The following is a 72,089-nucleotide window of genomic DNA, read 5'->3' on the forward strand; positions in this document are numbered from 1 at the left end:
AACTACTATCCCCTCTTTTCAACTCTCTGCCTTTAAAATACCAAAAATACCCTTAATTTTTAGCACATTCCTAACTCACACACTAAATCTACTCAATATATCGCTAAAATATTTTCCAACCATATTTATCCAAACTATCTATCTCCTTTATTCATTAATTTAAATATTTCCACCTAATATCTTTATAATACTTTTAATAAAATTAGTTACAAAAAATACATTCTTTAACCATAAAATAATTACACTACCATTTACATCAAATACTTTTAGGAGGTGTTTGGTTAAGGGTTATAAGAGGTAAGGAATGGTAAAGATAATGATTACGCATGCTTGGTATACTATAATATAATCCTCCATTACTTAAAAGTGGTTAATACCCCATTACTCAACAATTTGGGGGTAATGAAATTTGATTACCCACTTTTGATATTCAAACCCACGTATTCAATTCCTAAAAATTCGTATAACCACTTCTAATTTCCTATATATTCAGTAACACGTAAAAAACAATATCAAACTTTAGTAAAATTACATATTTATCAAATCAAATATATATTGCAGATGTAAATGTATATCTATTTACAAAAAATCAACAACATTAGTTGTTGGAACCACGTTAGTGTGACCGTCACTGATCATGTATCATTCCTGATATGATAATTGACGATAATAAAATCCCTATGTCTAGGTAAATATATGATGAGCGTATTTACTCTTAGAGACGTAGAATAAGGTTTCCCATTAGGTGATTGTAAATAAGAGGACTAATGGTATACACATTAAACACCACAGGGGTTGAATGTGTAATTACTAAAGGGTGGTAAGTGTAATTACTCTCATTATAAATAGAGGGTAATTAACCCTAAGTTAAGGTTAATCACACACACATAATCCCACACAAATTTGTGTGTTTACTCCTCTCAAATTCGTGCATAACATCACAGCCGAATTTCCCACCTCATCCTAACTCAATCACCTTGTTTTGGTAACCCAAAATCAATGGAAAACATGTTTAATGCCTTTACAGGTTTCACATGATCATCTGGTGAGTATTTTCCTTTGAATCAAACCATGTTTATTCCAACATGTGGTATCAGAGCCGCGTTACGAAGTCCTGTTATGTTTTTGGTTCGTTTCGAGGGTTTTACGCGAACTTAGAAGCTGCAGAATGAAGAAACTCGTGCTGACGTCATCACGAACTCAAAACTACTTCGTGCTGACGTCATCACAGTTTCTGCACCACCTTCGCGCTCATGTCTTCGCACGAAGTCAGCTATCTTCACACGAACTCATTGCTACTTCGTGCTGACGTCATTACACGAACCAGATTGTCTTCACGCTGACGTCATCACGAACTTCGTGTAGACTTATGACTTCTTCGTGCTGACGTCATCACACGAACATCGTGTTGACTTATGTTACCTTTGTGTTTACATCATCACGAACTTATGGTCTACTTCGTGCTTACTTATTCACGAGTTATAACTTAAGTTCATATTAAACTAAAGATGATTTTTAGCTGATGAACAAACTCGTGCTTACTAATTTTACCTTATAATTTTGTGGCTAAATTTGTCTCTTAAGGGGCTCTGCCCCTTGGACCCCACTCCCAGGGGCTCTGCCCCCGGACCCCCGTAATGTGTGGGGGCTTCGCACTAATGTACATGGTTTCATCATTTGTGCCCAAAGGTCAAATATGATTTTCATGGTGCGTTCTTTTCCTTTTGGATAATGAACACTAAGTATATTGATTCTGCCCAAAGGTGATTTAATACACTTTGTGTACTAAAAGGAATATTGTTCATGCATAAGATACACGATTCTTAATTTTGTGGCCAAAGGTCAAAAGATAAGCGTTATGCCGCATGACCCTAATGCTCATGTGTACTTAGATATTAGTTACTTCTGCCCAAAGGTGATGTAAATCTAAGTAGAGCCTTATGTCAACTTATTGTTTTGGTGTTTACAATAGGTTACCTATCACTGGCTTCATTAGTATAATGGTCTTAGTCTTATTACTTTTAGGAACATTACTTTAGCCTCTTACGTATTTAGGCATTACGTTGGTTCCATTACTTTTAGAGACATTACTTAATAAGCCTTGGATATCTAATTATGTTATTATAAGGAACATTATTATTAGCCCTTAGTTAAGTTTAGGCATTACTTTAGTTCCATTAGTTTTATAGATATTGTGTAGTCTGCTTTAGATAGCTAATTATGTCACTATAATCTAATTGCCCTTAGTTTTAGGCATTACTTTATTAATCTTCTATTACTTGTATCCTAAATCTATATCCTCCTTATTTCCACTATAGCACCTACTCTTGGCATTCAGCCACTTACCGGTGCAAACTACACTGCTTGGAAAGATCAATTAGATCTTACTCTGGGTACCTTGACCTTGATTATGCCATTCGTAATGATGAACCCGCTGCTATTACTGCGAACTCTACTGCAGAACAGAAAGCAGCATTTGAGAAGTGGGACAAGGCAAATCGGTTATCACTTATGAAGGTCAAGAACTCTATTCCCCTTGGTCTTCGAGGAGCTATCCCTGAGTCTGACAAAGTCAAAGATTACCTCAAATCTGTTAAGGATTACTTCAAGGGATCGTCTAAAGCGCATGCAAGCAGCTTAATGCTAAAGATGCTTACTCTGAAATATGATGGAAGTAGCGGTGTCCGTGAACACATAATGAAAATGAGTGACATGGCGAACAAGCTTAAGACTCTCGAAATGGAAGTCTCTGATAATTTTCTTTTGCATTTCATAATGACATCATTTCCTGCTCAATTTGATGCCTTCAAAATTAATTATAATGCTCAGAAAGATAAATGGAATATGAGTGAACTGATTGCAATGTGTCAACTAGAAGAGGATCGCCTTAAGCTCGAGAAACCTGAAGCTGTTCACCTTACTACCACTGCTAATTCTAAGAAGAGGAAGGGTAACAACAGTAACAAGACTGGAAAGAAAGCTTCAAAGATCAGTCCTGGTGCAGTTGCCTCTAGCTCTAATGTCTTGAAGATCAAATGTAAGTCCTGTCGTACTCAAGGGCATGTTCAGAAAGATTGCCCTAAGTTCAAGGAATGGCTAGCTAAGAAAGGTAACGTACTTTATGTAATATTTGATTCTTTTACTACTGATGTTCCTGTTAATACATGGTGGGGTGACTCTGGTTCTATGGTTCATGTGACTAACTCAATGCAGGGATTCCATACAATCCAGAAGCTACCAAAGGGCCAAAGAAAACTTAGAGTTGGAAGTGGTGATCTTTTAGATGTCGAAGCCATGGGAACTTATATTTTACATATGAGCACTGGAAAATGTATTAGACTAGTAGATACCTTATATGGTTTCGGCAAGATTACTATTACTCTTAATAATGAATTGCTTGGTCGTGGTTTCTTGTATGGATTGCTGTATAAATTAGAACTAGATCATAATTTCTCACAATCTTTGTTATCTTTTAATGTTGATGATATAACTAAAACAAGGACAAAATCACTTAAGCAACAAGAGAATTCCTCCATGTTGTGGCATAAACGTCTTGGTCATATCTCACGAGATCGCATGACACGACTCGTAAAGGATGGAATCTTACCATCTCTTGACTTCAGTGATTTTGAAACATGTATTCAATGCCTCAAAGGCAAAATGGCTAAAGGGAATAAGAAAGGAGCCACCAGAAGTTCCAACTTGTTGGAAATAATTCATACTGATATAAGTGGCCCCTATCCCGCTTCCATTACAGGACATACTTCATTTATTACATTTATTGATGATTATTCACGTTATATGCACCTTTATTTGATTAAGGAAAAGTCTGAATCCTTGCAAACTTTTATTGATTTTAAAACTTTGGTTGAAAACCAACTTGAACGTAAAATAAAAGTTGTAAGATCAGATAGAGAAGGTGAGTATTATGGTAGACATACTGACGTTGGTCAAGCCGCTGGTCCTTTCCATGACTTTTGTAAGGATCATGGCATAATTAACCAATACACGATGCCTGGTTCTCCTCAACAAAATGGTGTTGCTGAAAGAAGAAATAGAACCCTAATGGACATGGTGAGAAGTATGTTTGCTAACACTAACTTACCTACTTTCCTTTGGACTGAGGCCTTAAAAACAGCCGTTCATATACTCAATAGAGTTCCTTCTAAATCTGTCCCTAAAACTCCTCATGAGATTTGGATAGGGAAGAAACCGAGTCTTAGATATATGAAAGTATGGGGCTGTCCTACCAAAGCTAAATTCTATAACCCTAACTTAAAGAAACTTGATCCTAAGACTATTACATGTTTCTTTGTCGGTTATCCGGATAACTCAAAAGGTTATCGGTTTTACTGTCCTTCCCACACTACTCGCATCAGTGATACACAGCATGCCACGTTCCTAGAGAACTCAGAGATCAGTGGGAGCACGACAAATCATAACTTTGATTTGCAAGAAGTGCAAGAAGCGGGGGGAAACGATTCGTCGGTTATTATTACTCCTCCGATAACTCCTCTTGTACAGAACGCTGCTCCGAATGTCACTGACCCAACTCCTCCTAATGTTAATCATGAGACCACTAATGCTGAAGGATCTTCCGAAAATCCCGAAAATCAACTCATGAGATCATCGAGGTCACGTAGGGCCAATAATTTTGATGACTTCATTACTTATCTCACTGAAGTTGAGGATGTTGGAAAGCTTATTGATCCTACCTCCTATAAAGAAGCCATTAATAGTGATCAGGCCACTCAGTGGAATGAAGCCATGATTGAAGAGCTTAATTCCATGCAGCATAATGACGTTTGGGAATTGGTTAAACTTCCTGAAGGATCCAAAACTGTTGGTTGCAAATGGGTCTTCAAAACCAAATTAGACCCGAAAGGAAATGTCGAATGCTATAAGGCCAGATTGGTTGCGAAAGGCTATACTCAGAAGGCTGGAGTCGATTATCAAGAGACCTTTTCTCCCGTTTCTCGTAAAGACTCTTTAAGGATCGTTATGGCACTAGTAGCTCACTTTGATCTTGAGTTACATCAGATGGATGTCAAAACAGTTTTCTTAAATAGAGACTTGGAAGAAGACGTATACATGTGGCAACATGAAGGATTCATTCCAAAAGGTAAAGAGCACATGGTATGCAAGTTAAAGAAATCCATATATGGGTTGAAGCAAGCATCGAGACAGTGGTACCTTAAGTTTGATGAAGTTATTAAAGAACAGGACTTCATAAAGAATCAAGTGGATCAATGCACCTATCTCAAGATCAGTGAGAGTAACTTTATAATCCTTGTTTTGTATGTAGACGATATTCTACTAGCAAGTAATAACTTGGATATGTTGCATGAGTCGAAGCGGATGCTTTCGCAGAAATTCGACATGAAAGATCTCGGTGATGCCTCTTATGTTAAAGGTATCGAAATACATCGGGATAGGCATAATGGTATTTTAGGTCTTTCTCAAAGGGCCTATATTGAGCGGATTTTAGAACACTATAACATGCAACATTGCGCACCCACTGTAGCTCCAGTAGTTAAAGGAGATGTATTCGGTACTTTCCAAAGTCCGAGCACTGAGATTGAAAATGAGCAAATGAGGATGATACCTTACTCATCAGTAGTTGGGAGCATTATGTATGCTCAGGTCTGTACTCGTCGAGATATCGCTTATATTGCCGGTATGCTAGGGCGTTACTTATCTAATCCTGGATTAGCACACTGGAAAGCGGCTAAGAAAGTTCTACGATATCTGCAAGGGACCAAAGACTACAAACTAACGTATAAAAGAAGTAACAATCTAGAAGTAGTAGGCTATTCCGATTCCGACTTTGCCAAAAGCAAGGAAGATAAGAAATCTACTTCTGGGTATATTTTCATGTTAGCTGGCGGACCTATCTCTTGGCGGAGTCATAAGCAGAAACTGACTGCAACGTCTACCATGATGGCTGAATACATTGCTGTTTATAATGCTACTTGCCATGGGATGTTAATTGGGAATCTGGTTAGTGAACTCAAAGTCGTCAACTCCATTTCTAGACCATTGAAGCTTTACTGTGATAACTCAGTTGCCGTAACTTTCTCGAACGGTAACAGTTCAACTGGCGTTGGGCTGTATCTCGATACAAAGTATCTGTTTGTACACGAACGGGTCGAGGAAAATGGTCTTTGTATTGAGTACATAAGTACAAATGACATGCTAGCGGATCCGATGACCAAAGGTCTTCCTCCTAATGTCTTCGTAGGACACGTGTTGAAGATGGGGCTTACTAAAGACTTAGTTTAATTTAATAGCATATTGTACTTATTTGGTCATTAGTATTATTGTTTAAAAAATAAAATTTCCTCCTTATTCAGTTTTTGTTTGTCTATTAATTACACTTTGAGTACTCATATTGGTGTATTGACATTATTGTGACAAAAATTGTCTTAGTCAATTGATCATTGCTTATTAGTTTTAAATTTGAGTCATAGTTTGACTAGTGGGGGTCCTGAGTTGATGTTCTTCTCTACGACTGTACTTATTGGCTATGATTTCGGTTTAAAACAAAATGAGTATTATTCCGGAACTTATTTAAATACTCATAGATAAATGATCGCTCGGTCAGGTGGGAGAATGTTGGAACCACGTTAGTGTGACCGTCACTGATCATGTATCATTCCTGATATGATAATTGACGATAATAAAATTCCTATGTCTAGGTAAATATATGATGAGCGTATTTACTCTTAGAGACGTAGAATAGGGTTTCCCATTAGGTGATTGTAAATAAGAGGACTAATGGTATACACATTAAACACCATAGGGGTTGAATGTGTAATTACTAAAGGGTGGTAAGTGTAATTACTCTCATTATAAATAGAGGATAATTAATCCTAAGTTAAGGTTAATCACACACACATAATCCCACACAAATTCGTGTGTTTACTCCTCTCAAAATCGTGCATAACATCACAGCCGAATTACCCACCTCATCCTAACTCAATCACCTTGTTTTGGGAACCCAAAATCAATGGCAAACATGTTTAATGCCTTTACGGGTTCCACAGGATCATCTGGTGAGTATTTTCCCTTGAATCAAACCATGTTTATTCCAACATGTGTTTTTCTTTTTCATGGTAATTATATGTGTGTATTTTTTTTTAATCTTTTCCTTGTGTATATATATACATATTTGTAAATAATAATTATTATTTTCATAAATATACTAATAGTTTCATTAATAAAAATGTAGTATTCATGAACTTTGAACCAAGCAACATCAAAGATAATGAATTATTCATTGCATTATATTGTATTCCCTTATCCTTTCCCATTTCCATTCCTTACTTTTAACCAAGCGCCCCCTTAGATTAATAACCACATCGTTATCATAAACGCCACCATCACCACCCGTTGCCGTCATCGCTGTCGCATTGCGCGGGTCATCTTGTATACAAAAATATGTACAACATTTCAGGTCCATAAGCAACGTGTTGGTCCAATTGTCAATGTTCACATATTTTTGTTAACAGAATTTCCAATCGAGTGAGGTGTTTTGTTGATGTTGATTGTGTTTATCTCCAAAGGATTTGGCTGTTAGCAAGTAGTTAATAATTCTCTGGTTAATTTTATAGCATTAAAACGTGACATACATAGCAGCTGGACTCTAATTAACTACCAGTCATTTTTCAAAATTTACTGGTAACATGCATCTTTTAGACAAAATTAGTTGTTATTTACATTACATAAACATTTTTGAGATAATTGAATAACATAAACAAACATTTTAAGATAGTTAATTGTGCTGCTAGATAATATAAAATCCCTTTTATTTTCCTAAAGAGGCCGGTACCTTATTTAGTTTATTACTCATATCACAAAATACCAATAAGAATCTCCAATATGTATGTATGATGCCCATCACACATTTTTCAACCAAATAACTCACTACTGCATATGTTAATATGCTATACAAATTTAGACACCAAATAAGCAATAAGTCCCATTTTTTAATTCCTTTATTAAGAAATGAAAGTCTACGAAATCATGTAGTACTTATTAAAGATTCATGGCCGTTAAATACTGATTTATTAATCATCTATGATGATCTATGATTTAGAGGAATCTTGAAAAGTCAAATTAACGTGGTATGTTCTTATAGCACATGATGATTTTCATTAAATTTAAGATAATGATAAATTAATCTAATATAATATAATTTTTTTAATAGTTAATCAAAGGGACATTTCATAATACGATGGCGAAGTCTCGTACGCACTCTAAACTATGAGATGCAGTCACATTGACGGAACTTGAACACTTATTATTAGAGGGCCGAACGTGAAACATAAAATCTGGCTTTATTAGAGGTGCTAATATGATACTCCATCCGTCCTATATTAAGTGTCTTAGTTTGACTTTTTGAGTATTTTCTCTCGACTTTAACCGTAAGTATCTTTGTTTGTGCTATATAACACTTGATATAACATATATAAATTGATTGAGTTTTTAATGTACTTTTCATTGATATAACTTTCATCAATTAATATATAACACAAACAAAGCTATTTATGGTCAAAGTCAGAAAAAAAAAGACTTGACCAGTCAAAATAGGAAAATTAAAATGGGGCGGAAGGAGTATATAAAAATTATTTTTAAGGTATATAAATAAAAATTAGTAATAAAAGTAAAAAATTTTAGAGGGGCTAAAACCCCTCTTTAATCCCTTAAAAGTTCCATACTTGGAGGTTGATCATGAACCTTTACATGTAATTCAAAAGAAAAACCACCGGACATGTCACTTTGGGAGTCTAACCCATGATCTGGGGTAAGACCAAGGAATACTCTAGTCAATTGATCTACCTTCATTGCCATAACCATAATATGATGACATTTGTAACCAATGTTAACAATTAGTAACGGATAATATCAAAATAAAAAATTAATGGAATCCAAATGAAATTTTAAAGTTTTAGATTGATTTTCAGACTAAAGATTCATTTATCATTTTCTCTAAATTAACATGGTATATTTATTTTATTTTTTTAACTGTCAAATAAACAATATATAGTTAGTCCAAAATGGATCCAACGCCTATTAACGGGCTTAACCCATCTAGATGGAGCCAACGCTCGTTAGTCCTACAATCCGGAATAACTCATCAACCCACTCGTTTATAGACACGACAATTAACTTAAGTAAAACCCGATGCTTACTAATACTTGAATATGAGCTTCCTCAAATTAAAGTCTTCATTACAAAACTCTCATGTCAAACAGTTCAACGAAGAGATTGGTGTGTACTTTTCTGTTTAAATATTTTCGACTTTGTATTAGTTGATTTTAATATTTATTATTCTTTCATACAATGTCGAATGAAAAGAACCTACACGAAGAAATCCAAAAAAACAATTTTAAGATAACAAAAAGTAAGGGAAACAGGATATCCTATTAATTAATACACCACTGCAAAATGAACATATTAAATTAGGAAAAACTATAATTAAAACAAAATTATTTCGAGAACTTATATTCTTACATGGCATGTCAACATTTTTTCTTAAGTTACTTTTTTACAAATTTATGATGTTATAAATTTATTTTTTTTTATTTTCAAAAACTTAAGCTCTTTATTTAAAAGAAACTCTTAAGCTCTTTATTTTCTACAAATTATTTTTCTTAAGCTCTTTATTTTTAATTCTATGTCTAATATTGATTTATGTTAATTACTTTTTACTTTTTTCATCACCCTAATTGGTTTTATATATTAATGTTCATCTTTATAAGTATGTTACTATCTCCATATAAAAGATTATAATGTATTGAAAATAAATTATATACAACAACAACAACGACACCCAATCATGCAAAAACCGAGTTTGGGGGAGGTAGAATTTAGACAACCTTACCCTAACACGAAGGTAGAGAGGTTGCTTCCAGAAGGATCTCCAGCCAAAAAGAGGCAAAAGATAGAAAGTGTAAAAAGTTTAGTAACCATACATGTCGGTCGAGTATCGTCTGACTACATTACAATTAGAGAGAATAGCAGACACCACACAACACACTTTGGCGCAAAATGGACAATTCATAGTAAAAATGACATTTAAACCTATTAAACATCAAACACTTAAACATGTCCATGTGCATACAACCAAGCAGAGATCCAACAATTACGAGCAGTATGTGTAAAAACTCCCCTAAATCCCCTCCCAGCAAGCCAAAGAAACAAATAGGTTGAACTAAACATACATAAAACTCTCATAAATTACATACATAAGTCTATATATTTTTTGGTTTTAACTTTTTAATTAAGCGATCCTGGGTTGATTAGTTAGTTAGGAAAAAAAGCTGGTAAAATCCACATCATATTTTGATAGTTTTTGGAAACATATATAGAATTTTTAAAAAATGATTAACTATTTTCATTTTAAAAAGGAAAATAATATATATCCTCATAAAATTCTCTCTAAATATAAGATAAAATTAAGAGATTAGATGAGGGAAAAAAATACAATGGAATATCAAGATACATATCTTCATTTATACTGTTAGACTACCCCTCAAAAGAGAAACCCCAACTTTAACGATAAATAACAAAGTATTCAAATTATGTGTCACTTACAAATATATATGTCTCAAGTTCTAAAATAACTTTGCTATATTCTTTTACATCAATAATTGACCCGTCGTCGTTTCTACCATCGACTTCGCAGTCGTCACCTCTACCACCGTCACTCGTCATCGCCGTAATCACGACTACCAATTGCCGCCATGATCGCCGTCGTTTTATGCGGTTTTTCCCTAATATTTATACTGTTTATTAAAGAAAATACCTCCCATGTTGAAATTTACAAATGCCCTCTCATGTAATATTTTTGACTTACCATCCTTTAAAATATTTTCATATACACTATTCCTTTAACATTGATAATTAAATTAAAATATTAATCATTTATCTTTTAAAATATCTCCATTAACTTTTTAAATCAATTACTTTTTTATGAATTATCTACACCACTTGTTAGTAAATCAATTAATTTGAAAGTAGTAATATTTGAATCTAAAATTAAATATCTTTTTTAAGTAATTATTCACTCCGTTTCATTAAATTTGTCTACTTTTAAAATTTTAAAGTCAAGCTTTACGAGCTTTGACAATAAATATTTTTGTTTGTAATATAATATTTGATAAAAGTTGTATAAATTGATTGTGTTTTAGATATGTATAAAAATAAATATATGAAAAATGATAAATCCTCCTAACCAATCATCCTAATATATCCATTTGTTAATACACGTAATAATCCCACCCCTTGGATTTTTCACATGTCACAATCCTATAAATTAAGAGGATTCGTAAGCTAATAATTTAAAAGGATTGATTATTACCCTAAATATATTTGTTGTTAAAATTAATAAAAATTTTAACTTGAAAATATTTTATAAGTGGAGTTGTAGCGAATATTTTGGTTATAATACTAAAAGGACAAAAACTTCACCATCACCATTCTTTTACCAAATTTCATTTCCACAAACATAGAAATAAGAAAGGAAAACGTCTCAGCATCTTCTTTTTGAAAGTTCGTCTTCCTTTCGGCAACGGTTAATCAAGTCAACAACATATCATCTATCAATTACTCCGTATATCCTTTTGAAATCTCTTAAAAAACATATACGTGTAACACATATTCACCATCTCCGGCCCCATTTCCATACCCGGTTAGATCCTCCATTAGATAGTAGTGATCAAAAAAACAGAGAGAATTTGGAACGTGGAAGTCTGAAAAGGTCAACGGTTCAACCGCGTTCTGGGGTATCCGGTTCAACCGGTTTGTTGACCGGCTTAAACCGGTTCCATTAGATAGTAGTGATAAAAAAAACAGAGAGAATTTGCCAATTTGGAACGTGGAAGTCTGAAAAGGTCAACGGTTCAATCGCGTTCTGGGGCATCCGGTTCAACCGGTTTGTTGACCGGCTTAACCGGCCCGGTCAGGTCCAGGGTTTTCAAAACATGAAACATATGTTTCCAGTTCAAAAAGAGCCGTTGACTTTCTTCAAGCTCAAGTTGACTTCATCTGCTAGTTTGAATTGAAGGAAGCAACATGTAACGGCCAAAAGGTCCTTTGTTCTTCAACCCTCTCCTATTGATCACTTACTACAGCTGTTTTCATCAATTACAATAGTTTTTCATTTACAATATGTCTTTCTTCAAAGATTATGATTACCTCAAAATTGAAATGAAAAAGATTTTATCAGCCACCAACAACTTTGATTCCTCTAAAGTAATCGGGAGTGGTGGGTTCGGGCAGGTCTACAAAGGAGAGCTGTCTCTTCCAGAGGGACCAATTATGGTCGCTTTTAAAAAGTTAGATCGTAGACTGGGTCAAGGGAATATTGAGTTTTGGAAGGAGGTAATGATGCTCTCAAAGTACAAACATGAAAACCTGATCTCTCTCATGTACTATTGTATTGAGGGTGATGACATGATCCTTGGATACGAGTATGCTTCTCGTGGAAGCCTCGATCGCTATCTAAATGATGCTAGTCTCACTTGGACCCGTCGCTTAAAGATATGTGTTGGGGCTGCACGTGGACTAAATTACCTACATGATCCAAGGGGGGGACATGAAAGAGTTTTACATCGGGATATCAAAAGTGGAAACATCCTTCTTGATGAAAATTGGATGGCAAAAGTTTCCGATTTTGGCCTATCAAAAGCTGGCCCAGCTAACCAAGCACACTCAGTTCTTGTTTCCCATCCAGTTGGTACTCCCGGGTATTGTGACCCTTTGTACTGGGAGACGGGTTTCGTATCAAAAGAATCTGATGTGTACTCTTTTGGAGTCGTGTTGTTTGAAATTTTGTGTGGTAGATTGTGTTGTGAGTATAACAGAAAAAGTGAGCTAACTAACATTTTTGTTCCCAAGTGGAGACGGTGCTACGAAGAGAAGACCTTAGATGAGATAATCTTTCCTGGTCTAAAAGAACAAATGGATCCTGGTTCATTGAATGCCTTTTCAGTCACTGCCTATCAATGTGTGAAGAAAGCTCGAGAAGAGAGGCCAATGATGGCTCAGGTTGTGAAAGCACTTGAGTTTGCACTTCAACCACAAGTAAGCATCCACTTGTTATTACTAGCTGCAAATGTTACAAGTTTATACTTGTTATAATGTTGTTACTTATTACGGATGAAAGTAAAGGTTCACACAAATAATATCATATATAACATATTTACAGGACGTTTTTGAAGTTCTTGGAAAGAAAGTGGATTTTGAAACTTTGATCAAGATTGTAGATGGTGCGTTAACTTCTCTTCTTATGTATCGCAAGGTCACCTTTACACATTTTCTTGAAAGGGATGTTGTCCATAATTCTTTGATTCAAAAGGATATAGAACTCTATTTAAAATAAGAATAGTATGTGATAGATATGAATTCTCTTAGAGACCCTTCCTATTTATAGGTACATAAATTTGTTGTCACAAATAGTCACAACTAATGCTAACCCAAAATAACTTACGGATAACCAACTTTCGGTACGAAGCCCTTAGGCTTAATTTACACTTATTACACAACACACTAGATACATAATATTAACCGAGCAATGAATCATGATCAGGTCCACATTCCCCTCCTTAATCTTGATCATTCCTTTGTCCTAGATCTTCAACCCCGAGCATTTTCCGCATTGTGACAATCTTCAAGCAATGCCTTAGTCAATATATCTGTAGTTCGCTACTTATGTCTTCCACATTGATGTGTCTCTACACATTCACTAATGAATTGGTAAGGAATGTTGATATGCTTACTTCTTCCATGAAAAACTCGGTTCTTGACGAGTGTCATTGCTGAAACGTTATTAACTTTTAGTGTTATTCTTCCTTCCTTCCAATATGTTATTTTACCAAGTAGTTGCTTTAACCATAAAGCATGCTTCTCTAGTAGCTGTCAAGAATTCTAATTCACATGATGAGAGTGCTATTGTACTACTATTGGTTGTTTTCGAGTGCTAGGTAACAGTTGTTTCTCCAAACAATAATACTATCTGAGTAGTTCTTTTTCCTTAATATTGCTTCCATAAGTATTGTTGTCGTAACCTGTAATCTTGGAGCCGCCATCTGTTCGTATATAATACCATGCTCCTTGGTTCCTTACCAAATTACATACTTTATCGCTTTCAAATAATGGTGATCCTTTGGTTCTTGCATAAATACGCTGAGTAACCCAACCGAGACCGGCGACGACTGCGGGTGACGGCGGCTGTTGGATAGCGGTGGTGAAACAGCGGCAGTCGGAGGTTGCTGCAAACCATGACGGAACATGCAGATAAACAATAAATCCAGGTGACAACAATAGCTAAAAATTCTAAACGCTGCTGTAAAACAACACTAGAAACGACAAATAAGGATAGAAAATCCCTAATCGTGGCGGATGTAAATAACAAGCAGCGGCAACTACTCTTGAACAGCCGTGAGAGAAAACGGTGAACAACAGAGGCCGAAACCCTAATCATGAATCACAACAGTAGCAACCAAGATCAGATTCTGATACCAGTTGTTAGGAACTAATTGCACAACGAAAGCAATTACAAGATAATAAAGAATACGAGAATTTAACGTGGTAAATCACATAATCTGTGAACTAATCCAAGACTTAACTAAGGATTTTTATTAGGTTCAATACAACAAAATTACAATGCATAGACATGAATATATATATAGATACAGTCTAGGGTTACTTTGCTTGTGGGTTACATTCCTTGTTGGAAAAGGAAACCGATGGGCCTCTTAAACAGCTTAACAATATTCAGCCCTAGCCTAAACTGGCGCATGCCCTTCACAAACCTGAGTTGACGTAACCCGTTTGCTTGATGGTCTCACCTCTTGTTTGAGTAATTTCGATCCCGAGGTAATAAGCGAGCAATCCTAGATCGCTAATTTAACATTTGTCTTTCATTTGGGATTTGAACAAGTCTATCTACTTCCTTGAAGTCTATTTCCTTGTTTCCACTCATATCCTTTTACCACTAGCCATTCTTTGTATTTGATGATTTCTCCTTCTGCCCCCTCTTGGTCTTACAAACCCACTTAGTTCTATTGCCTTATGATATGTAGGTAAAGTAGTGCGAGTCCATCTGTTATTAGTTGATTACTATTAATTGATGGCCTTAATCCATTTCTTATGTGTTGATACTTTCTTATAGTTACGTGGTTCCTCTTTGGTAAGTAGAAGGATTTTGAATCTGCACGTGCATTTTGCTGATGTGTGGGTTTAAAAAAAAATAATATTACCGAAGAAAGTTACAAGGAATTATGTAACCACACACTAATGAGTAGAGAACCTATTCGTATGTAGAGAGAGAGAGAGAGAGAGAGCTTCTTTAATTATTTTGTTATTTTTGCTCTTACCTTTACTTATGTATGTTTTTGCATATGGTTATGGATTAATTGTTCTCGGTGGATGTGTTTGCCTTTAGCAAAAGACTATCGAGACATTTCTATTGTTTTTTTATTCCAATTATTTTTGTTGTGTCGGGTGTGTATTCTATATTGATCTTAGCTTTACATTCTACGAATACTTATCTACCTTGCAGGTGCCAAAGATAAGAAGCCACTTGTTCGTTCTAGTTTTGGCATGTTGGAGACCAAAGGTCAATCAAGTAATATCCCTATTAGAGAACAGGAAGGTGTTTCACTGTCACAACCAGGTATTTTTTGCAATGTTAGTATATTGATATTACAATTGCAATTCATGGAATATGAACAATTCTTAGTGGGCCTTTTCAATTATAACGATAGATATATGGATTAGAAGCTAAAAAAGGTTAAACTGATTTTTTGGTACTCACATAACCCCCAACAAGGATAGTATGAAGGTAATTCAGCCTTGGCCTATTTGAACCTGGGTCCCCAGGGAGTGGCGGCTAGTGGCCATCCCACCAAAGTGAGATGGTTAACTAGACAGTCATTGCAAGATATATACAAAAAAAAAAATTTATTGTTTTTTTTTATCAAAAGAAAAGGAGAATTGAAAGAACTAATGATATGAACAAGAAAACCATTGCTTCCTAGAAATTGCTCAAATTTTATCGACGATGACTGTAAAGTCAATTGTAATTCAGTGGAAGATGCTCTTCTATCTTTTGCGATCTTACTTATATTTTTCATTTTTTGAAAGACAATCTCTCTTTAGCTCTTTGAATTTATTACGAAATTAACTCAATACCTCTTTGCAAGACACCAGCAGTAGTGAACTTATATCAGGAGCTCCTTTTGGTGCCGCTTTCAGTGAGTTACTGTCACCCCCACATCCCCTTCAGCCGGAGTATGGTTACCCTTCTAAAAAGGCGTTAAAGGTTGTACTCTTACATGGAAATTTGGATATATGGATTCATGACGCGAAAAACCTTATGAGTAATAGATTGCCGGGAAACAAAACTAAGATACCTAGTGATTTATATGTATCTATTGCTGTAACAACTGCAGTGATTGGAAAAACTTACGTCATTAGTAATACTGAGAATCCTGTTTGGAAACAACATTTTAATGTCCCTGTTGCACATCATGCTGCTGAAGTTAGTGATGTGTCTCAGCTTATTGGAATCGTAGCAATTCCCGTCGAACAAATATACTCAGGAACTAGAATTGAAGGATTTTTTCCACTAATTAACACAAATGCAGAACCATGTAAGAATGGAGCGGGTTTGAAACTTACGATTCAATACTTTTCAATGGACAAACTGAACTTGTATTATAACGGTGTTGGAGACGATCCTCAGAATTTTGGAGTTCCAGGAACTTATTTTCCGTTGAGGCGAGGTGGAAGGGTGACACTGTATCAAGATGCCCACGTGCACGAAGGGAGTCTCCCAGAATTTAAGCTTGATCAAGGCGCACACTATGTGCACGGGTCTTGTTGGAATGACATATTTGATGCAATAATTCAGGCCCGGCGTCTTGTCTATATCACGGGATGGTCGGTGTGGCACAAAGTAAAATTAGTCCGTGGGGTGGCTAATGCACCTGAATATACTCTTGGAGATCTTTTGAAATCGAAATCACAAGAAGGTGTGAGAGTTTTGCTTCTCCTTTGGAATGAACCTACTTCTCGGAACATTCTTGGCTACAAAATAGTAAGTTTTTCTTTGGCGTTTAAAACTTTTTTAAGGAGAGTTTTGAATGTATATATTTATCAAGCGATAACTGTGCCATGAATAATCAAAATCAGACAATCATTTGCTTAAGTTAAGGATAGTTATATAATTACACGTGAGTCTAAATATTTTCAGGATGGACTCAAGGCTACCCATAATGAAGAAACTCGGGATTTTTTTAAGCACTCTCCAGTTCAAGTACTGCTTGTTAATCGTATGGCTGAGAAAAGACGTAGCTGGATGACTAAGCAGGTATGCAAGAATTGAACAAGATCGACCCAAGCAAATATTATTATTTTGTATTGTATTATTATAAACTTTTTTTTTAACTATTCAACCTTTATAACTCAATAACTAGAGATCTTTTTACAGATATGACACCGTTACATTGTCCTCAATTCTTGTCACTGAATCCACCTTTTGGACATATAAATAGTTTCAAATAGAAAGAAGTATTCTATACTTAACTATTCCTTCCAAAAATGGTTATGTAATAATCGTTGGAATTATGCAAAAGTTTTAAGGGAAAATCTTGTTCATTCATTTTTTAATCTTCGTTTTTGTGGTCTCTTTTAGGAAGTTGGCGCAATTTATACACACCACCAGAAAACCGTGATTGTTGATACTGATGCAGGATTTTATAGAAGAAGAATTATAGCTTTTGTTGGAGGACTTGACTTATGTAATGGCCGATATGATTCTCCTCAACATCCATTGTTTAGAACCCTACAGACTGTGCATGCTGAGGACTTCCATAATCCTACTTTTGCGGTGATGACTCGAGTCTTTATCGCCATTTCTATCTTTTGGGCTGATAGTTTCATGTTATTTGACAATATTAATGGTTTATTATGTTTTCCAAAGTTTACCATAAAAACAAGAAAAAAACTTCTTACTAAAATACAAATTTGGATTCATTGTTGACACTGTAATTATTATATGATTAAGTAAAAAATTTTGGGACAAAATATGTTTTGGCTCAACCTAGGCCTACCTGAATCATACAAAAATACCTGCTTCTACAAATTACCCTCCTCACGCTTTATGTCACTTGTATTTTTTGAAAGAAAAAAATATTATACCTTATTGAATATATGAAATTGCTATTTTTGAACAGACTAATCTTGAGGGTTGTCCACGAGAACCATGGCATGACATGCATAGTAAAATTGATGGTCCAGCAGCATATGATGTGATGACCAACTTTGAAGAGCGATGGCTAAAGGCTTCAAAATCTCCTGGTTCGAGAGAACAGAAGACTTCATATAATGATGCTTTGCTCAGAATAGAAAGACTGCCAGATATTTTGGGTGTAAATGATCAACCTACTCTAAGGGTGGCATGTGCAGGTGAATAAAATGATAGCAGTTTAGTTTTACATGTTATTCTTAAAATTCTTAATATCTTCTAAAGTTCTAATTGATAAATATTAGACACATTAGGTTTAATATTAAATTAGTCTATATTAGAGGGATCTTAATGTAAATTAGTTATCTTCCTCAGTTCCTTGTATCCCTAATATATTCAGTCAATTCAATACAACAATACAATTTATGAGACTTCATATGGTATCACAGCTAGGTTAATACACCGCCAGATACCTCCTTCTTTTTTGTTTTTTTTTTCTTTGAAGCTGGCTATTGTTGACTGACATCACCACAACCATGGCCCTTCTTGCTGCTTTCAGTACACAAGAGAAAACCTCTCATACCCCTAAACCGAAGAATTACGGGTATTGGAAAACAATGATTTATTAATAATAAATATTGTCTTTACCACCCATGCAGATTTTCCGTTCAATTGATTCAAACTCCATTGAAGGTTTCCCAGAGGATCCGAAGGAAGCTATCGCAAAGGTATATTTTATGAGCATGTTGTTTTGTTAACGCTTTTGAATTTCTGAATTGAGATAGCAAAATAGGCGGATTCAGTCGTTGGGTAACAGGTCGGGATTGAAACATGTACTCTCTGTTTTTTGCCAATGCTAGAAACGGATCATGTGAGCCACTTAATACTTTTTGTCCAAATTTTATGGTTTTTCTTGATAAATAATTATCGTATCATAGACGTGATGTTCATAGAAACTGAAAATTTAAATAGATTATAATAACATTTTTGATAATACAATGCTTTAAGAGATTTTCTGCTTTAAAAAACATGACTCTCGACTCATTTCTTTTTGAGGTAATTACTTTGATATTACCTCCTAAGCGATAACATACCCATACCCCGTTTCGACACAGTTATAAGTAAATGGGCCGAAACTGTCATGTCTACGTGAAATATGAATCTTTTACTTTGCCTTTAAGTGGTACGTGTAACTTGCCATTATCTACTTCTAGCATTGATTTATTATTGATAAACTTGTATGAATAGAATTTGGTTTGTGGGAAGAATGTGATGATTGATATGAGCATACATGCGGCTTACGTGAAAGCTATCCGTTCCGCCCAGCATTTCATTTATATCGAGACTCAGTACTTTCTTGGATCATCGTACAACTGGAGTTCATATAATGACTTGGGTAAGGAACAGTTCTTTGACGTATACTCATTGCTTATGAACCTCAATATTTGTTAATCAAACTTTTCAATATCTTATCATATTTCTTAGGTGCCAACAATTTGATTCCTATGGAGATAGCTCTAAAAATTGCTAGTAAAATCAGAGCACGTCAAAGATTTGCTGTATATATCGTCATGCCAATGTGGCCTGAGGGTGTCCCTACAGACTCTGCTACACAACGTATTCTATTTTGGCAGGTGTACAAATGTAGCTTTGACTAAATTAATATCTTCCAATGGTATAGAAGTACAATTTGACTGTGAAGCCAAACGGAACAAGATTTCTTTCTAGAATTTCATTGTATTTTCTATATATTATGCAATATGTTTTTTAATGTTCAATTTAGTAAAAATAAACATCATTCTTTTACTTTGCAGAACAAGACGATGCAAATGATGTATGAGACCATCCACAAGGCTTTGGTAGAATTTGGGCTAGATGGGGAGTTTTCAACTCTGGATTATTTGAATTTCTTTTGTCTTGGAAATCGTGAAGCACTAGATAAGTTAGGTAACAAGAGTCTTGCCATAGGAAATACTCCCCAGGTGCGCTTTGGTCTCATATCATTTTGGTATGTTAATTAGTCTGTTTGACCTTTGATCTCACACTACATATCTTGTTTTGGATTTTGAATACAGAGTATTTTTTTTTATTCGTGTATTCATGGTCGCCGCATTCCTGCGTATAAGTTTCTTAGTTTTTTCAAAATTCTATACCATTAAAAAACATTAAATTTTGATACAACTTGCGAAAAAAAATTACAAACCAACTTTTATGTGAATTACAAAAGCAGCATGATTTGGCCTGCCATTATATTCTTACAATTTTTCTTTTAGAGGGCTCCATACAGTACTCTTGGGTTGCCTCTTCGGGTTTTAGAAAAAACCGACACCATAGGCACCGCTCGTTGGTTTTGAAAACTTGTTCTTTTCGTTCGCCAAAGAAGAAAACAGAGAAAGGAGGTGGGCATTTTTATGATTTTTTAAAAAAAATATGTGTGGGTATGTGTGGATATATGTGTTTAATTTAATACTAAAGTAATGAGGAAGTGAAGAAGTGTTGTTGGTAGGATTGTGTCAGTTGGATTTCAGTTTTTAAAGTGATAGGGTGGAGCTGAGGTGGCAAACCGAAAAGAAAGAGAAGAGGGGCAACCATAGGGAGCCCTTTTAAGTTCTTATCATCTGACGATCCTTTGGACCGTTGATAAAGATAATTTTTGTTGAAGGTATGTAAAGGTTATTATTGTCATTTCAGGGACTTGCTCGTAAGAGCCGTCGATTCATGATCTACGTTCATTCGAAAGGCATGATAGTTGATGACGAATATGTAATTATCGGATCTGCAAATATTAATCAACGCTCTATGGAGGGAACCCGGGATACAGAGATTGCGATGGGAGCCTACCAACCTAATCATACTTGGGCAACCAAACCGTCCAATCCACGAGGGCAGGTAACATTCTTTCTTTCTTTGTGAACTAACCTAGGGAGAAAGAAGTAATTATAAATTGGAACTCTATGCAGAAAGGGAATTCGTTCAATTTATTTCCTTAAAAATACCCACCAACTTGCATTGAAAGATCAAGTGGTATTTATATGATTTTTTTTTTTAGAACATAAATGGTATTTATATGATATGCCTTTCTTTTCTTTTCTAGGTATATGGATACCGAATGTCACTCTGGGCAGAGCATCTTGGCCTTGCTGATGCCTGTTTTACGCAGCCAGAATCCATTGAGTGTGTAAGACGTGTGAGATCATTATCTGAAACTAACTGGGAGCAATTTGTAGATGATGATGTATCAGAAATAAGGGGCCATCTTTTGAAATATCCTGTTAAGGTGGATCGAAAGGGCCAAGTAAAGTCTCTTCCAGGACATGAAAATTTCCCAGATGTAGGGGGTCGAATCGTTGGAACTTTCCTTGGCATTAAAAAGGGTAATGGGGGGGAACCCTAGCCCCGGTAAGTTACAGGTTGAAAGCGAAAGGGGTTTCCCTGTTAAGGCCAAAACATTCCTTGGCATTTATTAGTATTTCAAGAGAATTTGATAATTGATGCTTGTTCTTGGACAATTTTCACTTCTTCATGATTAGGATTCTTAAGATCAGTTTTTGATAGAGTTGTACAGTGTTGGTTTGTGCAGTTGCAGATAGTTTGATCTTCAAGTTGAATTGGCAGTTATGTGTAAATTACCTCCCTTTATCTTTAATTAAAATCTCAATTTATACATCTCTGTTCCATCATAAACTCCTAGTGACTTTTATTTTTACATGTTGAGGAATTTTCAGTTTACCTATTTTCGTGTTGTGAGTGATTAACATGCAGAACATATTTCCTTTTTTTTTGTCGTTACAAAAATATCATTTTTTGCAAAATTAGCGAAGTTTTAAAGGCATACTTTTAAACTACAGATATATGGATGTTTCCAAAATTTCTCAACACATCAAAAACACTAATGCTGGAACACTGAAAAATTTTAGGCCATTCACTGAAACGTCATATTCCTTTTTGTTAACATGTTGAGAACTCGACATGTGTGTTTTTTGTCTGGTTTAACAAAAGTCTGTTCACGAGAGGTTTATGAATATTATTTTCTGTTAACAAGTAATGAACCAGATGTGTATTGCTAAAAGAGAAGAACAAAAGAAAGTTAGAAAAGGTAAAGAAGGAATTTTGCAATACAAGTTGACTATTGTAAAGTTGTTTCGAGCGAGTCTAATGAAGCTATTGCAGACCGAGTGTTTATTCAATTAACATATGTTCTAAGTATGCACTTAATTTTCATATAGACACATATCTTATTTGGTTTAATGATGCTATTCTTATAATGATCCCTCAATCTTATGTTATCTTGCAGTTACAACATGATTATATCTTTAAAAAATTATGTTAAAAAGAATGGTGGTGCACAGCTTTCCGCATTACAAATTTTAATTGAAATAGGATTTATTATTGTCAAACTCGAATCTTGAACGTTAGTTATCTAGAAATCGTTCTATTCAATTCAAGATGTAACCTGAAACCCCACCTAGCTTAGCTAAGAACAATTGTATCAACAAAACCCAGATACTGCTGCACTTGGCCAGCTGGCCTTATACAAGATATGGTCCCAAAATGGTAAACCGTCTACTTAACGGGCCCTAACTTTTATAAGCAACATTAGTACATTACTAGAAAAGCCCGGATGTTGGCGGTCTGGTTCATGGGTCTTAATTTCCAGTCCTCGGTTCGGGCCCAGTCTAACCCATCTGAAACCCGATATCTTATTAGATATCTATAATACCTTATAAAGCAAACTGGATTCCTCTTTTAACTTAATTAAGAACCTGATAAGACAAAAATACCCTTAAATAATCTTCCTTGCTAAGCACCCTCTCACGTGATATACCAACTATGCCCTTCAACCATTTTCGTCTAAAACCCTATCAACGCCACCACCAGATTGTCTTCCCCACCACCGCCGTATTGCGCGGGTACCATGCTCGTGTACATATACATGTTTATGGTTTCCTAAATTCCTACACTACTATAAATATATTCATTAATTATTATTTGAAGTTTCACATTCTTTTTTCATGGAAATTAAGTAACCGATTAGGTGGCTTTCCTACCCCCTCTTTCTCTCTCTCTATATATATATATATATATATATATATATATATATATATTATATATGATCTACTATCGTCTTCCACTCTTCCTCGTCTGATCATCAAGATTCAAGAGCGCATGCAACAAGAAGATACAAAGCTCACTATTTTTTTCTTTAAACAATCCTTTAGATAGTAGAAAAAAAAATAGATTAATTATATAAGACCATCTTTACCCATCACACTGAAACTTTAGTTTATTGGTGCCACGTACATCATTAATACATTAACACATCACACTAAAACACTATTACCATTAACCACCACACTGAAATCTCTATTTATCAGTGTCACGTCATTATTTATATCAATATTAAACACCATATTATAACAAATAAAAAGATTTCATTGATTATTTAGATGAAAATAAGTAACAATAATAAGTTTATAAATACTACTATTTATTGAAACTAATTTTTAACACTTTCAATCAATTGATAGCAACTTAAAACTTAAATGGCTAAACTAAAAATTGAAATACATAATAAAAGTTTTATCAAACATAAGGGCTAAAACTGATATATGCATATAAATCAACATCTTCTTCACTTGATCGAAGACTCATGAGTTAGGGAGTAAGTGAGTAGTATATCACCTCCCCTCACAATCATCACTTTTTTACTTTCTCTCTTCTCCTCTCATTTCTTCCCTCATACAAGGGATCCCCCCCCCCCCCACCTCCCCTCCCCATTTTTATATTTTATTTTACATTTTCATTTTATAAATACTATATATTAGTATAAAACAAATCTCATTTTAAACTTTTAACTTTTCAACAACAAATAATCAAAACTACATTACACCAATAATCTAAATTACTCGTTACTATCACCAATCGCCGCCATCACTCGCCACCACCACCCGTCACCACCACCGTTGTCGCCATTATATCGTCACCATCGCCACCGCCTTCACCACCGCCACTACTGCTGCCACCACCATTTTCGCACCGCGCGGGTACCGTTCTTGTTTAAACCAAAAAGTACATTTCTTTTCTCTTTTAATTATTTAGTACATTAAGGGGGTGCCTTATGCCTTCTTCCTCCATTAGTCCTCGACTCGTCTTTGGGCAAACACCATAAGGTTGGATTAGTCATTGGACTCGTCCTTGGGCACTCATCCCCCCATGGATGAGTGTTTAAGCCTGTTATTTTATTTTTTTATTTTGTGAGTGGTATAATTAAATAAAAGGTGAGTCCAAAACTAGTCCTTGTATAAGGTTGGATTTAGGGGATTAGACTTTGGATGGTTTTTGCTGATGTGACGTTGATTAGGATTAGTCTTTCTAAGGATGAGTCCAGGTATAAGGCACCCCCTAACTCAATTGTTATATTAATGTTCTAAAAAAACTCAATTAATATATTATTTCTTTTGATATATTTTTTTAATGGATACTGAAACTATTAATTGATACACATGAAAATAAAAAACGGTTTATGAAAGGTACGAGTAAAATATAATTAAAGTAAGGCTTTGGTTATACACACGTGGCATATAATTACATAAAAATATAAATGTAATATACTCCGTATACAATGTAAGGCTTTGATTGTGTACATATGACATATAAGAATTTCAAATTTTGATCTGTTAAACTAAAGAGACTTTGAGCATTGCTACTGAGTAAACTTTTGATTTATAGTTATACTGTAGTTGATTAAACGGCTATTTTACTTTTACTACAGATATGCAACTGAATACCCATATCAAGTTTAAGTCTTCTCTTCTTTTGCGTGTAGAATTCACTACAAATTTATTTTTAAGTAACCACTGTTAGTGCAGTAAAAACAATCAGTTTGCAGATATCTAACTTTGGATTCTTCGGTCTTTCTTTCCCTCGTATATATGGTGCTAGAAAGAGCTTTGATAGTTAGGTCGTTCTCTTAATGACTTATCTCACTTGTTATCTGGATAATTCGAGCACTTGTTCTTTACCACGTTGATATTTACTAGTTTGGAGGTAGATAAATAACACCAGCAAGGTCGATCTGTCCTTGCCATTATCTGTATACTTATACCATTATCACACACTTCAACTGAACGTCTGAATGTTGTCCTCAATGTATACAATCTGTAACAACTTGCTAGTATGAATTTTGTATGTTTTCTAGTTTGTCTCAATTCTGTTTCTAACTCGTTAGTTACTTAAGTTATATGTCATGTGTGCTTTTACCTGTATGCTATTTTGTATAGTTACCGTCCGGTGATCTGTTTGTTTGCAACTCGCTACTGCGTGTGTTACGTTTCTTCTGAACTTGCTACCCATGAGTTATTCAAGTTCGAGTTCGCGGGATCAAAATTTTCACTCGACTTCGAGTATGGCAAATTTCGAGCTCAAACAAATGAAATTTTGGGGGACGATAGAAGGAAAAGATAAGGTATATATATATTGATGTGAAGACCCTCATAGATGATTCATTTTTTTTATTGACTTCAACTTTTTATATTTTTGAGACAGACTTTTTCTTATATCCATACAGTCCTCTACCATACACATATACTATCTCTTGCATGATCGATTCTTATATTTCAGACATACAATTTTGCTGGTCTTTTTAGAAGTAGTTTTTCTACCATCGGATATAGATATAAGTATAACTGTCTATTCCTACTTCTCATACCCCACCTTTGACATAATTGGTTATTGTTCTATTGTTTAGTGATTAGACTTCGACAATGTGTTTTGATGGTAAATCAATAGAATTTGTGTTAATAACTAATCTTTGAATTTCGAGGTGTTACATAAACCAATTCAAAATGCAAGATATTCAACTATTCATTACTTCATATATGTATTAATACAATACTACAACACCCAAAGTCTACTTTCATAATCCATAACAGAATTGAAATTAACAATCTCTAAACTATAAGGATGTACTCATACATTTAATATAGGATGTAGAGCCGAGATTTGCTAAATTCTGAAGGCCCTATGCAAATATTTTAAAATAAGGCACTAGGAAAAGTTGAGGACCTAAACATTCTGTCGAAGGATAGAGATATTTACCCATAAATCCTTAACTAAGGATATACTTTAGTGACTAAGATATCCTTATAGCTCATCACTAAAGATGGTCATATATGTTCTGGGTGTGGCTCCCAGCACTCAAGACATAAACAATAAGAACAGTTTCCAGTCCGACACTCGAGGAATAAAAAACCATTAATGTCACCATTACAACGATAGCATACCTCTTTTGACGGTTTCTTTCGCCTGACAAATGTTAATGGATGGTTGTGATAATAGGGATCATTCAAACTTCCCTCCCTCAAGTAGTTTTCATACCGATACACTCTACTAAGGCAACGGATGTGAAAAGAGTTTTTGCATTTGCCACAATAATAGAGTGGGATTAAGGGATTCATTTCTTCCTCACAGATTTCACAATAGAAATCTTCGGGATGATCTTCGATAGGGGGACACATCAACGGGACTTCATGTCCGCCTTTGCAATACCTATGAGGAAGTGAGTATGGCGATTTAAGTGCACAATGCAAGTCTAGCCTAAAGTTACAAGCATCACATTTATAGCCAACGTGCTTATAAAAGTTTTGTTCACATATTTTACATCGGCTGATCCAGCTAGGGCCAGTATGCTGGACGAGATGATGCTCCTTGTGGAAGTACTCATGCTTGATGATTTTAGGTAAAAATGCACAGTTGACATCAATGCGAAAATAACAGTCACGTTGACCACATTCGTAAAAAAATGTGTTGCATCTTTTGTCACAAGCGTCACATAATAAAAATGTGTGTACTAATTTTACCAAGTGAAGGGGATGATCCCGCTGCTGGTGGAGTGCATGTTGTTGTAACGTGCGTGGTAACTCCACACAATATTTGTGGAGGGTGAATGAACACCCATCATGCTTGCAACTATAATAGTATGTAGACGACGAGATGGGCCGCACACAACAATGGCATACCGTTATCGGATCATCATCAGTAGGCATGTTGTTATTCTTAGCTTGTGGAGGTACAACTGTAAGGAATAATGGATGATCATGACTCCAGTAGTTAATAACTTTTTCAGCTGGTTCGTCATCAGAATGAAACCGCAGTTTCAATGGATCAGTGAATGCTTGTGCCATGGGTAAATGCAGAATTTCACTATTATTCGTGTCTTCTTCAACATTCACTTCAAGTCTGAAACCAAAAAACGACTCAATTTCATTCAATTAATTTTGTAAGGGAAGTAAACAAAAAGAAAAGAAATACTTACTACTCTATATAGTACTCTACTAGCTAGCACAAGTAATTAACAAAAAAAAAAAAAAAAACTCTGTAGCTATATACAAATTACCTTTGAGTGGATGGTCGTAGTTGGTCTGGATTTGGAAGACACTTAATGTGGATAAAATATCTACAATTTGAACAATGATATGTCCATTCGGGTTGCATAATCCTTTTGTTGCACACGTCGCACGTGTATTTGTAACTGTAGAACTTTTCTGGGAGAGAAAAAACAAGGGAGAGCGGGTGACGATGGTAATGAGGTCGGTCGATGGTAGAACTTTTCTAGCACAGCACATGATTTGTGGATCCAAAAGTCACAATCATCACACTGATAGAACATGTCTCTCTTTTCATCAGTACTTTGGCACGCATTACAATGGAAGGCAGCCGGTCTTGACTGGAGGGTTAAAGTGTGTCGTGGGTTGTGACCTTCATGTGTAAACTTGCTTACCAACTCTTCCTTGAGTGCAGCAGCAGCTTTGTTCTGATCTATTACCGCGCTGGCACACTTGTTGCAAACAGTGAACTTGCATGGCTCGCACCGATAACAGTACTCATATATGAGTCGTACATCACATAAATCACAATACAAAACAGAGTAACTCGTAAATGATACAATTGGCAAGGGATGAAATGGATGGAGAGGGTGGTAAAACATTATGCAGGGGGAAAAAAAATAACAGTAATGGAAAATGTAACCGTACAAAAGTTATATGGGTTCTCTACACAACATAATCTATGACTCCTAATTAATGCTTCCCGTCATCATGAACTGCTTCAATGGATGCGGATGGATATAAATGATCCCTTGATCATCCAATCTTTAACTTCTTAGTACTATTATTCTTTTTTATTGGATATAAAAATGTTTTCATTATTAACAAAATTTATTGAATGACTGGAAAATAATATACATTACAGAAGTTTAAATAGATGGGCCAATATTATTTATCATCCCTAACTTGCTAAATGAGTAAAGCATAACAATAATATGACCTATCGTATATTATCAACTTCGCATATATATTATACTTCCTATATATAAAGGGTAAGAATATGAAAGAAGATTCTTAGGAAGAAAAAGGGGAAAATGTTCATTTTTTTTTTATTTTTTCTTTACAAGAGGTATCATGTTCAGGAGGTAGCCAAAATGGTTCGCCAATACTCTATAGGTTGCGCACATCCAAGTAAAAATGACTTGTATTATTCAGATAACTTGAATTGGGAGAACCTCAATATTCGTGTTTTGGTGTCTTTGTAATTTTTTATTTTTAGGATCTTTAGTTATATATGATAGTTTTTAATGGATATTTTGTTAAGATAAAAATTATTGAACAAGCCTAAATATTTATCCGATATTTCACACTTCAAACTCATTGGAGAAAGGCCCGGAATAGCAGTTTCTGTCTTTCATGTCATGAAGCAAAAGACCAAAAACAAACATAATTTTTGAAGCATTTATTTAGGCACTTGTCATTTGTAAGTGGGGACGAAGTAATTAAACAAAAAAATTCTTTCAAAATATAACAAAACTAATAGTCCCCAGTCCCACTAGGTTTGTCATGTTTTGAATTTTTAAAGTCTAATTTTTACAACTTTGACCATATATAATTTTCTTTGTGTTATATAATAATTGATGAAAGTTATATAAGTTGATTATGTTTTAGAAATGTTTTCAATGATATAATTTTCATTAAGTTTTATATAACATAAAAAATATATATTTAAGGTCAAAGTTTAAGACGTTGAATATTCAAATTAAGACACCTCTAATGGGACGGAAAGAGTAATTTTTATCATGTCACTTTATAATTAAAATGTTCAAATTTCAATTGTTTATCAAAGTAACACATACTTTGATCAAAAACATTGTTAACAAAAAAGCTTTTAAACCATAAAAGTGTTTTTAATCCTTAAATCTTAAGTGTTAATTTATTTTTATTTTTTTACGAACATTATTTTCTTAAGAACTCACAAGGTGCGCATCTTCAAAAATAGATCTCTTTAATAAAATGAAATTTCTCTTTTCTTTATGGGTAGGGGAATCTAACATTCTTTCATCTATCCAATAAAACGTGTAGTTTAGTTCTTTCTAACTACTCCTAAAAAACCGAAAGAAAAGAGTCGCCTAAATATATATTCCCTCCGTCGTCCAATTTTGACTTGTCAAGCTTTTTGCTTTAAACTTTGACCATGAAAATATTTGTCTATATTATATAACACTTCATGTAAAATATATGAACGGATTGGGTTTTCAATATACTTTTCTTGATATAACTTTCATCAACTATTATATAATACAAAAAAAGATGTTCATGGTCAAAGTTGCAAGCAGAAGACTTGACAAGTTAAAATTGGACATTTAATATGAGACGGAGGGATTAGTTTGATGTCAAGTTACCAACTGCTCAACATACACTGCTGTTTCTTGTTTTATCGCAATGGTACCTGATTTTGGTCGATTAAGTTTACATGATTTAAGCTCATTTACACCCTTAATTATTAACTGCAAGACTCTGTTCTCTGCAGAAACATGGACTCACACTGTAGAATAAGTAGAAACCATCCACATATTTGAAGATGAAGCAAGTGATATGCTAAAAGACAGACATTGTAATTGGTAAAACTGAAGTCACACTTCTTTTGTTTGATAAAAGTATATATGTATATGTTTGCTACTGAAAGTATATATATATATATATATAAAGATATGTTTGTTTGCTAACTACTTCATCCCATGTTTCAAATGTATGTGAATTCCGTTTATTTGGCAGCAACTATCCCAATCGCAGTTAGTGATTCATATATAGAAACAAGCTAAGGTTCATAATTCATTTCTAAGCATTTGTATGCAACGTACATAGTTCGTCCAAGTTGTGAATCCTCTTTATGAGACATGGGATCTTCCTACCTGTGATAGCAATCCTTTTCTTTGTTAGGAGTGTATGGGTTTAAATCTAAGATCAACTTCTTCAAGTTAAGGATCCCAGATATATAATGAAAGTTCAAGTTACAACATCCAAACATAGGGATCATTAAACGTCTCGAAATCTTTACATCGTTTGGGATTTGTTCAATTCCAATTCCACGGCTATCAAGAACTTTGAGTTGATCCTGCCTTCTATGCCGACCAAAAAACTCTTTTAATTACGGCTATTCATATAAAGAACATTAAGATTGCGCAAGAAAAAATGTATTTGAATCCTCTTGTGAAGATGGAATATTTGCAACTCATTTATATGATAATAGACCCCGTAAGTAAATTTTCCATCCCTGAATTCTTTTGTAAAAAAAAGTGCCGTAACCTTCCCAAACTTTTCATGGTATGTAAGGATAAATGTCACGGTTAGCCAAAGGCGTTAGCTCTAACATTAAGGCTTCACCAAACAAGAAAAGGTTTGAAAAGGTCACAACTCCTTTTACAAAAAAATTCAGAACTAGGAAATATACCTACGGGGTTTATTCATCATACAAACAAGTTGCACGTATTGGATCATCAAAATACAGGAATCAAATCTATTTTTCTATAAGAAACTTGTGTAGCCTTAATGCCTTATGGTTCTTAAAGTGAATATAGCTGTAACGGACTATAACTCGATGATCTCGAAGTTCTTGATATCCGTAAAAATTTATCAAGAAATTGAGATGTTTAATGTTCTCCAGAAGGCAGTGTGAAGTCAGACGGTGCCAACAAAGAAAAGGATTATTATCACAACAGAAAGGTCACACGTATCACAAAGATTATTCACAACATCGACAAATTATGTACGTTGCAATTTCACTTGCAGGATGTTGTTACACCTCTCATTAAAGGTTTAGGTACATTTTCTAATATATCAGTCCCAAACCTAGAAAGCCTTGTGCACCTTTTGAAGAGATAAGAATGCCTAGAAAACGAAAAAATCCTGGAAGTTCGTATTGCATCGGAACCAAATGTCGAGATTTCGACACTTTTCCATGTGAAAATATCTTGATGCGTCTTTCTGAAAATAATAGCAAAAGATACAAACACCAGAATGATTTATTCTAAAGTACAAAGTCTTGTCTTGATTAAAAAAAAAAATTATAACACTTGTGGTATATCCTCCACAACTAGTACCAAACCAAGCAGCTAGTGCCGAGCAAAATGGAAACTATTGAGCAAAAGACCGAGCTAAAGATCTTTAACTAGTTAAACACCAAGCAAAACAATTTTGTGAGCGATCAAAGTTACCAGTTTACAAACTACCTATGTCAACAGCAAGCATCAAACATTCTTCGTTCAGACATTTAATCAAACAGTGTGTACAATTTATATATGTAATTCTATTTTACGAAACCCTATACTAACAAGCTTCCCTATATATTAACTAGCAATTTCAACTCAATTCATATACTATTTTGACTATATCCTTAAAAAATTGAATATTATTTCATCTTCTTAAATGCTAACTGGAGAACTCTTATACATATCTCAAAACTATCCTCCAAACACATGTAACCGAATTTAAACCACGTTTGCATTAAAAGAGGAAACAAACGATGTTCCTCTTTTTTTATTTGTTTTTGATAATGAATTCCTTTAAATAAAGTTGTGAATGAGGTTGTTGGCTCATTAAAAAGTATTTGATTTTGGCTATTTCACCCGATTTTGAATTTTATTTTTATATTTATATGGATGGATTATTTGAGTTTATTAAAATAAATGAATTAAGTTAACCAGGATACAACTTTTATCCATCTTTTAAATAATTTCTAAATGAGGAAGGGTTATTTAAGAATACACAAATAAAAAAAAACTCAAGAACCATTCTCGATTACACATTTTTTTTCTCTTCTTCTCTCTTCAATTAAATAATAAAATTCACCTAAATCATTTAAAATGTTTTATCTCACACACCGTAAATCGTTAGACGAAACAAAAAACATAGGTAGTCTTAAAATTTCGTCCTCTTTCATTAGAGATACAATTCAATATACTTTTGACGATTTTTTAATTTTCGTTTTTTTTCTCTTGTACTTGTGTACCTACACATGTGTAGGATCATTGTTTACACATATAAATTAGTAAATGAACATATGTACACAACAATGAAGGTTAAGGGCGAAGCCCGTTAGGTAGATCATCCATCACCAGTCACCCCCTATGACCTATCACCCTCTATGACCTATCACCCCCACTAGCTTTGGTTTATGAATATCCTTAAGGGCAAAGTCCGTTCCGAATCATAATTTTTGTTCAACCTACACATGTGTAAGTTCAACATACACATGTGTAAGTTATGTGTAAGTACAAAAACAAAAACAAAAATTAAAAAGTCGTCAAAAGTATATCGAATTGGATCTCTAATGAAAGAGGACGAAATTTTAAGACTACCCATGTTTTTTGTTTCATCTAACGATTTACGGTTTGTGAAATAAAGCATTTAATGATTTTGGTGAATTTTATTATTTAATTGAAGAGAGGGAAATAGAGAAAAAATGTGTGGTCCAGACTTGAGTTATTTTATTTTTTTATGAGATATCAAAATAACTCACGCCATAACTAAATAAGCTTTTTTTTCTATAAATAAAAAGGTTTAGGTAACAAGATTTACCTTTTCATAAAATTTACCATTAGTCCGTTACAACTAAAATGAGTATATATACTCATAAATACAGTTTTGCAAATTGTTAAGATAAACCCCTATAATTACAAACTGAATTCACTAAAATCAAAGACATAAAATATGCGTTCAGGATACACTATAAATCAAAGTGAATAGAGAAAATCTTGTGTTTGTATTTCAATGCCTTTTTATAAGGTTTTATGACTTTTATGAAGTGAGAATAGACAAATCAGTTATGAAAAAACCTTTTTTTTGATATATAAGCTTTAAAGTTGCTAACTTTTTTTCAAGTGAGAATAAATGAATATACTTGCTCCTAACTATATAAGTGTTCACGTGAGATCGTGTTTCTAGTCTGTATTAACAAAAAGCCGAAGATCTCGTTTTCCACTTCTCATTTTTAGATCTATACAAGATTTGTTCCCAAGACAATACAAAATACTATTTTTTGTAACTTTTTTTTTTAACAACTTCTTTTTTTTTTTACTTGAACGGCCCCGATTTTTTAAGTTTCTTTTATATTAGTACAATTTAGATATTTAATTTTAAAGCCATTATTTTAAGGATTTGTAGATAATAGATTTAAACTTAAATGTAATTTCTTAAAAGAAGAAAAATATTCAAGTCTTAAAATTTCAGAAACCACAAATTTACAATATACGAGTAAATTACATGATGTATAACACTAAAAAACATTCACACGTTTTAACTTTGAGAGTATTATATTAATATTAATAGCAATTGAGTTATTGAGAATGATTTATTAGATAATATTAATTATAAAAGTTTGATTAGTGATTTGCTTTAGAGACAAGTCGAATAAGAATATTCAACGAAAAATGGTAATTTCTAACTTATTTATATGATAAGAACAATTTCTATAAGTAATTATTATCTTTTGTATGCGCTTATAGCAATTATCGTAATATTTACATTTTTCCTTATAGAGGCCCCTTTTTAATCTTGTAATCTTACGCCTGGACCTCGAAATCCACTGGTCGGCCCTGCTTGAAATGTAAAAGATTTATGGGTTTTTTTGGTGATGATTATGTTAAATTATGGAACAAAGGTGACTTGTTGTTCTCCCTCTTTCCCTTGGCTAGATTATAGAGAAAAGAGAAATATTTATCTTGGCAATGAGTGTTTGGAGTGGTATTTATGTTTTCGTTGGGTGGGGTGGTTTGATAGTGGTGGTTAGGAAATGAATCTAGTACTCATATTTTTTTAGCCAAGAATAACGTAGCCAACTTACCACGAGAAAGAGCCCAAAGTAGCGCCCCTCAATAGTTCGGTACACACGAACAGGTCTTCGGCACTTAATTAAGTGCTAGCTGTAATTTTACGTGATAACAATAAATCCACTGAAAAATAACTAGTTGGTTTGCTCTCCACCCTAGAGATGGTGTCGAACTCTGACAAGAAAGAGCAAAGGAAAATGGGTTTTGGTGCAAGGATTAAAAAGAAGAAAAAGAGTTCTATTTATAAGAATAGAAAACTCTTACGTTTCCTTCTTTCAATCAATGTGGGACAAAGAAAAATTCCATAAATTTTCCTCCCCCCCCCTCCTATTTCTTTGCTCGGCGCAAACCTAGATGGGACCCCTATGGGTCAACTTCATGATGCTTGATGTCCGATCCCATTTTCGACTCGTTTCGCGCTTCCGACCCGCTCGTCATTTCCAAATCTATTTTTGGAAATTGTTAGTTATTTTCATTTATAAAGAGTTTCATGTTATGTATATAAATGTAACACCCTACATATTTTAAATTATATAATTAATAATTTTGTTGCAGTTTTATGTTTAAAATAATTTCTTAGTATTTAAATTTGAGTATTGAGGAGTGGCTAGCGGATATAATATCCACCTAAAATCTAAAAGGGCCTAGCATCATGAAAGAGTGTTAGCCAACCTTTTTTGATGAGTTTTCTTTCCCACTACAACAACCATTTTCTATTTCTCCTTCTTCTTACATTTTTTCTTTAATGCAACTAATTCAAAAGAAATTTTTTAAGAGAAAACAATAATAATAATAATAATAACATTTAAGTAGCTTGCACTTGAATTTGGGATTTAAATCTAGGAATAAAAGGTAAACGGGTAACAAACTACGCAATTAATTCTTTTTATATAAAGAAACCAAAATGTTTAAAAACTCCATTTTCCTAATAATTCATTACTGTGTAAAATTTTCTCCTAAACAAATACTCTAATACTACTTTTTAATTATATCCATATTTTAACCATATCTACAATAGATTAAAATTTAATTAAAAATATAAAGTTAACACGTGTCGTTTAAGAATAAAGACTTAATCAGTTTAGTTTATTGGTAGATTTCCCTTATGTTAAAAATGGAAAAAAAAAGAAGAAAAAAAAAAGGAATATTCGGGAGGTGATGATATTTTAATACCGCATCACAACATCATGAACTCAATCGAGTAGCATACCTACCTGCTTAAACTTCAAAATATCAGGTAATTATTAAAAACAAAATTAGTTCAACACATACACACAAGTAAACTTCAAAAATTACCGAACCCACCCTTTCATTAAAATCGATCTTTTCACTTTCTCTGTTCCGTCACCAAACAAACTAGATCAGGTATTTACTTTTTGACTGGATTTGAATATACTTATATCTATAGTTATATATATATATACATATACATGGTTTTTATGAATCACTTTAATAATCTGTTTGTCAATTGTTTCGTTCTGATTGAATCCTAGGTTTTAGTTATACTAAAAATTACTCGATTTCGGCCAGTCTCTTGTTTTCGATATAGTTTATTACTTGGTTGTGGTTTAATTGACACTATTATAGCTGTATACTCCATGCTTAACTATTGCCCTAGCGCCTATCGGCCATTTTTTTTGGTGATTTTTAGCGATTTTTAGTGATGTGTCGCATTTATATTCGGCGGAGAAAAGGTTGTAAAACTCGGTAGGCGGTCGACAAGTGGCCGGCTACCTTGTAGCAAGTAGTGGACTAAGTACACACAAAAAGTATTGGCCTTAAGGTTCTGGTTATCTCCTAGGAATATGTTTGACCGAGTTTAGAATCGTTAACACAATTCGTTAAATACTTCAAACCTATTTTCGAGCGAGTTTTAACCAAGTGTGGCATATTTTGACTATGTTGGACCAGGTTTTGACTGAATTTGGACCAGACCAATTATTTATGCCGAGTTGGCTTTACTCACCTCAATCACTCACAGTAGCTAGTAATCTCCGAATAATCGGCTGAGTAGGCCGAGTTTTCAACAATTTAGGTGCTATGATTTGTAGTGTTTGGATTTTAGGGTCGATGACAAGAGAGTGCTACTCTAATTCTTTTGTTGATCTATTGATGGTCAAGCAAACATATATTCTTAGTTGATAACGTAAATTGAAGGGTTGACGTTAAAATTCTGGTTGTTGATGAAGTTCAAAGGGTTTACCTTACTGGCACAACGAAAGAGTGCAGTTTTGTTCTAAAGTACGTGTTGTTGGACTAAAAGTTTATGTTTTCTTTCATTTAGGTCTTTTTGCATGAATTGTGGTTTTTCTGCAACTAAAGAGCAATAACATGCTTCACATTGGCTATGAACGGCTGTATATGTGGGCATTTCTGCAACTAAAAAGTTTATATTTTCTTTCATTTCTGATTACTTTACAAGTTATCTGCTTATTGCTTATTGCTTATTGTGTATTTAAGTATTCTCCAAGTCGTGATATCTAAAAAGATAAGCAATACAAAACATTGTCTAAAAAGTTGCTAATCTGCTGGTGTATTTCTAAGAAATGGTCACTAAAATATAAGGCGGTTGATACGTCTTTATTCTTTGAGTGCATAACGACTTCAAAATATGCAGTCTCAGATACCCTCTGAATTGCAAATTTAATTTGCATTTGTATGTAAAGATAGGCTTTTTTAAGTATTCTCCAAGTCCTGATATCTATCATTTGTCTTTTATGGCTTAATGAGTTCCTCTTTATTTTTCTGTTCAGGCTTTAATTGTTCTTTAACTCTGTGAGAGTTCCTTGATCTGCAAGCGTATATATATTTTCATCATTTTTTCTGATTTTCTGAAGAGAAGTTAGGGAATGCTGAAAAATGCGTATGAAGGTCCAGAAGTCTACTTCTGATGTCCACTCTAATTCTGCTTCTTTCCAACTCACCGTCTTTATTCTCGATGAGACTGGCCACTTCTTTGCCAGCTCATCAGATATATGTGCCACAATCCGAAATTACATAAAGTGTGAGTCTTTGGTGCATGATTCGTGTAAAGACGGTTGAGCAGCTACGTTAGGGGAACTATTACGAGTATTACATTAGTAAGATACAGGATAGGTTCTGTTTGTTTTCTGCTTTAAGATATAATATATGATGACTACGGATATTAAAGGGACTGTTTTGATGGAAAGATACGAGTTAGGAAGATTACTCGGTCAAGGAACCTTTGCAAAGGTGTACTATGCTAGGAATACGAGAACAGGGCAAGGTGTAGCTATTAAAGTAATAGACAAAGAGAAGGTTATAAGGGTCGGGCTTGTTAATCAGATCAAGAGAGAAATATCGATTATGAAACTAGTGAAACACCCTAACATTTTACAGCTTTATGAAGTCATGGCCACCAAAACTAAAATATATTTCGCCTTGGAATATGCCAAGGGCGGTGAGCTTTTTGACAAGGTGTCAAAGGGAAGACTAAAGGAAAACATTGCTCGTAAATATTTCCAGCAGTTGATCAGTGCCATTGATTTCTGCCATAGCAGAGGGGTCTATCATCGAGATTTGAAACCCGAGAACTTGCTTTTGGATGAACACGACAATCTGAAGGTTTCCGATTTCGGTTTAAGTGCCCTTGCTGAATCTAAGCGTCAGGATGGCCTACTCCACACCACTTGTGGGACTCCTGCTTATGTGGCACCTGAAGTGATTAACAGGAAAGGCTATGATGGAGACAAGGCTGATATTTGGTCGTGTGGGGTGATTTTGTATGTTTTGTTAACTGGTTATCTTCCGTTTCATGATTCAAATTTGATGGAAATGTACAGAAAGATAGGCAAAGCGGAATTTAAATGTCCAAATTGGTTTCCACCAGAGGTAAAGCGGTTACTCATAAGAATGTTGGAACCTAATCCCACCTATAGAATAACCATTGCGAAAATCAAGGAAAACACATGGTTTAAAAAGGGAATGATTGTCAGAAAACCAAGAAACGAGACTGGAAGTAAGGATTCTGATAGAGCTTCAAGTTCTTCCGAGGAGAAGCAGGAAATTATGAGGCCGCCAAACTTGAATGCGTTTGACATTATTGCCCTTTCTCCAGGATTTGATTTGACAGCGTTATTTGAAGAACATCAGCGAAAGAAAGAAGCAAGATTTACTTCGTGGCGACCTGCATCGGTTATTATCTCTAAGCTGGAAGAGATTGCTAAACTTTTAAAAATGAAGATTAGTAAACGTGAAGCGGGATTGTTGAAACTGGAGGCGACTAAAGAGGGTAGAAAAGGAATTTTGTCAATTGATGCTGAGATATTTGAGCTCACCCATTCTTTCCATTTGGTTGAGGTGAAGAAGTCTAATGGAGATACTCTTGAATATCAGAAGGTACTAAACGAGGGTTTAAGACCTGGACTCCAAGATATAGTTTGGACATGGCAGCCTGAGGTAGAACCAGTGGAGCAACGGGTACAGCCAGAGCAACCACGACAACCAGAGTCGCTACCTTCACCGCATGATCAGTTGCCCTGAGCCATATACCAGTTCTTCTCTCCGGGTATTTAATATTTGTACACATATATATACAATTGATTTCCTTTTAGTTTGTGTGATTGTACAATAGGGATTTACTTGGTTAAATGAAATTCTTCTTATACTAGTAAAAAGTTTTGGTGTTTTTATGCCCTTATCTTGAGACGGATATATGTATTGTTAAACAGTCGTATCTCATACACGCGAACCCCTACACGTAACTCAACTGTATAAACTTTCAATACTTTATATACAGACCCGGGGCGTTCGCAAAGACCTAAGAAACCCTACCATAAATTTAAGTGGTAAAGCTTCTTTGATTTGTTTGTACACATTCTTCATCGCTTATTTTCATTTATTTTTAGTTTAGTTTCCTTATATTATTAAGTAAAAATGTTTATTATGTTATAAGAAATCTACAAGGTTATATTGACAAATAAAGATGTTGGACACCATCCTGCCGTCGAGTCTCTAGTTGTCTGCTACCTGAGCTTCCCTTCATTGGTCGAGCAGCCCTGGCTTGATCCTGTTCTTCCAAAACTCATCATACAACTCTGCACCTCCACCTCTACTCCGAACTTCCACCACCACTACTTGTTCCGTCAACCGGAAAACCTCCAACCCGATCACAAATTTCCTGTTTTGCCATACCAACTCTACACCCCAATCCTTTCGCTTCTTTATCAAAACATTTTCCTCTTTCACACTCTCCTGAATCTTGTCAATAACTTCCTCTGGGGATCTGGCCACCACTAGTTTTTCTCCTCGATGTGGCATGTTATATGTGTTATCAAAGAAAGGTGAGAGGTTCAAACCAGAGGAAAATGAGATGATGTCAAAGGCATTTAATGGCGTTGGGTTAGCATTCTGTTCAGGTTTCACTAGGAATTCTTCATCCTCACACTCACACTCGTAAAATTTTGTTCCTTTGCTTCCTTTCTTGAACCATGGATTACTTGTGATCTCGTCAATGGTGATCCTTGTCGCGGGGTTTGTGTCAAGGAGACGGGCTAATAGTCTGCGGAGATCCGAAGACATCCATTTTGCAAATTGATAATCACCTCTGTATATTTTTTTGTACATATTCATGAGATTTGGATCATTAAATGGTAGGTATCCTGCTGTCAATACAAACAAAATGACACCACACGACCACAGATCTGCCTTTGATCCATTATAGCCTCTCTTTGTGAGGATCTCAGGTGCAACATAAGCCGGTGTACCACATAATGTATGTAACAAACCGTCATCCCGTATCTGTCCTGTAAGAGCACTCAAACCAAAATCTGAAACCTTCAAGTTTCCATTCTCGTCAATCAATAGATTCTCTGGTTTAAGATCTCGGTGATATACACCACGCGAATGACAATATCCAATTGCTGAGATCAATTGCTGAAAATACTTCCGGCTTTGAGATTCACTAAGACGAGTCTTGGCCACCTTTGCGAATAACTCACCACCTTTAACAAGCTCCATCACAAAATAAATCTTTGTTTTTGTAGCTAAAACTTCATACAATCTAACAATATTGGGATGGCGAAGCCTGCGCATGATATCAATCTCGCGCTCGATGTTTGACATGAGATTCGCGTTGTTAGTAATCTTTTGTTTATTGAATACTTTGACAGCATGGCTTTGGCCCGTAACTACGTCTCTGGCATGGTAGACCTTTGCAAAAGCGCCACAGCCAAGGAGTTTTCCAATCTCATATTTTCCAAACAAAATGTTGGCCGGCGAAGGTTGTATGCCGGTGGCAATATTGCCGACCTCTGGCATCGCCTTAAACGACACCAGAGATCGGACCGGAATTGTTGGTTTTGTTCTCAAGAATTGGAGAAGGAGCAGAGAGACCAAATGGAATTGGGTTTGAAACAGGTATGGATGTTTGGGTGTTTTTTTTTTTTTTTTTTTTTTTGAGAATATAAGATATAAGGATTGAATTTGAAGCTTATTTGCCGCCTGAAACTTTTGAGGATTAATGTGGTCCATAAATTTAGGTCTTTTATGTTTCTTTTGTTGTGGCTTGTTGCAAAATAAATATTCCCTTTGTAGTGTAAATTGTGAACACATGTTTGTTAGCACATAATTATGTTTGTCCAGATACAATCTCCAATGCTATTCTAGTTTTTAGTCTTTAGGTATCCTTCCCAATCATATCATTTGTTACGTCATGGTTTTACAATACCTTATAAGGGTGGACGGAGGGCTTACCACCCCTCCCCTCCCCGGTTTTGCTTCTCCTCCCCGCTCGCTGCCTAATGCTAGGAATGCCTCCCCACCTCTCCCCTCCCCTCCCCACCATTTTCTATTTATTTAAGAATTTAATAAAGAAGAAAAGACAAAAAAAAAGGGGAAAGAAAAGACAAAAAAAAAAGGGGAAGAAAAGACAAAAAAAGATAGGCACCACAACCGGCACCGTGGTACCCAGTTCGCTCCCCACCCTATAGGGACCGGGGGTGGGAGCGGTGTGCCAACAGGTACCTATCCGGTACCGGCCCCCTCCCCTCCCCACTCCGTCCACCCTAACACCAAAGTTTTATCTCAAAACCTAAAAATATTGTTATTTTCCACAATTTCCACCTCAAACACTTATTACACACAATATATTTAAACAGAACTCTTTTTTACTGTGAACCTACCCTATCATATGAATGGAGACAAATCCATGTTTTTGTGTAAGAGCATCTCATTTTAGGGCTTCATAACATTTGCTCCAATAACAAAGACATCCAAACCTTTAAAAGCCTATCTCCAAATACGTCACTGAAGATAGCTTAAGAGATATAGTACAGAGTAGTATTTTATGGAGAGAAAGAGTAGAAAGGTTTTAGTGGTAAGTGGTAACACACTTAGAACATTTTTAACCGTTCACCTTATTCATTAATAATTTTTTTGTCACGTCAGCATCACTTTCTCATCATATTCACCTTATATTTTTTCTCGTTAACAGTTCACTTTCAAATCTAATATCTCGTTATACTTCACATTTTCACAATATATCCAATCAAATCAAAATAAAATAAAATAGAGGAAAGACAAAGATTATGGTCCATTATAGGTGGACACTTTCACCTTTTTCACATTACCTATCATTTTTATCTACATTCATTAACAATTCATCTACTTTACTTTCTCATTTCATCTCCCTCTTTCACCTACCTTTAACAATGATCTTACATAGTTACACTTACACATGTCTAATCTCACACTTGTATATACCAAAAAAATCTAGGAAAATATGTAAAAATGTTGCATCTAACGTGTTTGACATCAGAATTGGTTCTCTTTGATCTATTAAAAGATTTTACTTGTAAATCTGTATCATAAGTTACTGTGATAAGCATGGACTACAGAATGATGATATATATAGGATTAAGGGATACGATATTGATAAAAATGTTTGATTTGTTGGTCTTGATATAAAAATAAAAGTAATATATACTCTATATATTTACAGAGCAAGGGTTATTTGATAACTAACAAATAAAAAAAATTCGAGAACAATTTTGAACCACACATTCTTCCCTACATTTCTCTCTCTTTGATAATAAATTATAATTCATCAATATCAATCAAGATGTTTTATCTCACAAACCGTAAATCGTTAGATAAAAAAAATATGGGTAGTCTTAAAATTTCGTTCTCTTACATTAGAGATGCAATTCAATATATTTTTAACGACTTTTTAATTTTCGTTTGTTTTTCATTGTACTTGTGTACCTACACACGTGTAGGATCTTTGTTTTCACATGTAAATGCGTAAATGACCATTTGTACACAACAATGAAGGTTCAAGGCGGAGTCCATCAGTCCATGACGGAGCCATAGCGGCTAAGGGCGGAGCCTCTTAGGTAGATCACCCATCACTGTTCACCTCTATGAACTAACACCCTTTATGACCTATCACACTATGACCTATCACCCTCTCCAACTACCCTTTATGAATTTCCTTAAGGGCGAAGGCCGTTCCAAATCATAATTTTCGTTCAACCTACACGTGTGTAGGTTATGTGTAAGTACCAAAAGGAAAACGAAAATTAAAAAATCGTCAAAAGTATATCGAATTGCATTTTTAATAAAAGAAGACGAAATTTAAGACTACCCATACTTTTTTTTCTCCATTTAATAATACGATTTGTGAGATAAAACATTTTGAATGATTAAGATGAATTTACATATTTTATTGAAAAGAGAGAAAATGGAACTAAGGATGATGACAATGGTCATATCAATGTCTAGCCATACCTAGTTATCCACCAATAACACACCTCCACATCATTCTATGCGTAAATCATGCCTAACCATGTCTAACTCATGGCAACTATGCCTCACCATCATTTTACTATTTTCCTCCAATCATATCCACTCTTTCCTATCCATTCTTAAATAATTAAATATATATATATATATATATATATATATCTTTGCCTAAGCGGCAATGTTTGCCTAAAACCTCTATGCTTAGCTCATGCTTAAAGCGTGGCGGCAGTGTTTGCTGCTAGGCAAGACCATGCGTAGCCCCATTACCATCATCCTAAATGTATGGTCAGAATTGTTCTCACGATTTTTTTTTTTTGTGAGTTCTCAAAATAACTCACCGCTATATTTACAACGGTGAAAGTTACTACTCTTTACAAATTTGATATAGAATGTTTGAGCTATCTTGAGCTATTTAATGTCGTGTGCTGGAGTGAGAAATTTTGAGATATTTAAGTGTGTAAATGTATTATAACTTCACAATATAAATGGATCTAACTTATAACATTTCTATTACACATATTCAACTATTAAATATTGTTATTATATGTATCTAATAATGCTTTTGATGATGTTACACCTTGCATGCACTTAACAAAATTACCATTTGATATATACAATTATAATATAACAATATTTGTCAATTTGATACACAGATTTTAACATTCTTGAATTCCTACAATAAATTTTAGATATCTACCAATATATTAAAATAAGATTGAGATATTCTTAAAACGACAAGTGACGTAATCTTTGATCGACATGTATCCTTTTAATTAATTTATTTTATTAGATTAGTTTTTTTAATTGTATATAAATTTATTTTTTTTATTAAACTTAGAAATAAACTCTAACTCTTGAGTTATAGATACAAAACATATTATAACCTTATTTGATTGATCGTTTTCTCATTAATAAAATTGTCTTTTTCCCCCTTAATTATTCAACTCTTATTACTTATATTAATTATCATAAGTTATTAGCATAAAGACTTCAAATTTTTAGTTTGGCATTTTGTGTTTTGCTAGATGCTTTTGTATTATATTATATAGTCGTTCTGTAGTAAAAAAAAGACTTCAAAATTTTGAGTTTACGATTCGAAATCATATGGCTATTTCTTGTTATACTTACAAGTTTTGATTTTGATGTGATTGTAAAAATTTAAGGTAAATCTAAACTCTAACTAAACATACTATATTTATCATTACTGTTTATTATAATTTAGCTTCGATCATCGTTTTACTTTAAATACAATTTATTTCATACTCATGAATCATGTATGTGACATATTCAAAAAATTTTATAATACAATCTATATAGGCATATAGCTACCATACATCGTACGAGTTTTAGGACTAGTTTGTGTGATATACATCTTCAAGGTCTTATCATCGATCAGTCCATGCGGTCTAGACATTCTCTGAAACTAGATATATAACTGGCTTGAAGTTCCGAACCATAATCCAGACCACATGATGTCTCAAATTCGACCAGTCAACCGATAGGGAACTGACCTTTATCAAATTGTTTGGGAAAGGGGGATAACCCAAACCAAACTGTTTGGTAGAGTTTTTGAACAAACTCTTGTGTGGTGAGAAAAGATATTTGCCAAACCATGATATCTAGTTATCTACAAACTACAAAGATATGTCCCTAAGACCCTTACTTATATATTTGTTTTTTCCTTTCCCTTTTTAATCATATCTACTATGTTTTGTTAATTAAAGTACTACATTATCGCTTAACTAACTACATAGATCTAAGTGAACCCTCACCTTTAAAAGGTGGGAATGCTTGCTATTTACTGACAATTGCTTGTCTAAAAAACCTATATATGTTTATTTACAAAAATCAAAATTATATCAAAGTTAAAGAAATCATGTCTAACAAAACAATTTATACATGCAAATCCATACAACTGTTATGTAATTTTAGTTTCATTCAATTATATTATTTTATTATTATTATTATTATTTTAACGTCATAATATTCTATTTAATAACTACTTTTAAATTACACAAATATATGGAATAAAATACAAGACTCTCGAAAAATCTCTTATTAATTCACCTTACAAATGTTGAAAGTAGACTCGAATCCAGATGGACCATCTAAAATCAAAGACCCTACCAACATAAAACATAAAGAATAGAAATATCAAACTCTAACATAAAGATCGTCTACGTACCAAGGCCACATAACCACTACGTGACCGGTGACACAGAAGAAATACAAAGGACGATTTAAAAAAAATAATAATAATAATAAAAGAAGAAGCAAATTCTCAAACTTTTTGACATTGGTCCAGATCAATTTTTGGAGCTAACATATGAATGTGTTTTCATTGCAAGCGAAATAATATTTAGTCCTCTATTAGATATTTATAAGCTCATTGAGTATGTTGTACCATTTTATTTCTTTGATCGTGCTAGTTTCTCTTTCCTAAAAAAGCAAATATAAATGACGTAAGATGTTGTGGTGTTTGATGATTTTCCAAATTAATGATTTCATACGCACAACCGGCTTTATAGCTATAAGGTAAGCAGTAGAACCAAAACTAATAGTAAGCTTATGATTTGGACTTTAAACTCAGTATCATTATACAATTTGCAATATAATAATACCCTTATTAGGTTTTGTATCAACCCTCTACATATTTTTCTTACTAGTAGTTCAATAACATTAATTGAGCTATCCGTTTTCTTTCTTTCTTTCTTTGCTTCAATTATTATACTAATAAAGGAGGTCCCCAAGTTTGATATTATTTAAGGCCCTTAAAAACCTTAAGCCGGTAACGTTCATACGATTTTTTCTTTTGAACGACAACTATCAAATAGAACATGTACCCCATCATTTAAGGATGGAAGTCTTCTCAAACCAACTAGTTACATTCAATGTTGACTAGGCATAATGAGAAAACACTAAAGACCTACACACCTTAAAATGTTCTAATACATTTGAACTAATGAGTTCTACTTATATGGAGAGCTAGAGTATTGCTTTAAACTTTTTTGTCAACTTCAAGTAAATTCTTTTTATGGTAACCCAATAAACTTTTCTAACAAATAACTTCATGTTACAAAAATTTCTTTGAATAAAGAACATTCCAAACAAGGATTTTAAAGTTCAAGGGATACAAAATTCACGAGTTGATCTAATAACTAATGAAGTCGATTGGCTTTGAGTACATTCAAAAAATGAGACGAATCGAATGGTTTCGAGTAAAAAAAAAAATGGGACGAACTTTGATATGTATAAGAACTACTTAAAAATATCGAAATTTGGTTAACACCTACCAAAATAATAAATGTAGAAGACCTGGATTGATTTGTTAGGATGTAGCACGTGAGAGGTATGGAGCCAACGGGAACAGCCTCGTGAGAACCAAAAGCCTGCCTGACACTCCTACTAATTGAGTACTCCCCTTCCCATTTATGCTTTCCTACCCTTTCACCTTTGTTATATACATATTTGACCCCTTATATCATTTAAGATACGAAGAACTTTTTTTTTTTTTTTTTCTGAAATGTGACTTTCCAGCTAGAAAGCTCATTCGAAGTAGAAATATCAGTTTCAAATACCCGATGGGAAAAACCCCTTATTAATCTGCCCGAAAGCATGGCGATTAATAGGTATAAACTCTGTCATCTCAGACTTAAACCTGATATACCAAGCCAAGTTCTCATAAAAAAACTTAATTCCTATATCCTCTCTGAGGATTGAACACAAGACCTCTAGTAAGAAGGGATGATCTTTCAACCATTGAGCTAAAGCTCAACGACAACTTGAGTTATATGTAAAGGAAAAAAAATGCTTACCGCAACTTTAAAGCCAGTTATTAACGTGTATGAATCATAACTTTTGCATCAAAACTCATTTTTTGATTTTATGATAAAAAAAAAAGAAAAAGTATTTTCCACAAAGAAAAACCAACATAATAAACTTTTTAACTTGAACTTATACAACTATCAACATTCCTACTGTCAATATCATTTTGTATTTAGATCATTTTACTTAGAAATTTTATAGAAAGTCTTGAAATTAAACCTCTATAGATAAGTATGTTAAAAAATGACAAGAAAGCCTTTTGTCGCATGTTTGTTAAAAAAATTATTGGATACTTTTAAAGGATATGATATTCATATCATTATTTTTGATACATTGACCACAATGTAAAACTAATATAATAAACTATAGATGTTATTAATGTAAAAATGTAGTAGATGTATTTAAAAGAATAATATAAACTAGTAAAATTTAGGTTCTGCGTTATCATCAGATAAAATTTGAATAGATATGTGGTATGACATGAACCAATAATACGTTATCATCAGATAAAATTTGAATAGATATGTGGTATGACATAAACCAATAGTACGTGCGAGTTATTATTCACAACCTTTTACATTAATATAAAAAAATAATAATATAACCACCCTAATTTTAATGGTGTTTTGTTTATGAAACGACTTTCTTTTTGGAACAAAAAGATTAGCTACAAAAAGTATAGGGCATAAAACAAAAAAATTCACTTCAAATATAAAAAAAAAAAAAAAAAAAAATCAAAATCAAATAAAACAACACAACACACAAAAATTCAAAAAGCCTGCAACTATCTCCTGCATCCGTACAGATTCACCCCCCTCTCCTGCATCCATCTTCTTCACCCACTATACACACTTCCCAACCTTCACACACATTTAACACACATTCACTCTGTGCTTTTTTGATTAGCTTTGAACCTGAAGTTATACATAACTGTATGCATTTTCTTTAACTTCAATTCTTTCATTTCTCTATTTTTGGTAAGCCCTTTTGTTTGTATACACTCTATATACACATACATTATATATATATTATATATATATATGGGTAGAGAATAGACAACCTGATCTGGATTTTTTAAGGTTAGGTTTAGTATTCTCAGCTTAGCTTAATTATTATGTTATTTTTGGATTTAGGGTTAATTTTAGGGAGCAAATCTTGAAATAATGGAAGATACAATAAAACCCACATCAAACATATCAGAAATAGTATCAAGATTTGCTAAAGTTTGTAAATTTAGGTCTATTGGAGTATTTACTGAAACCCCAAATCAAGATATATGTAATGATGATGTATCTAATGATGTGAAAGAATGTGTTGAGGTGTGTAGTACTAATAGTAGTAGAAGTGACATTTGGACTGGTCATGATGAGATATTGAAAGTTTTTGAAATATTGTCTGAACTTAAAATGGCATATGTTCAGCTTCAACAAGCTCATCTTCCGTATGATTCGGAGAAAATCCGGGTTGCGGATGAGCTTGTTTTCGCGAATCTTGATGGTTTGTGTAAGGTTAGGCGAGCGTTTAAGGAAAATCAGTTTAAGTACTCTAACTCTCTTTCGGCTTGTCTGACTGTTTTAAGAGGTGAGATTAAGGTTCAGGAGAGGTTGTTAGAGAGACTTAAAAGTCAGGCTAAGAAAAAAGATGTCGAAATTACTGGTCTAAAGGGAGAACTTTGTGATTTGGAGGGTAAAAATAGGCTTTTGGTTGAAGAGATTAAGTGTAGGAAGAGGGAAGCGATAAAGCGGATGAATTTAGCCTGTGTTGATAATGTTGTTAACGAGGTTGCAAGGAGTATTCATGATTTTGCTAAGCCGTTAATCGCTTTGATGAAGGCTTCGGGGTGGGATTTGGATAAAGCTGCAAACTCAATCCAAGATTCAGTTGTGTACTCTGTTAGGTCTCATAAGAAATATGCATTTGAAGCGTACATTTCTAGGAGAATGTTCAATGGGTTTTCGTTGAAATCCCAGAATATTGATCAGGTGTTGAGGTTTAATGATCCTGTTGATGTTTTAATAGATGACCCGAATGGTAGTTTTGCTGAATTTTGTAGAACAAAGTACCTGTTGATAGTTCATCCAAGGATAGAAGCGTCATTTTTTGGAAATTTGGATCAGAGGAACTTTGTGTCTAGTGGAAGGCATCCGATGACACCGTTTTACCAATTGTTTGTTAAAATGGCAAGGTGGGTTTGGCTTCTACAAGGTATTGCAGCTTCACAGCCAGAAAGTGAAATGTTCATAGTCAATCGAGGAAGTGAATTCTCTGATAGTTATATGGAGAATATCGAGGGTGGAAAGGATGATGTGCGCTCGTTAGATGGCCAGAAGGGAAGGTATAAAGTTGAGCTGATGGTGATGCCTGGATTTAGAATCGAGGAAAGATTGTTTAAGGCTCGTGTTTATGTTTCTAAACTCAGTACTACTTCCTAGCAAGATGGGTTGTGGCATATTGGTAACTCTTGAACCTTTATCTTCTGTCCTCAATGTGTGTACAAGTTGCTCTAAGTTAAGTTAGAGTTGGTAATGTAATTCTATGCTGGAAGTTAATCTTCTATTATGAAGTTAAACATGTGAAACTGAAGCATGTTCCTTAAAGTATATGCTTTTCAAATCTTGATCTCTTCGATGCAAATTTAGTTTAGCAAAAATTAACATATTAAACTAGTTGAATATTTATCTTTGTTTTAACTTCTTTAAACTGTGAAAAATGTTTAAACATATAAGAGATGTAGGAACTATTAGGATTCGAAAGTAATAGTGTTAGCTATAGTTAAAAGCGCACGGGGCCGGGATTTGATCCCCCAACCTTGTGTATTCCCCACCATTAGGCTACCATTTGGAGGACTAAGTTTCTATGTACTTTCTGGGTCAAACCTTGTCCTTTCAAAAATTTACAACCTGCTAATATATTAAATGCGACTAGAGAAACTACAGCTGTAAAATGATAACTTTTTAAGCATAAAATAGTGTAAAATTTGTAGGGATTTTACACTTTTGTAGCATTTTAAAGTTCTACATTAATTTTTATGTAATCTGGTTGGGGCCATTGGGGTTTGGGATAAGCTTTGTGATCCATCTCAAGCACGAAAAGAATGTCAAGGAACTCAAGAAAATAAAACACTGGAATAAGTTAAGCTACAGAGGTAATGATCTCAACCCATTTACTTATGTGTGCTTTGCTCTGGGTTAAACAGGTAACCTTTCATTTTTACTGGTCCAAGTTGGCCAAAGTGATTTTATGCATACAACCTTCTAGATCATTTTCCTAAAACTTGCAAATATTAGAAGCTTGTAATTATATATGATTGATTAATTATCAACTGTTTCAAAAGTCTTTTGGGTAATTTACATTTGATACAAAAAATGTTGCGGCAACTGCAACCAGACAGTGATGAGGATGAGTTTCTTTCGTGGATTTCACAATAATATCTGATAGTTTGATACATCTCGATCTGCATCTGAAGCAGAACCTGGAGAAAGTTTTTTCACATAGATTACAATGCGTGATTCAAAAGTAAAGGGCCCCTTTAAAAGGGGGTATATTGCGGGTCTATATTTGTACTTCTATATGTGTGTGTTAGTCATATTTCTTGCAAGTTTTCGGCATTGCCAATCTTGATAATGGGCAAACCTTCTATATCATGAAGCCAAATGACGGTAAATCCAATTCTAACACAACTGTGGGCATAACAAAGAAAATTTACTACAAACTAGATTTCCGAGTCTAAAATTCCATAGAGGCATTGGCCCTAAAACTGTGGCGATTGGATGATCTAGGGTTTTTGCTCCATCTGTGGTAACTGTGTTGTCCTGCCAAACCTCAGACTCCTCATTTCAAAATATATAAATCAAAAACAAAATATTGTAGGAAACTAGGAATGTAGGGATCTCATTTAAGAGCTTGAATGCCTCTTCAATAATAATACTTGGATGATGTGATTCATTAGCAATGAAAAAAGTAGCCCATCAGTTTTGACAGATGGGTGCCCATTTGACAAAACATATGGGTCTCAACCCACATGCACGGTGCACCCAACCTTTTGACAAACCATTAACTTTCCGAATAAATAAAACTGATATATAATAGTGATAACTGGCCAGAAGTCTTTCTAGAAGTAGTTTCTCTACCTCAAGTGTATATCTCACTTCTCTCATAAATAATCCATCATGAGATTTATATATAAATAATTTAGTCTTGTTTTATAATAAGTCGTTGTGGTGTAGTGGTTACCGGTTCGAACCCGGGCAGCGACATGTAATTTTTTACTCTTCTTTTTGCCGTTAAAAAAGAAAAACAAAATTCATTTAGTTTTAAATGATTATTACAAGTGAGCATTTTATGGCAACTTATTGTCGTTTGAATCTGTCAAAAATAGATGAAACTATGGTGTGGCAACTAGTACGACACTAAATTTTTAGTTATAAAAAGTGGTAACAGTTTAATATTAAAATAAATATAGAATTGGTAATTTTTTACAAAAAGTACAATAAGTTCACATAACTTCTCAAAATCCTAATCAAAATACAAACTTATGTTCATTTATAGATCATTAAAAAAAGTTAATTATAAAACTAATAATGTAAGTGGTTGTAGACTTGTAGTATTGTACTAAACTAGCTTTATAAGTATGATAATGGCTTTGATGATTGTACTAATTATTTAAAGCTAAACCTGTGTAAAAACTATTTTTGCGTGAATGCTAACGTTTTGAGTTTTCACTTGAACACAAAAATAGCGACTATACTTAAAATTGTTTTTAATGCTAATTTGGTGGCATTAGCACCTTCAAGCCACACCATCGTATCCCTTGGATTCACCGAGTAACTAGTTAAATATTTGAGTTGAATTGTTGGTTTAATACAATGATTTTGCGAATGTATCTCACTAAGTCACTTAAGGTATTAAAGGTGTCCGTCGAGTCGAATAACAAGAATTTTGGGCAAGAGTAACACAAGATTTTGCTAAAATGCTTCTTGCAAGTCTCATGGTAATGTCAGTTTTTCTACAAAGTAAAATTTTCACCATTCTAAATCTGTAAAGAGCTTTAACTCATATTTTTACAAGTTAAAAAGGTTTTTGCTTGATTTGTTATTGTTTGTACACTGGATTAGGTTAGGAGATTTGGGGTTGTTTATGGTTGTTCGTTGGCGGTTCCTTTCCAGTAAGGCTATGCCTTTTGTACGCCAAGAACGTGTATGTGTGATTAGGAGTTTGATGGATTGGACGACGATTCCCTGTTGGTAGAAGTCTTCCTCCTTTGTACGCCAGTTTAGATGTATTTAGATCTCTTCGGATTTTTCCCGTGGATCTTGGATATATGCTTTTAGGGTTTTTCCCTTGATGAGCATCATGATAATGATTTAGGGTTTTCCCCATTTTATAGTGGTTTTTCGTGGAGAGAAAATCTCCAACGCGATTCTTATCTTTGGTAACGATCTCCCTTATTTATGGAAGTGATATGATCGTATCTTTTCGTGTTTATCTTTTTTTTCCCGGGCTATGTGATACCCTGGGTGACCTTTTAGCCTTCCTAGGATGAGGCTTTATCCTGGGTGACGGTGGGTACACCATCAGTTATATTTTGTTCAACCTCTACAATGTTATTATCATGTCGGTCCTTGTCATACACTTTTGATAACAAAAATGCAACATAAATATATTTATATCGACGATGATGAAATTATAGTATGCACAATTCACTAATTCACCAGTTGAGTTTGATTTTATAATTTATTACTCAATCGTACACTGAAATACTTGTATCCAATAGAAACCAAAACTTTATGTGGCATTCAATTATTTAAGGAAAATTGATCTCTGACGATAAGTTTACTTTCAAAAAAACTTATTTTCTCCATACCTTTTCACTGGAACTTCATTTTTTTCATTGGAACGAAAAAGTCCAATCCAAATAAAATCATATATAATACTCTACTCCAAAATAACATATCTTTTTAGAACCTAAATATCAGTTTTTTTAAACAACAAAATATATTATATAATAAAAATAGCTCATAACAAGACACTAGAACCAAGGTATAAAGTTACAAATCTGGAAATAAAACTAAAACGCTACACAATCTAGATCATTCCCAAAGTTTTGACTGCAAAGATTGCAAAATTGGTGAAAAAACTTGTATCAACAACAGTGATCCAGGGAAAGAGATTAAACTCCACCCATGTATGTCATGCCACTGGTTTTTACTCTGTAGTGCTTTTGATGCAATCCCAAACAAGCCCTATGAACTAGCTACAATAAAACAAGCTGATATAACAATTAGGCGAATGTGAGTGAGGGATTCCCATAACCCCCAAACTCATGGCATAGTAACATGTGGAATGTAGTCATTCTAAGGGACTTTTCCTTTGGCACTTGGAGGGAGGAAAGACATTGAGACACGTAAAATGAAGGCGTTGAAAATTGGACAGGGAAGAATTTTTTTCAGGGGCGATGTAGCAGGGGTTATGAGGGCGTTACATGCACTTTTTGGGCATGCCAAGGGGAGGTAACACCTCACTCCCTTTGTTCTTAATCCGGTACATAATGAGGTGTTCAATACATTGCAATAAAAATCTGACTCATGACAACACTGGAAAAATATGATCTTCGAAACTATTCGTTTATCATAAAATTGAACCCCGTCATAATACAGGAAAAATGAGATACTCCGCTCTTCTGTTTTATCTCTTGACGCGTTGACTATGTTTTTGTCAACATGGAGAACTTCCAAGTAGGTCATCCACTGCTCCCGTTTAAACATATTTAGCTAAAAGAAAAAATGACAATAAAAAATATCGTAAGACTTGTAAAAAATATATATATAAGTAAATAAATAGCCATTACTAAGGGTGTAATGGCAAGGAAATCTCTTTACTCACAAGAGGTCAAAGATTCGAATCCTACTTTATGCTTATTTGGGGACCATAAGTATTTAAATTCCACTTATAGTAAGAATGAGTGAGTTTTCCCTTCCACGTCACTAGATAATAAGAGTTTCTCATCAAGGAGATTAAATTTGTGATCTATTCAACGAGAAACTCTCTGACGTGAACCCGGTCAAGACAACGTATGTTAAACCTGTCACATTCGCAAATAATTCACACTATTAGAAAAAAATAAAAATAAATAAATAATAGTGTATGTTCAAAATAAGCTTAGAAATGCCACGTATTACAATTAAGGGATGATATTCGTGCCATAAGCTTTTATTAAACTACCATATATACATATATATATAAGTAGGGAAAAGGGAATATAAAGGTTGTCCGACACTTAAGCTTAGGTGTGGAACCCTTCACATACTAATATTTTATTATTTTTTGTTTAATAAATAAATGCATGAGCCCCCCATGATTTTTATGGATTAAAAAAATAATATGTAAGTGTTCCACACCTAAGCTTAAATACCCGACAAGTTTATATTCCCATCTCCCATGTAAGTATATAATTGACTTATACCGTATGTTATAATATTTATACAGTATAATAAATTAATAAAATTTTATGGTATAAATATCATTCTCATTACAATTACAATACATGATAATATTTACCAAGGATAAAATGTATAAAGCCGACTAGCGGAGAGCTGTGAGAAAAAGCATAAGCTGTGAATTTGTCCATAAAGTAATGTTTTGTTCTCTTATTCAAATCAAAGTGTCATCTATACCTATACCCATTTATAAAAAAAAAACCTTTTTTTATTTTTAAAAAAGTTGAATGTTATACCATGCAATATTAACCTTTTTTTTTTTTAATTTAAGTCACCATCTTTTTCATTCATTAATTTAATTATCTCCATTATTTTATTATACCACAACTCTCTTAACTCTTAAATAATAACTACATTGTATATCAGTTACATTATTAACTTCGATCAATAGTGTACACTACTCGTCGTCACCACCACATGTTGTCGTTGTGATGTACCCACGTGTCACCACCGCATTACCCCGTCGCATTGCGCGGACAACATGTCAGTTAAGAAAAATGATAATTTACACTCTTTTTTGTACGAGTAACATTTGAACAAACAGATAACAACAAACAAAATATCATTTTAGAAATGCAATTTTATTTAGAAAATACGAGAAATCTGAAACACCTCTAAGTTTCTCACTTCATTTATCTTTGTTGATTTTATACCATAAATGTAAATGGCAAAACTGCTCGGGGTTTCTAATTTGTTAGCAGGAAGAGTTTCCATAACAAGACGAACATTCGTGTGTGGATACAAATCTAAGCCATTATGAAAAGCTAAAAAAATTAGTCACTATCATTCAACCGCATGAAAAAGAATTAAAATTCCTTTTTAAAGTTATCAATGGACAAAGACAACATCATCATTAATCATTACGAATAACTTTATATTATATATAGTTTATATTATATATAGAATAAGGTTTACGTGAGAATCATTCAAATATAAATATATGTAATTATAAGTATAACTTGATAGTTTATATATAAACGAATATGTACACATATAACATTCATATATGAACATCTCTAAATATATATAAAAGAGAAACCTTAATTCAAAATTGGAGAAGTATGGACCCTTAGATAAAATTCAACTTTTAATTGAGCCATTAGATCAAATGATGATGTCATATACCTTATTTAACTTTTTTAGATCTAATTTATCCCAATTTATTTTAATAAACTTAAATTATTATTATTTCCTTATTTAAATTTATAGACATAATAATTAATGTTTTTAATTATAGTTTTATGGAAAGTAATACTTTTATATTTTATTTTACATCATTCTTATCTTTAAAATTAATTATTTATTATAAGATTGAGAGAAAAATAGGGAGAGAATGAGATTATATTAATGAGGGATTCATAGGGTTACAATATAGCCTTGTATATATAGGCTTCAAGAGAACATTCTAGAATACAATTACATAAATATGGAAGTGAATATCCATATATAATAAATATTATAATACTCCCCCTTGGATATTCACACTATATATTATACGCAAAGATGATGCTTACTGCCTCATTAAAAACCTTACCAAGAAAAACCCAGTGGGATAAAAACTCGGTGAAGGGAAAAAGAGTGCAGCGCGTATAATACTACCCCCCAGTTCAACATATATTCTTCAATCGTCGCATTCCGATCTTGTATGTAAGTTGCTCAAAAACTTTTGGTGCTAAAGATTTTGTGAACAAGTCCGCCAAGTTCTCGCTTGATCTAATTTGACAAATATCAATGACGCCATCCTTTTGAAGATCATGTGTTGAGAAAAACTTCGGTGAAATGTGCTTTGTTCTATCTCCTTTAACATATCCTTCTTTGATTTGAGCAATACATGCAGCATTATCTTCATACAAAACGGTTGGAATATCCTTGATTGACTGGAGTCCGCATTCTTCTTGAATATTTTGAATCATTGACCATAACCATACACATTCTCGACCGGCTTCATAAAGTGCAATAAGTTCAGCATGGTTTGATGATGTAGCTGTAAGTGTTTGCTTGGTCGATCTCCAAGAAATTGCCGTGTCACCATATGTGAAAACATAACCTGTTTGTGACTTTGCTTTGTGTGGATCCGACAAATATCCAGCATCAGCATATCCGACCAACTTTGACTTTGAATTTTTCTGATTGAATAATCCCATATCACGTGTGCCACATAGATAACAAAATATATGCTTGATTCCACTCCAATGTCTTCGTGTTGGCATCGAACTATGTCTTGCTAATACATTTACAGAAAATGCAATATCCGGACGTGTATTATTAGCAAGATACATTAAAGCTCCAATTGCATTTAGATATGGTATTTCTGAACCAAGAACTTCTTCATCACTTTCTTTGGGACGAAATGGATCATCTTCCCGATTAAGTGATCTAACGACCATTGGCGACGTTAATGGATGAGCTTTGTCCATATTAATATTTGTCAACATTTTCTCTACATAATTTAATTGATGGACAAAAATTCCATTCTGAAAATGCTCAATTTGCAATCCAAGACAAAATTTGGTTATGCTAAGGTCTTTCATTTCAAATTCATTTTTCAACAACTTTGCAGTATTTTCAATCTCTTCTGGAGTACCAATAATGTTTAGATCATCAACATATACCGCAACAATTGCAAAACCCTTTTCCGATATTTTAATAAAAACACAAGGACTAATAGGATAAGTCTTGTATATTTCTTTAAGAAGATATTCACTCAGGCGATTATACCACATTCGCCCTGATTGCTTTAATCCATATAAAGATCGTTGTAATTTTATAGAAAACATCTCACGGGGTTTTGATTGACATGCCTCGGGCATTTTTAGTCCTTCAGGAACTTTCATGTAAATATCACTATCAAGTGATCCATATAAATATGCCGTAACAACATCCATGAGGCGCATTTGGAGTTTTTCCGTAGTTGCAAGACCAACTAAGAACCTTAGTGTAGAAGCATCCACAACGGGTGCATATGTTTCTTTATAATCAACACCCGACATTTGAGAGAATCCTTGTGCCACAAGTCTTGCTTTATATCTCACAATTTCATTTTTTTCATTTCTTTTTATCATAAATACCCACTTATAACCAACCGGCTTAACATTTGGTGGGGTTAAAACCATGGAGCCAAACACTTGACGTAATCTAGCTCTGCTTGAATAGCTTCTTTCCATTTTTCCCAATCTTTACTTTGTCGACATTATTTGATTGATCTGGGAATAGTGATTTCACCGTTTATCACATCACTTGCTATAGCATATGTACAAATTTCATCAACACGTATTTTATTTATATCCAATGATGTACCATTTTGTACATAATTAATTGAGATCTCATCATTAGGTACATGGGATTCTGAAAATCCATCCACATCAACAGTGGAATCATCATTTTCTTTTGGCACAAGATTTACCTTTTCCACGATTTTGCCAATCATATTATTTTGTTCTTTCTTTTTCCGTGGATTTGTATCCTTTGATCCAATTGGTCTTCCACGTTTTCTACGTATAATGGACTCATCCGAGTTTTTCGGAATATCAATTCGGGCAGGAGCATTTACAGCCGGTATATGTGATTTAGTAACTCATTTTGCATCAGTGAATGCATCCGGCAATTCATTTGCTATTCTTTGTAATTGAATAATCTTTTGAACTTCAAGTTCACTTTGCCCATTTCGAGGGTCAAGATATGATATGGATGTGGCATTTCATGTTAAACCTTCTTTTTCAGGTTTTTTTTTGCTCCCCCTAACTTTGGGAATGTTGTTTCATCAAAATGACAATCAGCAAAACGTGCTGTAAAAACATCTCCAGTTAATGGTTCCATATACTTGATAATTGATGGAGATTGAAAACCAATATATATTCCCAAAGATCTTTGTGGTCCCATCTTTGTACGTTGTGGAGGAGATATTGGCACATAAACAGGACAACCAAAAACTTTTAGATGGGACAAACTTGGTTCTCTTCCAAAGACCAACTGTAGTGGAGAATACTTGTGATATGCAGTTGGTCTTAATCTAACCAACGCTGCAGCATGTAAAATAGCATGTCCCCATGCAGATGATGGGAGATTAGATTTCATAATAATTGGTCTTGTAATTAACTGCAATCTTTTAATGAATGATTCAGCAAGACCATTTTGTGTGTGCACATGTGCAACCGAATGCTCCACATTTATCCCAATTGACATACAACAATCATTAAAAGATTGAGATGTAAATTCCGTTGCATTATCAAGCCTTATATTCCTGATGTGATGATCAGGAAAATGTGCCCTCAATTTAATTATTTGCGCCAATAACTTAGCGAATGCAACGTTTCTTGGCCATTATAACTACAAATAAAGACAATATCTAGTCAATTGTAATTCTTGCATAATAAACCATCGTTTATTAGCTAATAATAAATTCATGCTACAATTATTTATGCTTTGGATTTATAGTCAAAGAGTAGCAAAATAATAATGGCAAAATTCATGCTCTTCAAACATAACTTTAATTATGTTAACTTTAGTTATGTTATTATTGATTCAATCCAAAAAAGGAAACTTTTGAGTTTCTTATTGCATAACCATAGTTATGATTCACCTTAGTGAATAACGAAGATAAAAAATTAATTAGTGATGAAATCTTGAAGTTTCTTTTGCATAGCCATAGTTATGATTCACCTTAGTGAATATCGAAAAATCAATTAGTGATGAAACCTTGAAGTTTCTTTTGCATAACCGTAGTTATGATTCACGAAGAACAATTGGTTCTTTTTATTGCATATATAACTAATGTTATGTAAACATAAATTGCTTTAAGCAATCTTAATAATTAAAGAACTTAAACATAGTTATAAACATGATAGAATATATATATATATATTATAAAAAAATAATAATAAAATAAAATAATAACGAAACATCAAATCGTCATCTCTTCTCATGTTTAACTTTACTCTGCTTAATAGATAAATTAATATGAATTTAAAGTAAACATGTAAGTAACAGTTTAAGTTATCTCTCAAAAAAAAGTCTTGTTTAATTAATAAAAGAAAATAGTTTGAAAGTTTGAAAGAATCAAAAGAGGATTTGTCTGACATATTGTGATTAATCATGAGAAGAGTCGTCTAACAATGAATGTTTCGAACAACAACAACAACAAAAAAATACCTCCAAACTCTGAAGTATATTATTCGGCCGACAATTTTTATTATTAGGGTTTTAGAGTCTATCGTACTGATAATATATTATAAGATTGATTGAGAAAGAATAGTAGGGAGAGAATAAGATTCTATTAATGAGGGATTCATAGGGTTACAATATAGCCTTGTATATATAGGCTTCAAGAGAACTATCTAGAATACAATTATATAAATATGAAAGTGAATATCCATATATAATAAATATTATAATATTATTAACATTTTTAAGAAAATTTTTTTTTTTTTAATATAATACGTTTTCATTAAATTATATTTTTATATAAGATTTTTATTATATAACGAATAAAATTTGGTTATAAGGATTTTGTATAGGATTTTTATCATATAACGTTTTAATAAGTAAATGTTTTTGAAAATCGGACCGGTTGTTAAACCGGTCTTCTTAACTAAGAACTGGAAAACAAATATGGAGTATATAGTAAATTATCACACTGTATATCAAAAAAATAATTGTATTAAAATTGCAATGTTATTATGCATAATTTTAAGTCAAATTAACACAACATGCGATATATAGATTGATAACTAAAATTGCTTACTAATTTTAGTATATAACTAAATTATTCGAGCAAAACGTTAAAGCACAAGTACAATGACAATGCAGACATATTCGGATGCATGAATGACATCCAAAGAAACGAAATCCTTACTTAGCGAGACCTCTGATAGATGATGTATTCATTTTTCAACTGTCTGGTCACTGTTAACTAGAATCTAAACGACCACTAATGTAACTTCAGGGTTTTTAATGGTTTAATTCTTACCCGGTTAAATACTTGTCAACTTATGATATTATAAAAATTTAACATGTGATTAACTATATATGTTTTTCCCGCGTATTACGCGGGTAATAATCTAGTTAAGTTATATTATAATACTTTTAAATGTTTCTCATGTAGACTTTTTTCAATATATATATAGCTAAAATCCGATATGTATCAACTAGTTGACTACTTGACTCGTATTATTTGTTTAACCAGAAAAATAAAAATAGGTAATTAGTCATTTGTTTATTATATTTATAATTACAATTAACTTAATATTTTTAAAAATTATATTTATGAAAAATTTGTATGTAAGGGGTTACACACCTAAGCTTAGATGCCGAACAGTTTTATATTCTCTTTTCCATATATATATATATATATATACTAGGTATTTTACCCCGCGCGATGCGCGGCTAGCTAAAAAGATTATTTTATACATTAGTAAATAGCTATTCTATAGGTTTATTATGTAAAAATTGATTATGTTATAGTTCATGGTTAATTCATGTATCACTCTGGTCACCCTTTGTTTTTTCGGACATGTCGATAGCACAGTCACTTAACCTACTATAGTGATTACACATCCCTTCTAAGAACATTTAACCTAAGATATTTTGATATCATCGACAACACCATTTGTGTAGCCATAAATCGCGTAAAAATGTATTCACCTTATAGATTAACACTATAACAAATCAAACGTAAATCGCGTAATAATGTAGCATGTTATATATTCATCAAACGTAATAATATGTACAAAGTAAAAACCAAACATGACAAAAATTTAGTCATATAAAATACACATAAATTTAGTCATATGAAATATACATAAATACAATACGAATAAGTAAAAAAAACCCAATAAGATAAATAAGAGAAAATCATTATAATTTTTGCTTTTTATTACATAATAGACTTTGTTTTATGATTAGAATAACAACCAACTTTAGTTAAAGTTTCGGCAAAAAGAAAAAAAAAAGAGAAACAACAAAATTGATTGGTCATATATAATCTAATAATATATTCAAATAACTTCTAAAATTTGATATAGTCTTTAAAGTTGTATATATTTTAATAAATAATATTATTTTTGTCAAATATGTGTGCCAATTTAGTAGATGCATGCATGTTATTTTATTTTTTTAATATAAGTTTTGATATTATTTTTTTATCTTATGTATATAATTATGATTAATATATTATATTATATTTAATAAAATAAAATAGATTATTTTAAGAATAAATAAAGGTTATAAAATAAATATATCGTAAAAAATATATGGAGATGCCACGTAGAATAAAATCCTATGTGGCAATATTTAAAATTAGCTTTAGATTGAAAGAATGCTTTAAAAGATTAAGATTTTTATTGTTTTAATACATATATAGATATATATATTCAAATAGGAATTGAACCCAAATCTATAGCTAAAATCCAATATGTATCAACTATAGTTGACTACTTGACTCGTATTATTTGTTTAACTATAAAAATAGTTACTTAGTCATTTGTTTATTAATTTTATAATTACAATTAACTAGTTATCTCTCTATATAACTAAGAGATGATAGATTTTTTCATAAGTAGCACTTCACTTTTTGTGCCAACTAGGTTTTTTTTAGGTGTCATTTTGTAATAATATTAATGTTTTTTTTAGATATATTGACATTTAGATTTATATATTTTGATACTCATATGGCACTTCATTTGCCACGTCATAATTTCAATGTTTTTTTTAATTAATCTTAAATAGAAAATAAAAAAGTCAAATACAAGATTAAAACTCATGACCTCTAATTTTTAGTATTATACACAAACCACTTGATCTAACTTAATATTTGTTTATAAGTGGAATATAATATACTTTAATATAATATAAACTATATTATATTGTTAATTACATCTAATATTTTACTAACCGATTATATTATCAATGTTAAATTAGATATTTACTTTATCAATTTCACACATATATATTTGATATTTAAATCTATATATGTAACTTATCTTCATATAACTAAGATTCCGTATTTTGATAATATATGAGCGCAAAGATGTTCATATATGCTTTAGACCGCGTCTTTTTATTAATTCAATGATAATTATCATTGTGCCGTTTTAAAAATAAAATAAAAAACTAATGATCATTGTTTTAAATGAGATTGTTTTTTATATTATATTTAATATATATAGATCATTGAAAAAGAATTTTATGATTTATATATATTTACGTTTCATTAGTCATGCTTTAACATATTTGTTAAGTATATATATTATATATTTATAAATTAATAATTTTATTATTTGCATCAGTTGTAAATTGACTATTTTTTTATATTATCATGAACTATGAATAATATAATTCCCAGTTAATTTTAGTTTACGTTCTCAGTCAGTCCCGCACAATATGCGGGTTTAATCTAGATTTTAATAATTAAATTTATGAAAAATTAACATAATTAGTCATCTGTCTATTTTCCAGGTTACATTTAATATAATTTTTGAAATTCATATCACTTCCATTGACCGCTGTTTATTATATCAAAAACTCAACACTATATTTTATAAACGTTACTAGATTTTAGACCTGTGTCCAACACTGAACACGAGACTTACGACATTATTAATATTAGATATTAATACACGTAACTCATAAAAGTTTATAAAGTGAAAGTTGAAGATATAAGTAGATATTGAGTGTTCAATTCAAATGCCAAGAATGTTAAGCTTATAGAAAGAAAAACTAATGTAATAAAAGAATATTGGAAGTATATACTCTCCTTCATCATTTGAAAGACTTATTTATAGACGAAATTTGTTGTAGTGTTTTTTGTCTTGTCATCTTTGTCACATACTAACACCTTAAAGCCCCTTCTCGACTTAACTCGAGATACTGCAATGTACAATTGTTCGTGTGTGAAAACCGGACTTAATAGATAGAAACCAGTTTTAATAACATTGTAAAAATAATTATTTTAGTTATTTGTTTTTTATTAATTAAATAAAATTATGTAAAAACTAAATGATGAAATCAGCGAGAGTCAATTTGATGAAATCGAGCCATATAATTGGTTAATAAGTTATTAGTTCAACTGTTTTTTAATATATATTAAAATTAAAGTTGTACAATCACTACTAAAATTTTAATATATTTACAATAAATTTAATTTATTTTTATATAATTAATTTTATATATATGATAGAACATAATATTTGATATATATTAGCTATTATTTTATTGGATAAATATTAGCTATTATTTTATCGGATATATATAAGCTATTATTATTTATTTATTATATTAAAACTATTGGGTAAAAAGTATAAATTTGTGATGGAAAACAAAAAAGTGTAAATTAAAGTCAAAATTAAAAAAAAAGTCAACATTAATAAATCGAGAACTGTAATTGATCGATAAGTTATTAGAGCAACTGTATTTTAGTATAATAAAAGATAACTTTCATGAGCAAAATTCCTTTAAAGGAAATGGCCAAATTGCTCTACTAGCCCTCTCCATGAGCCGTAAAATCCTGAATTGGCAGCTAACTTTAAGATTATAAATAAAGTATGGCAACAATCCAAAGAACTATATATGATGAAGTTTAACTAAATCTGATTTGACATAACTAACAATAATAAAATGAAATGTGCTAGCATTTCTAATTAAATAGTCATAGAATTAATTTAATATAGTTTATTTGAAGACAACTAGAAATTTTTCTATACGTATTTACAGTGTATCATATAAAGCGAACAAATTTTTACCTTTTTAGCAAAAAATGTGAGGCATGAGATATGGATACCAGACCATTTAATAAGTCATCGGCATGTCGAGTAAATAATGAACTTGAGGTGTTATTCGCTTATGATTTAATGGAATGAATGAAAATTGCTTAATCTACTAAGTTAGTAAAAATGTTTATTTTTTGACTTAACTAAAACAGTACTTGCGCGATACGACGATGTAATGATAGGGTGGTGGTGGTGGCAATGTAATGGCGGCAACGGTAGTGATGGTGACAGGTAATGGTGGCGTGCGGCGGTTGCCGTGGCGGAAAAATAAAACCAAAAACTTTTAAATAGTTTTGGAAAAATAAATTATAAATAAATAGAATAAACTAATAGTCTTTCGCAATTTTATTTGATTCATAGAACCAAAAACTTTTAAATACACATCGTCGCCATCAACATCTTTCGCCTTCACTACACTACAGAGCGTCATCATTATTATCATCGTCGCATTACGTAAATATCGTGTTAGAAGTAGATTACTTGTGGGGTGTTATAAAACTACCCTTTCATCTAGTCTTATCCTGCTTTGCCCTTAGTTAAAGCAAGTCATCTCTAATCACGTTTTACCAAATTAAAGTAATAAGTTCTTTACATTCTTTCTTGAAAAACTAATCTATCTGTCTTGGATACTTTGGAAGTCTATAATCTATATGACTATATTCTTCCATAGTGATGGTACCATATACTAATCAACCCTTTATACATTATATCTCTTAACACATTGTTGGCAAAATATTCTCTATAAAACCATGTGCTACAGTAGAAATAGAAGAAGACATCACTCAATAAGTGTCACTTAAACTCTTCCTCTATATACCTATTTATTCATCCACCTCACCTCAATTTCACACACTCACTGAAAACAGAGAAGATACATACAGAAACTGAGAGAAGCAAGAAAACAGATCAAAACATACACTCTCACTCACAAGTCACAATTTGCACTCACTCACACACAAACTCACACACAAACTTCAATGGGGAATTACAGGTTTAGATTATCAGATATGATACCAAATGCTTGGTTTTACAAGCTTAAAGATATGAGCAAGACCAAAACACATCAAAGGAAACCACAATCATCATCTTCTTCTAATTATATTTATTCTCCATCAACTATCACAAAACAACCTCAAAATAATCAACATTTTTCTCAACCAAGAAACTCAATTTACTACACACCAAAAGCTTCTCAATTTCACTACAATTCTTCTTCACCTAAATTCCCACATTTTCATGACCCACAAAAAAAATCCTCAAAAAATAAAGTACCAAAACCAAACAGAAAAACTATCTATAAACCTTCACCAAAACACACTCATTCAACTCAACCCCTTCAAGATTTCTTTCATTCTCCCAATGTATCACCCTGTTCCACCGAGTCAACTCAGTCTGAACTCGCTACTGCCTCATGGTGTACAACATGTAGACTAAGTTCATCAACTTCAGACATTATAATCGATATAAACGACACGAAAAAATCCGAACTTTTGTCATCATCACCTGAAAAAGACCTCAAATTACCTCCCATTATAACAAAACAATCCAAACAACCCATTTCAAGAAACAAACAAATATCACATTCTAGCAGCAAGAAATTAGTCAACCAAACTCCAGCTAGAAAGTCAATATCTAATGGGGTCAAACTTAGAGCAAACTCACCAAAACTTGCAGTTAGTAAAAGACTTATTGCTGCACAAAGAAAAAACTTGACAGAAAGTTTTGCTATTGTGAAGTCATCTTTTGATCCTCAAAAAGACTTTATGGAATCAATGATGGAGATGATCATTGAAAATAACATCAAAAGTTCAAAAGATTTGGAAGAGTTGCTTGCTTGTTATCTTTCTTTAAATTCAGCTGAATATCATGATGTTATTGTTAAAGCATTTGAGCAAATCTGGTTTACTTTGCCAAATCTTTGACACTTTTTTATTACTTTGTTGTAGAAAGTGTTTATATTAGATTATTTTTCTGTTTGCTTATTGAACTGTTAAAAATATGATAAATACACTTAATTTTATAGCTTATAAACTTATATTGTCAGTTGTTGATGTGTACACCACCAGTTTTTGAAGATACATTACCAAATGTGCTTTATTATGTTGTACAGTACAACCCTGTAAAACACATTTAGTGATGTTCCGTCAAAAACTGACAGATCGCTTCCCATTTAATTAAAAATATGCTAAAATTTGTATGATTATTAACAACTCATATGTGTAATAAGCCCACAAACTAAGCTAAATGCTGGTTGATTTATGTGTTTTTTGGTGTCTTCAAAGTTTGATAAAAGTCTAAAAAAGGTAAATTCTGACAAAATGGAAACAAAAATGAGACAGAATTTACTACAACCATCTGACAAGTTCGTTTTATTTAAGAGTCAAAAAGATAGGTGTCATTTTAAGGTGTTATAGGAAATATGTGTACGTTCATTTTACTTCTTTGGTTTTTGTTAACTTTTATTTTTTATTTTTATATATGTTTGACTTTGAACTTAAGTTAAGTAGAACAAAGATGTACGGATGTTAACTTCATAAATATAATGCAATGTCAAAGATTTATATATAATCGATCGAAGTTCTAAATTTATTGGTCATCAACTTATCATAAGTCAAAAAGTTGTTTTTGTTTCTCTAGCTTTTAATTACCTTAGCAAAGTCGATTGAATTGAAGTTACCTTATTTTATTACGCCAAGGTCAGTGATGTTTAGAGATCGACCTTCCCGGTTTTATTCAAGGTATTGAGTTCGATCCTAAGGGATGACAAAACCTTGGGGTTTTTCTCTCTGAAAGTTAACATCTTATTGTCTAGCTAGCTAGAGTACGTGCAAGGCCTAACCATTATACGGTGAGATTTTCTCGATGTCTTTGATTGAAAAGAAAAAGAATTGATAGATTTCGAAGTTTAGAGTAGTTAGAGAGAGTACTTAAATCAATTCGTTAAAACAACTTAATTTGGTCGACAAGTATTTGATTAAAGAGTTCTATTATCACTATCTACAAAATGACTGTAATTCTTTTTCCTTCATACCTTGTAAAAAATAGGATTGGGCACGGAAACACTACTGTTGTTATTTTTTTTAACTATGTGATAAGAATTGAAGAATATATAAATACAAGCGTATCTATTAGAATGAAAAATAACAAATGATTAAACTAGTTCTTTCTCTCTCCAAACCTATGAATATATGATAAACGATCTAATTAAAAAGTGAATATATGTAAGGTCTAGCTAGTTTGGTTTGGAACAAAAAGCTTTTCCTAGTTTTGATTCTCCACATATAGTTAAACTGATAGGTACCTATTGGGCTATATTGGCTATTGCTCATTTGTGATTTTGGTATTTTATATGCAAGAAATCAAGAATATATATAAACGTGATAAATAAACAGCTAATAAACAAAATAGAGTTAGCAACTGTTTGCGACTTTTTGCTCGATAAGTTATCTTCTATCTTCATTTTTGTTTTGTTTGTTTCAAATTTTGAGTCCAGTTCAGATTTACAACACGCATTTGGTGTACGGTCAAATATATATCAATAGTATACTTTGTTTTTTAAATTCTTGAACATGATGTGTTTAGGGAGAGGTGGCTCAAGTTATTTAGTGGCGTAAAACAAAATTTTATAATAAGGCCTTCATTAATAAAGTTATCGATATTTTATATAAAATTTTTTATTTATCTATTCACTTTTTATATGCAACATCCTTGATTAAAATTTTTGTTAATCAGTTTGTGATGATAACTCGTTCTCAAAAAACTCAATTGTCAATCTATTTAATTTTATTCGTAAATTATTAGTCATATATAGATTGCCGGCCTATTACTTTAGGTTTGAAAAAGTTTTTTATCATATGTATGTGATAATAGTTTAGGTTAATGTATTCTTAACCTTTGTTTTCTTTCAAGTTAATTTTTCATATACAGCATTTCACATGTATTTAAACATGATCTCACATTTTAGTTAATACATAATTTCAACTTTTATCGTAAATATCAAGTTTATAGTGATAATCGTTTGAGACATATTTTTGGTTATTTTGTACTGTATGTTGGAGCAAAAGCAAAAGGGGTCCATGTATTGCATTATGCCAAGAAGAAATGAAGGCAAATGTAGTGTAAAGCAACTTTTGGCTTTCATTGCTTTGTCTAAAGTTAAAGACCGCTTTTTTCTAGTGTTGTATGATAAATCTAACTTTTTTCCAACAAAATGATAATTGAACTTTTATTAAAAATAATTTTATAACCTTTTATTAATAATAAAAGCATATACAGCTAAATTGCATTATTAGAATAACTTTGATCACTACATCTACTTAGATTGTTAAAAGTAGTTTAGTATCTATTGTCCGTGTGGGTGTACTATGATCATAAATCATCATCAGGAAAATTTTAGACTAATTATAATTCTTTTTCTTTCTGTAAGAACAACGATATTAGAATATAAATATATTTATGATACTAAAATCAAGAATGATTTTGAAAGTAAACAATACCAAGCTTTGTACCAAATTTCTTATATCACGAGCTAATAAACATGATCACAGGAATCCATTCACAAGTTGATTGGGTACCTGATCTCTTAAACTCTTTTTAATTAAGTACGTTTCTACTAAATATTTACTCCATATTGCCTAATTGATGCCCATATGGCCATATATAAGATGCTTAATTAGGATCGTCGCCTACTTGGCCTGGTATGAGGCCGGGGTGACCATGTATACGAGTATACAACTATATATACAAGTTTATTCGTATATTGAAATTTGTCAATATTTAGTATGTAAAAGTACACTACACATTTTGCAGTAGTAATTGATAAGTCAAGAAAATAAACTTCGTCATACGTAATAAAATAACACGGAAAATGCTAGCTAATTATATAACTAACTGTACCCTACCTAAGTCCTTTTCTTCATCATCAAATCCAACCAGAAGATTCTACAAAAGTGATCAAATTAAGTAAGATATTCCATCATTATTAATTTTTCAATGACTCGTGATCAATTTTTTCCAAAGTTAACTATTTGATCCTGTAAGTTTCAATTTTGTGACAATTTTTTGCATGAATTATTATTATTATTTTTTTATTATAAATCTTACAACGGATCCGTTCGGTTTATAAGGATGTCATTCACAAAATAAAGAGAAAATAACATTTTTGTCTCTCAAGTTGGCAGGATTTTCAGTTATTGCCCTTAAGTGAGTTAACTACAGAAAAAACTCTGAAGTTGGTCAATTTTTCCACTTTTCACTCCACAACTAACAACCGTTTATTAGGTCCGTTAAGTGAGTGGCAGATTCATCATTTCACCATGATCCCTTATTTTTCTTCCACAATCAAACACGCACCCAGACTTTTAAAATAACTGTAACTAAGGACAATAACTGAAAATTCTGTCAATTTAAAAGACAAAAGTGTACTTTTCTTTAAAATAAACGTATACATTGCAATTCCTCACCAATTTCGACTTCTAAAAACAAATCTCACAATTACGCTTAATCAGTAACATATTTCTTGGTTTCCCTAATTAATTAGAAGGTAAACTATATCTGAACCATATGATTTGTTTTATTTTGAACTTCCTCTTTCAAACACACTGGTTGTAGTAGACCCATATCTATGATATGCATTCAATTAAGGTTGTGGGGATATCCAATTGACTTTGGAATTGGAGAAAATGAAGGCTGAATTAAACAACAAAAAGAACAGACAATTTGGTTATTTGAATAAAATGATTTTTCTTATTCCTAGTTGTGTTTGTGTTCTTCTTTATAGTATGTTAGTATTGTGTATGCATATTAGTATGTGGTAAAAATATAAGGTACTATTTGGACCACTATAGGTATCATATATGGAAAACGGTTGTGTTTAAGAATTATTGGTATTAAAATATTTTATTTTACTAATAGAAGTCATTTTTTTACACGGAGTTAATAGTTAATATGGTTTTGGTAAAATAAAACAAGTATTAAAGTAAAACAAATAAAACAATAGATTTCTCATCACTGAAAATCACTATGCATCATGAAAATTATCGTGCATCAATTGTTTCGTAAATCTTTTTGCATCAATTTAACCATGATCTAAGTGTCAGGATCTTGTCCTATTTGTTTTACTTTAATACTTGTTTTATAATAACCAACCCCTAGTTAATAATTAGTATTCATGACACCACAGTGGCATCCAATTGGACAGTATACGAAGCTCGAACCACGTATATCTGAATGAAACCCAGGACTCTCGAAAACTCTCTAATAACTCAATCTTACAAATGTAAAAAATGAGATTCGAGCCCTATTGAATTTCCCGCAGCTCAAATTACAAGTCAATATTGTTTTGACCAAGTTTCTAGTTTTATTGTTTTAGGTTGGCATAAAATACTTAACATCATCTAATTAATGTCACTTAGTTTTTCTTTTTGGTTTACAATCAATATTTGTTTAAGAGAGCGTGTGGCTAAGTCTATGAAACTATGAAAGACGATGTCTATCAACTCTTAATTATCAATACTTACAGTAATAATCTTTACTCAAAACTTATGAGGGTTCAATTATCAGCTTATTATCAACTAAATAAACATGCGTTGTAATTGCCTTCTATAACTTTGTGTAAAAAGCAAAAAGTTAGTTTTAATAAGCTAAGCTAAACACACTCTAAGGAACATTACAACAATTGATCAAATTGTAAATATGTTATATGGAAAATGATTTACCCTCCTAAAAATATATAGATGATTAACTTTAAAAAATAAAGTGCATTGTATATATATATGATACGTTTACATGTATGCCCATTCTGACAAAGATAGTATATATATGATGGTAGTAACTAGTAACCACTATATCAACAGCCATTTTTCTTTAGAGTAAAGCATCCGCTATGTATGTACAACACGTTATTGTTGTATACAGATTTATTTGGATACAAATACTTGCAAACGGTTAAAAAAATGTTTTTATTTGTCTATCTAATACCAAATAATTTGATAAAAAGTTTATGAAGGTGTATATAGTCCCGTTTCACTTGATGATTGATACAATTTTCTTTGAACAATTCCATTTATCTAAAACTACAATGATTAGGCACATCTCGTGAAATCGACATGGCGGACTGATTGCAACATTAACCACACTATTTTCCGAGCCTACAACGTCTAAAGTCGTAACATTATACAAGTTTTGATGCACGATGTACGTTTCATCAATGCGGGATCGGTTTGGATCGGACAGTTGGGAATTTAGAAGGATAGTATAGAAAATTAGAAATAGGTATGGCAACAAACCTTCACATGGAAACTAATAACAGAAGATAGCGCAAATTAATTTGATTAGGTTAAGGACCACATCCAAGGTCCACAACTCATGACATACCCAGACCCAACCCAACCCAATGGACCACTAGTAATTGCTTTCTCAAAATCCAAATTCAACAACCCTCCTAGTATTAGTACTTGTACATTATCCATCAAAAGTTGTACACTAATCTAGTTTTTTAGCTCTCCAACTATAATAATAGCCTACTAGGTACCTTTTATGAAGCAAGATAAAAACTTTGGTTTAGAACTATTATGTTATTTTGGAAGGTTTTATCCATGCATCCATTTGTGGTATTTAGCATTTTTTGATAAGTCACTTTCCATACACTACAAACAACACAACACAAAGCTATGTAGTACTCAATATCCCCCACTTCACATTTTTTTTCCATCTGTTTATAATGACAACACAAAAATCCTTTGTTGTCACACCATCTACCAAGTGTTCAAGACAGATAATATAATTAATGTTACTTTTATATAAAGAATTAATATGTTTGGCTCTTGCTGTTGGAA

The 72,089-nt window shown here is 32.8% G+C and overlaps 7 protein-coding genes across 8 annotated transcripts; 5 read left to right on the plus strand and 2 right to left on the minus strand.

The window, feature by feature from the left end:
- The first annotated feature begins 12,174 nt into the window (after positions 1-12,174).
- LOC122609290 (receptor-like protein kinase FERONIA) lies at positions 12,175-13,387 on the plus strand. The gene is made up of 2 exons (XM_043782343.1): positions 12,175-13,089; positions 13,214-13,387. The coding sequence occupies exons 1-2, from the start codon at positions 12,175-12,177 to the stop codon at positions 13,385-13,387; spliced, it is 1,089 nt and encodes a 362-aa protein (XP_043638278.1).
- Positions 13,388-16,300: 2,913 nt separating this feature from the next.
- On the plus strand, positions 16,301-21,817 carry LOC122609291 (phospholipase D beta 1-like; the record flags this gene model as incomplete). The annotated part of the gene is given in 12 exon segments (XM_043782344.1): positions 16,301-17,107; positions 17,264-17,380; positions 17,705-17,899; positions 18,246-18,460; positions 18,462-18,477; positions 18,916-18,984; positions 19,505-19,652; positions 19,742-19,890; positions 20,071-20,238; positions 20,800-20,811; positions 20,948-21,145; positions 21,351-21,817. Coding segments are annotated over 12 exon segments (2,394 nt in total), but the record flags the coding sequence as incomplete, so codon positions are not given.
- Positions 21,818-26,421: 4,604 nt separating this feature from the next.
- LOC122609292 lies at positions 26,422-27,438 on the minus strand. The gene has a single exon (XM_043782345.1). It carries the CDS (start codon positions 27,436-27,438, stop codon positions 26,422-26,424), a length of 1,017 nt encoding a protein of 338 aa, XP_043638280.1.
- Positions 27,439-35,648: 8,210 nt separating this feature from the next.
- LOC122607841 (CBL-interacting protein kinase 2-like) lies at positions 35,649-39,061 on the plus strand. 2 transcript variants are annotated; one of them, XM_043780901.1, is made up of 2 exons: positions 35,649-35,774; positions 37,163-39,061. In XM_043780901.1, exon 2 carries the CDS (start codon positions 37,539-37,541, stop codon positions 38,910-38,912), a length of 1,374 nt encoding a protein of 457 aa, XP_043636836.1. In that variant the 5' UTR covers positions 35,649-35,774; positions 37,163-37,538; the 3' UTR covers positions 38,913-39,061. The 2 variants fall into 2 exon arrangements, with proteins under 2 accessions (XP_043636836.1, XP_043636837.1); XM_043780902.1 differs by having other exon boundaries at positions 37,247-39,061.
- A 229-nt stretch (positions 39,062-39,290) lies between these two features.
- Positions 39,291-40,837, minus strand: LOC122607842 (CBL-interacting serine/threonine-protein kinase 11-like). The gene has a single exon (XM_043780903.1). It carries the CDS (start codon positions 40,686-40,688, stop codon positions 39,411-39,413), a length of 1,278 nt encoding a protein of 425 aa, XP_043636838.1. The 5' UTR covers positions 40,689-40,837; the 3' UTR covers positions 39,291-39,410.
- A 7,323-nt stretch (positions 40,838-48,160) lies between these two features.
- Positions 48,161-49,429, plus strand: LOC122609293 (protein GRAVITROPIC IN THE LIGHT 1). The gene has a single exon (XM_043782346.1). It carries the CDS (start codon positions 48,161-48,163, stop codon positions 49,427-49,429), a length of 1,269 nt encoding a protein of 422 aa, XP_043638281.1.
- Positions 49,430-65,030: 15,601 nt separating this feature from the next.
- On the plus strand, positions 65,031-66,236 carry LOC122608467 (transcription repressor OFP1-like). Its single transcript, XM_043781573.1, has one exon. The coding sequence runs from the start codon at positions 65,232-65,234 to the stop codon at positions 66,174-66,176; it is 945 nt and encodes a 314-aa protein (XP_043637508.1). The 5' UTR covers positions 65,031-65,231; the 3' UTR covers positions 66,177-66,236.
- Positions 66,237-72,089: the final 5,853 nt, after the last annotated feature.

This window comes from Erigeron canadensis, chromosome 7, assembly GCF_010389155.1.
Source record: "Erigeron canadensis isolate Cc75 chromosome 7, C_canadensis_v1, whole genome shotgun sequence".
In the NCBI taxonomy this organism is placed as follows: Eukaryota; Viridiplantae; Streptophyta; class Magnoliopsida; order Asterales; family Asteraceae; genus Erigeron; species Erigeron canadensis.

Excerpts from the sequence above, each read along its gene's own strand:
- LOC122609290 (XM_043782343.1), top strand. The coding sequence starts at position 12,175 with ATGTCTTTCTTCAAAGATTATGATTACCTCAAAATTGAAATGAAAAAG. Across the intron at positions 13,090-13,213 it reads AGTTTGCACTTCAACCACAA|GACGTTTTTGAAGTTCTTGG; the intron begins GTAAGCATCCAC and ends ACATATTTACAG.
- LOC122607841 (XM_043780901.1), top strand. The coding sequence starts at position 37,539 with ATGATGACTACGGATATTAAAGGGACTGTTTTGATGGAAAGATACGAG.
- LOC122609292 (XM_043782345.1), bottom strand. The coding sequence starts at position 27,438 with ATGGCACAAGCATTCACTGATCCATTGAAACTGCGGTTTCATTCTGAT.
- LOC122607842 (XM_043780903.1), bottom strand. The coding sequence starts at position 40,688 with ATGCCAGAGGTCGGCAATATTGCCACCGGCATACAACCTTCGCCGGCC.
- LOC122609293 (XM_043782346.1), top strand. The coding sequence starts at position 48,161 with ATGGAAGATACAATAAAACCCACATCAAACATATCAGAAATAGTATCA.
- LOC122608467 (XM_043781573.1), top strand. The coding sequence starts at position 65,232 with ATGGGGAATTACAGGTTTAGATTATCAGATATGATACCAAATGCTTGG.